At 38.3% G+C, this 72089-nt stretch overlaps 1 long non-coding RNA gene across 1 annotated transcript; it reads left to right on the top strand.

Annotated features, from left to right (window-relative positions):
- The first annotated feature begins 26869 nt into the window (after positions 1–26869).
- LOC123332771 lies at positions 26870–51642 on the top strand. Its single transcript, XR_006549805.1, has 4 exons — positions 26870–27017; positions 35190–35311; positions 46915–46985; positions 50998–51642. It is a non-coding gene; the product is annotated as an uncharacterized LOC123332771 (long non-coding RNA).
- Positions 51643–72089: the final 20447 nt, after the last annotated feature.

The following is a 72089-nucleotide window of genomic DNA, read 5'->3' as shown; positions in this document are numbered from 1 at the left end:
TTGATATCAAATACCAAAAAGCATAAATTAAAAATCTTGAGTAAAGTTTGGAATTGCAGATATACGATGTTATATAAAAGAAGAAGAGAAAGAAACAGAGGAAAAAAAAAAAAAAAAGTCACAGCAATTATGAAAAAAACTATAGGTACAAAATTGATAACATATATCAAAAGGCTAAAATTAAAAATCTAGAGTAGAGTTTGGAATTTCAAAAATGCAATGTTAAAGAAAAGAAGAAAAAGAAAAAAGAAAAAAAAAAAAAAAAAAAACCACGGTCAAAAAATTATAAAATATATATATGAAGTTTGCTGAAGAAGAAAAAAAAAAAAAAATAGGGTCTTTTTTTTTTTTTTTTTGCAAAGTAATAGTTATAAAAGTGAAAATTAAAGGACAATAGAGGACTTAAAAAAAATTTTTTTTTAATTAAAAAAAAAAAGAAAGAAAGAAAGATTGATCGTAAAAATAGTAAAAATATATCTAGGTCTTTCTCTGGTTTTGTTGTGAGTATTGTGGGTTCAGTTCATTTTTGGCAGTTCCTTAGTCCGACTTATATTTCTCAAGATCTATAGGCCCCTTCCTATGTAATCCGTAGTAACCACAGGGTTTTAATCTATGGCATGTAGCTTCCAAGGCGTTTCCCTCTGTTAGAGCTTCTTCTGTTTGCTGGTCTCTTCAGTGTCTGGTTCCCGCCCTGACACAAAGGGGACGGTGGAGGACCCTATTTTTTTTTTTTTTTTTTTTTTTTTAATTTAGGCTCACTTGTTCAGCCGCGCTGTGGGGAGGGAGGGAGGGATGCTGCAAACAGATAACACTGGCGTGCGCTCGAAGTGCCTCGGCCACACTGGGTCTGCCCCCGCTCACGGCGCGTGTAACCTCCCTGCCCACACTGCTTGGGCTCTAGGTTGTTCCGCCGGGAACAATCAGAGGCCGGCCCTGGACTGAGCTCCCAGGTCCAAGCCGCTCAGGTTCAGGCACTCGGGTAGTCCTCAGAGGCGCAGACTCGGTTGGGCCTGCGTTTTGTGTTCTTCCCAGGTCGAGCAGCTCAGGCGATGAGGTGCTTGGCGGGCGCCAATGCTGCGACTTATCGCCTCCCCGCCACTCGGTTATCTGGGTGTAAAACCGGCGCACCTTCTCAGGCAGATGTTGACCGTCCAGACCCCCAAGAAGTTTTAGTTAGCAAAGAAGCCTGCTTACAGTTTTATAGATAGTGTCTCTCTGGGGCTGCGATTGCCCCCTTCCGGCTCTGGTTGCCTGTCACCGGAGGGGGAGGTCTGCAGCCGGCTATCTCTGTTCAGTCCTTTGTTCTGTGCGCGGGCCTGGCGGTGTCTTAGGTTAGGGCTGGCTTTTCGCGTGGTAGATATCCCACAGTCTGGTTTGCTAGCCCAAATTATTTCGCTCAGATAGCGCTCAGGACATTCGGCCCGATTCTTACTCTAAGGGACACAGCCCGCGCCGCACTTCCCTGCCCAGCCCCCGCTTGCTAATGCCGTGTGCAGGCGTCTGCGCTGCTTCTCCACTGGGGGAGTTCCCGTAGGGCTCACAATCCGCGATTTTTAATTGTTTATTTTTTTTTTTTTTCCCCTCCCTTTTATGTTGCCCTCTGTGCTTCCAAAGCTCGGCACAGATTCGGCAGTGAGAGGGTTTCCTGGTGTTTGGAAACTTCTCTCTTTTTAAGACTCCCTTCCCGGGACGGAACTCCGTCCCTCCCTCTTTTGTCTCTTTTTTTGTCTTTTATATTTTTTCCTACCTCCTTTCGAAGAGTTGGGCTGCTTTTCTGGGTGCCTGATGTCCTCTGCCGGCATTCGGAAGTTGTTTTGTGGAATTTACTCGATGTTTAAATGCTCTTTTGATGAATTTGTGGGGGAGAAAGTGTTCTCCCCGTCCTACTCCTCCGCCATCTTGGCTCCTCCTCTCGTCTCTGATTTTTAATATGCTGTCTAGGTTGGTGATAATTTTCCTTCCAAGGAAAATTCCAATGGATGTTGGCAATTTGACCTCTGGTTTCTCTGCCTTTTCTAAATCCAGCTTAAACATTTGGAAGTTCATGGTTCATGTATTGCTGAAGCCCGGCTTGAAGAATTTTGAGCATTATTTTACTAGTGTGTGAGATGAGTGCAACTGTGTGGTAGTTTGAGCATTCTTTGGCATTGCCTTTCTTTGGGATTGGAATGAAAACTGACCTTTTCCAGTCCTGTGGCCACTGCTGAGTTTTCCAGATTTGCTAGCATATTGCGTGCAGCACTTTCACAGCATCATCTTTTAGGATTTGAAATAGCTCAACTGGAATTCCATCACCTCCACTAGCTTTGTTTGTAGTGATGCTTCCTAAGGCCCACTTGAGTTCACATTCCAGGATATCTGGCTCTAAGTGAGTGTGAGTGATCACACCATTGTGATTATCTGGGTTGTGAAGATCTCTTTTGTATAGTTCTTCTGTGCATCCTTGCCATCTCTTCTTAATATCTTCTGCTTCTGTTAGTTCCACACCATTTCTGTCCTTTATTGAGCCCACCTTTGCATGAAATGTTCCCTTGGTATCTCTAATTTTCTTGAAGAGATCTCTAGTCTTTCCCATTCTATTGTTTTCCTCTATTTCTTTGTACTGATCACTGAGGAAGGCTTTCTTATCTCTCCTTGTTATTCTTTGGAACTCTGCATTCATATGGGTATATATTTCCTTTTCTCCTTTGCTTTTCACTTCTCTTCTTTTCACAGGTATTTGTAAGGCCTCCTCAGACAGCCATTTTACTTTTTTGCATTTCTTTTTCTTGGGGATGTTCTTGGTTCCTGTCATTTACTGAAGTCTTAACTAAATAGTAAGACTTGACTTCATCTCTGACTTAAAGTCTAATCTTTTTTTTTTTTCTTTCAGGAAACCACAATCCTACCTTTTATGGAATTAAGAAGGGAAAAAGTAGACAAGATGTGGAGGTAGTAGGTACACAATAATATGTTGTAGGCACTTAGGAGCATTTCAACAGCCAATAGCAGATTTGGGGAGTATAACAAGAAAGTGATAAAGGAGACAGTTAAGTCAGTTGGAACTGAACTGTGACAAAGCAGGGCTGCTGGTGGCTGCGCAGCCAGGGTATGATCATTCTAGCAAGCTGCAGACGTGGAATCAAAATAGAGTGTGGCCTTCCTCCTTTATTTTAAAGTCCTTATAAGAAACAAAAATGTCCACCAACCAATATTATGCTTATTTGTGTCTTCCCTGATAGCTCAGTTGGTAAAGAATCTGCCTGCAATGCAGGAGACCCCCATTTCGATTCATGGGTCAGGAAGGCCTGCTGGAGAAGGGATAGGCTGGCTACCCACTCCAGTATTCTTGGGCTTCCCTTGTGGCTAAGCTGGTAAGACCTGGGTTTGATCCCTGGGTTGGGAACATCCCCTGGAGCAGAGAAAAGCTACCCACTCCAGTATTTTGGCCTGGAGAATTCCATGGACTGTGTAGGCCATTGGGTTGCAAAGAGTCAGACACAACTGAGCAGCTTTTGCTTTGTATCTTTTAAGCTATTTTGTTTTTTAGTAACTTTTTATCCTTTAAGAATAGTTATTCTTTTGAAACAAAAGAATACTTTCTCTCTTCTTTTCTATGTTAATTAGAAGTCATATTTGTTATGTGGGAATAGACGTGGTCATGGCTACTTGGGTCCAGAGTGGAATCTAGCTATGTTAAGGTCAGAAGTGGTCTTAGCTGAGCTAGAATCTGATACCACTATTTACATAACAACTGTGGTCTGCCTCCAAAAGAGTGAGGTGTTTTACACTCACCAGCTTTATGAGTTGCAGCTATAAGATAATCAATCTTTTAAAGCAAACATACCACAATGTCTACATCCAAAAGCAACTTGTCCTTCAGAGCAGTGACCTTGGGGAGCTTTTCACATATATTGGCATAAAATATTTAAACTCTTTATTGGAAACATCCTTTGGGCCCACTTTCTCTCTTTCTACCTCTCTCTCTATCTTACACACACACAATATTTTAAGGTATACTTCATTTTTAACCAAAATGTTTTATCCTGCTTGATAATCAATTTTATTTCCCAGAGGACTGGCTGTGAATGCTTCTGGCTATTATAAAAATCAAATCCATCATTAAAAGACTATTACCACCAAAGAGGGAAAAAGGTAATGTGGTGGTGACTACAGAGACCATATCCAAAGAAAAGCTGCAAAGATATTTGTAATATTGGTAGTATCCTTAGCATAAGAGAATAGCTTTCTAAGATGCTGGCTTAAAACTCAACATTCAAAAAACTAAGATCATGGCATCTAGTCCCATCACTTCATGGCAAATAGATGGGGAAACAATGGAAACAGTGACAGACTTTGTTTTTCTGGGCTCCAAAATCACTGCAGATGGTGACTGTAGCCATGAAATTAAAAGATGCTTGCTCCTTGGAAGAAAAGCTATGACCAACCTAGACAGCATATTAAAAAGCAGAGACATTACTTTACCAACAAAGGTCTGTCTAATGAAAGCAATGATTTTTCCAGTAGTCATGTATGGATGTGAGAGTTGGACCATAAAGAAGGCTGAGCACCGAAGAATTGATGCTTTTGAACTGTGATATTGGAGAAGACTTTTGAGAGTCCTTTGGACTGCAAGGAGATCCAACCGGTCCATCCTAAAGGAAATCAGTCCTGAGTATTCATTGGAAGGACTGATGCTGAAGCTGAAGCTCCAATACTTTAGCCACCTGATGCAAAGAGCTGACTCATTAGAAAAGACCCTGAAGCTGAGAAAGATTGAAGGCAGGAAAAGGGGATGACAGAGGATGAACAGTTGGATGGCATCACCGATGCAATGGACATGAGTTTGAGCAAGTCCTGGGAGATGGTGAAGGACAGGGAAGCCTGGCATGCTGCAGTCCATGGGGTCATGAAAAGTCGGACATGACTGAATGACTGAACAACAACAAAGATGCTATTTTGAAGGATATATTTAAAGGTATAATTATTCAAATATTTATAAAATGAAAACTAATCAAATTCACTTCATAGTCCAACTTGTTTAGGGCACTTTTCATGGTATCATTTCATTCCTAATCTATGATCACTCCCTCTTGTCGCTTTTCTCACTGAAAACACGATCAATAGTTCCACACCCAGAGGTAAGGAAGATCTATGGTAAATCTGTGTTGATGAAGATAAGAAAAAGCAGTTACATTTATACACTCACTGTAGGAACTGTGTATTGGAAAAACTTTGGAAGGATAAGTTGAGAATGTCAAAATTCAAAATGCACTTACTATTCTATTCAACAATTGTGATTTGAGCCTTATGTTTCTATGCTGCTGTCTGCTGCTAAGTCGCTTCAGTCGTGTCTGACTCTGTGCGACCCCAGAGACGGCAGGCCGCCAGGCTCCCCCGTCCCTGGGATCCTCCAGGCAAGAACACTGGAGTGGGTTGCTATTTCCTTCTCCAGTGCATGAAAGTGAAAAGTGAAAGTGAAGTCACTCAGTCGTGTCCGACTCTTCCCGACCCCATGGACTGCAGCCTACCAGGCTCCTCCATCCATGGGATTTTCCAGGCAAGAGTACTGGAGTGGGGTGCCATTGCCTTCTCTGATGTTTCTATAGATATGTTAAAAAATATATACAGACATATATGCAAATTAAGTTCATTGCAGTATTGTTTGTATTCAGGAAATATTAAGAACAAACCAAATGTCTATCAATAGGGAAATTGATCACTAAATTATGGTATATCTGAAGAATAGAATAATACACAACAATGGAAATAGTTAAATAACTTGTATATGCAGATCTATAAGACATATTGTTAAAAAGCCAAGTAAAAAACTATTTATATTTCTCAATTGAGGAAAAACCACATACATGTATGTCTATATTCATGATAAATATCTGGAAGTGTACATAAGAAAATGTGATGGGAATTACTTTGGGGGAATAAAATAAGAGGTCTATTATAGGTGAGAAAATAACTTTTTATAGTATACTCTCTTGTATGTTTAATTTTATTTAATCATGTGCATTATTCTTTTCAAAATAATAGAAACAATTTTAAAAGATGAAATATACAGTGGAGGAATGTTGAGAAGGTTGAGAACAAGATTTAATCTTCTTTCAGAAGTGGAGATGGTTGGAATGTTGAGAAGGTTGAGAACAAGATTTAATCTTCTTTTAGAAGTGGAGAACTAAATTTTGATTCTTGTTTTTGTGTGTACTTTGGTAGAGGGGAAGATGTGAGTTCTGGGAAGTAGTGAAAACAGTGATCAAATCAGAATGTGAAAGAAGTGCCATAGCTTTTTCTTTGAAGGTGAAGTACTGAGCCTAGAATAATGACATTTTGTGTCAAATCTTTCACACTGTCTGATCTCTTCTACTTTAAACACTAAACAAGAAATTCTTATTTTTGGACACTTGACCAATTATTAGCTTTTTGGTACTAAACATTTTCTTTAAAAGTAAAGTAAGTGTGCTCGGGACATTGTCACATAGTAAATCTTATGGATGAATTTGTTTCATTAAATTACCTCCCTCTCTTACAGTCGGTTTAGTGGTGAGATGCTGAGTTTATGAGAGCTTAATGAGGAAAGAAAGGAGGTCATTTTAGAGGAAAGGATGAATTGGGGGCCAATTCTATGTTTTGGGGGTAAGCTTGGAGGGCATTTAGTATTCTGCATAGAGCCACTGAGGATCTTGGGTAGAGAAGAGGGGAAAAGAAATACCGTGGGGAAGGGAGGCAGGAGGAACAGTTTTGACCCCATCATGGTTTTAACAAGGGTGGGTTATCAAGGCGAAGGACTGTGGATTCACTGAATGAGATGCTGAACAATGAAAACTCTCTGTGGGGCACTTGAAACTAAAGTGAGATGGCTTTCAACAGCAGAAGGCTTTTATCTACTTTTCTAATCTCTATTATGGAAACAAAGGCACTCTCTCAATCTAGGGGGACTAGAATGGTGAAATATTAGGTTGGTCGAAAAGGTAGTTCAGCTCTTTCTGTTACAGCTTATGAAAAACCCAAATGAATTTACTGTCAATTCAATAAGAGCATGAACTCAGAGAGAACTGGGTTCAAAAAAGAGTTAGGACATTACAACTGGTTAGCCTTGGGTGAATTATTTAATCTTTTCATGCCTCAATGTCCTCTTTTGGAAAATGGTAATCATATTACCTCACGGGATATTTCTAAACTAAGATACAATACAGAAAAATTTTCTGACTCCTATAAATTTTATTGGCTCAATACATGTTTTGTTATATGGGAAGAACTTCTTGTTTACAAATTTGGTATTGTTTTATAATATGTCATTGTTTACTTCCAGTGTAGTATAATTATTATTATTTTTGTTATTACTATCATTCCTTACGGAGTATCTAGTGTGTTTTAAACCTTGTTTTAAGTGTTTTATCTGAAGCATTTCTAAACCTAATAGCAATTTGGAGGGCATGGTCTAGCCTATTTTATAGATGAGAAAACAGAAGGTCAGAGAGGTTAATTAAGGGAATAAGCAGGTCAAGTTTTGACTTTCTTCCAGATAACTGGAGGCATAAAGCAATGAATCAGATTCCAGAGTGACAGGGAGCAGCATTTGTTTGGCTCATAGGCTGCAAAGTGTGAAACCCAGGGAGACCCACAGACTCTGGAGGAAAACTATGTTTGAGAGCTGGGAAGACTGAATGATCTGCTTGTCATTAGACACAGCTAGAGAGAGGCAGATATATAGCTACCAGACTGAACTGAGAGATACCATGGAAGGGAGGAAGAGGATCCTGAGAGATTTCTGGAAGTGCTGAGAGTTACAGCCAACATGGAGACAGGATAGGATAAGATAGGGCAGACCTCTTCAGGATGTGGAGTATGGCTGGTACATTGTCCTTGTTCCTTACTCTTCATTATTCTTTGAATATTATTTTACCTGGGTTAGATGCTAAAGACTTCTTGTTGCTTAGTAAGGCTAATTACAAACACTAAAATTTCATTTTTTTTACATGTAATTTCTAGAGGATTGTAAGATTTCTGGTGTTCCATGGTTTTCCATATTTCCCTGCCCTCATTGATTTATAATATGACTTGAAATTATTGCCCCTTTTAGAGTTTTAAGAGAGAAACTGTATACAAGGTACTTGGAAAAGAGCCATCTCTAGGTAAGAAAGAGCTACCTTTTCTAGTTTCAAGTTCAGAGAAGGAAAACTATCCAATTTTCATAGGTATCATATTGGAGCTGAGCTGACTTTAAAAGTAAATGATTTTTCTCTTTCATCTATAATAAATAATGGTGCTTTGAGCAATGCATGTTTACTAGTAACAAATTCCACCAATGGGTGTGGTGAACAGTTGAGCATATGTGGACTGTGCAGCTTCTGCTATTGTCTGCAGCATTTCCTCTCTTGTCTCAGAGGGCTCATGCTTTCTCAGGCCTGGGCAGTGGCAGGTCCAGATAAATGTCTGGGTTTTCTTATCCAAGGCTGAGGTGGTGGGGGTGGTCGGGTGGTGGGGGTGGTTGTGGAGCTGTCTTTCTGGCATGGATTCCATTGTGGGGGAAGTCTATCTTTAAAAGAAATAGTAAACTGGGGCAACCACAGTTAAATGATTTCCTTGCTGATATGAGGTAAGGAAAAGATGAATAGCTTTTGGGGATAGAAACTGAGGATATAAGGGAAGAAGAAAAATGAGAAGATAACATTGAGAAAATGAGATAGATGAAGTGCAAAGGTAGATAGTTCCCTTTTTCAATTTGGAATGCAGACAGTGACATAAGCTTTTCTTTCCAAATCAATAAAGCCCTAGTGTCTGTTCTGCTCTGGGAGCACCAATGATTTTATTGAGCCCCCTAAATGAAGATAGCCAACTTACATAAGTGTTCTAAATCTCATCTTGTGGTGAGATGCCTGAAAAATTATAATATCCAGAGTCAATATTTGTAGTGTGTGCCTAAGAGGTGGTGCTCTTGAAGGGCATTAAGGCCTGTCTTGGTCACCTTATGTTATGGGCATGTTTCTCTGTGAATATTGCGTCCTGGCACCAGCTTACCTGATTTTTCTTAACAAAACTACAGGCCATCTTTGAGAAATATTCAACCTAAATAATGGAAAAAATACACTCATTTGCAACATTTAATTTATGTATAGCAAAGTTAGCATCCACCACAAAATGCTTTGAATACTAACAATACCTTGTCCTTTGATGTAACTCCACTAGGATGATGAGAAATGTGGTCGGGGAATGGCTGGTCTGAGTTGTTCTGGGTGTGGGTTTGCTTCTTCCGGTCATTTGGAATTTGATTCACCTGCTGAATTGTATCAGTGTCAAGAGTGCTGGGTCACATCCTGCACTGTCCAGGTTTTAGGGGTCACTTTCTTGAGTCAATGCTGATTTTTCCATGTAGAATTCCATGTAGAATTCTGTCTCCTTTGACAATTGTTCCATATGGATCTTCTCAAATACAGACTCTTCAGCTGTACTCAACTGTATTGTGCAGGTTATTTCTTAGCTTTGAATTGTCTAGATAAGTGATATGCTGGAGGTGAGATTCCTGTTATTCAAAGGTGATTTGCAAATTGTCTGGATCAATGTGCCTGCACAGGTTGACTGTGACTGGGTCTGCTTTGGAGATATCTGTGGCTTTTGATGGAAGGAAGTTTCCTACTGAGAATCACCTAATCTTAAATCTCTTTAGTCTGTTCTGAGTCCCATGTTGCCTCCCAGACTGCTCAGCCTTACTGAATACTGTCCTTCTACTACTTTGTAAAGATTTTGCCATTTTTAAAGACATATAAATGTGTAATCTCTCTCTTACACACACAAACACACAATGATGAATGATGAATGACCAGTGGAAATTCATGAATAGATTCTTAAGCACTTCCTAAATGCCAAGAGCATTTTACCTGCATCCTCTCATTTACCAACTTTTAAATATAGATATATATATTTTAAAAAATCAATTAATTAATTTTAATTAGAGGTTAATTACTTTACAATATTGTGGTGGTTTTGCCATACATAGACATGAATCTGCCATGGGTGTACTTGTGTTCCCCCATCCCAAACCCCCCTCCCGCCTCCCTCCCATCCCATCCCTCAGGGTTGTCCCAGTGCACTGGCTTTCAGTGTCCTGTTTCGTGCATCAAACTTGGACTGGTCATCTATTTCACATATGCTAATATACATGTTTCAGTGCTGTTCTCTCAAATCATCCCACCATCGTCTTCTCCCACAGAATCCAAGAGTCTGTTCTTTATAGCTGTGTCTCTTTTGCTGTCTTGCGTATAGGATCATCTTTACCATCTTTCTAAATTTCATGCTGCTGCTGCTGCTGCTGCTGCTAAGTCGCTTCAGTCGTGTCCAACTCTGTGTGACCCCATACATGTCAGCCCACCAGCTCTGCCATCACTGGGACTCTCCAGACAAGAACACTGGAGTGGGTTGCCATTTCCTTCTCCAATGCATGAAAGTGAAAAGTCAAAGTGAAGTCACTCAGTCATGTCTGACTCTTAGCGACCCCATGGGCTGCATCCTACCAGGCTCCTCCATATATGGGACTTTCCAGGCAAGAGTACTGGAGTGGGGTGCCGTTGCCTTCTCCGCTAAATTCCATATATATGCGTTAGTATACTGCATCGGTGTTTTCCTTTCTGACTTATTTCACTCTGTATAATAGGCTCCAGTTTCATCCACCTCATTAGAACTGACTCAAATGTGTTCTTTTTAATAGCTGAGTAATATTCCATTGGTGTATATGTACCACAGCTTTCTTATCCATTCAACTGCCAATGGACATCTAGGTTGCTTCCATGTCCTAGCTATTGTAAACAGTGTTGTGATGAATATTGGGGTACACATGTCTCTTTCACTTCTGGTTTCCTCGGTGTGTATGCCCAGTAGTGGGATTGCTGGGTCGTATGGCAGTTCTTTTTTTTTTTAATCTCAGTTTTATTTATTTATTTATTTTACTTTACAATATTGCATTGGTTTTTGCCATACATTGACATGAATCTGCCATGTGTGTACATGTGTTCCCCATCCTGAACCCCCTTCCCACCTCCCTCCCCATCCCATCCCTCTGGGTCATCCCAGTGCACCAGCCCTGAGTACCCTGTATCATGCATTGAACCTGGACTGGTGATTCGTTTCACATATGATAATTTATATGTTTCAATGCCATTCTCCCATATTATCCCACCCTCACCCTCTCCCACAGAGTTCAAAAGACTGTTCTATATATCTGTGTCTCCTTTGCTGTCTCACATACAGGGTTATCATTACCATCTTTCTAAATTCCATATATATGCTTTAGTATACTATATTGGTGTTTTTCTTTCTGACTTACTTCACTCTGTATAATAGGTTCCAGTTTCATCCACCTCATTAGAACTGATTCAAATGTATTCTTTTTAATGGCTGAGTAATACTCCATTGTGTATATGTACCACAGTTTTCTTATCCATTCAACTGCCAATGGGCATCTAGGTTGCTTCCATGTCCTAGCTATCGTAAACAGTGCTGTGATGAACATTGGGGTACACATGTCTTTTTCACATCTGGTTTCCTTGGTGTGTATGCCCAGCAGTGGGATTGCTGGGTTGTATGGCAGTTCTATTCCCAGTTTCTTAAGGAGTCTTCACACTGTTCTCCATAGTGGCTGTACTAGTTTGCATTCCCACCAACAATGTAAGAGGGTTCCCTTTTCTCCACACCCTCTCTAGCGTTTACTGTTTGTAGACTTTTTGATAGCAGCCATTCTGACCGGCGGGAGATGGTACCTCATTGTGGTTTTGATTTGCATTTCTCTGATAATGAGTGATGTTGAGCATCTTTTCATGTGTTTGTTAGCCATCTGTATGTCTTCCTTGGAAAAATGTTTGTTTTGTTCTTTGGCTCAATTTTTGACTGGGTCTTTTATTTTTCTGGTATTGAGCTGCATAAGCTGCTTGTATATTTTTGAGATTAATTCTTTGTCAGTTGCTTCACTTGCTATTATTTTCTCCCATTCTAAAGGCTGTCTTTTCACCTCGCTTATAGTTTCCTTCATTGTGCAAAAGCTTTTAAGTTTAATTAGTTCCCATTTATTTATTTTTGCTTCTATTTCCATTACTCTTGGAGGTGGATCTTGCTGTGATTTATGTTGGACAGTGTTTTGCCTATGTTGTCCTCTAGGAGATTTTTAGTTTCTGGTCTTACATTTAGATCCTTAATCCATTTTGAGTTTATTTTTGTGTATGGTGTTAGAAAGTGTTCTAGCTTCATTCTTTTACAAGTGGTTGACCAGTTTTCCCAGCACCACTTCTTAAAGAGATTGTCTTTTCTCCATTGTATATTCTTGCCTCCTTTGTCAAAGATAAGGTGTCCATAGGTGCGTGGATTTATCTCTGGGCTTTCTATTTTGTTCCATTGAGCTATATTTCTGTCTTTGTGCCAGTACCATACTGTCTTGATAACTGTTGCTTTGTAGTAGAGCCTGAAGTCAGGCAGGTTGATTCCTCCAGTTTCATTCTTTCTCAAGATTGCTTTGGGTATTCAAGTTTTTTTGTATTTCCATACAAATTGTGAAATTATTTGTTCTAGTTCTCTGAAAAATACTGTTGGTAGCTTGATAGGGATTGCATTGAATCCATAGATTGCTTTGGGTAGTATACTCATTTTCACTATATTGATTCTTCCCATCCATGAACATGGTATATTTTTCCATCTATTTGTGTCCTCTTTGATTTCTTTCATCAGTGTTTTATAGTTTTCTATATATAAGTCTTTTGCTTCTTTAGGTAGATTTATTCCTAAGTATTTTATTCTTTTCATTGCAATGGTGATCCTTAATTTCTCTTTCTGTTTCTCATTGTTAGTATATAGGAATGCAAGGGATTTCTGTGTGTTAATTTTATATCCTGCAACTTTGCTATATTCATTGATTAGCTCTAGTAATTTTCTGGTGGTGCCTTTAGGGTTTTCTATGTAGAGGATCATTTCATCTGCAAACACTGAGAGTTTTACTTCTTCTTTTCCAGTCTGGATTCCTTTTATTTCTTTTTCTTCTCTGATTGTTGTGGCTAAATCTCCCAAAACTATGTTGAATAGTAGTGGTGAGAGTTGGCACCCTTGCCTTGTTCCTGACTTTATGGGAAATGCTTTCAATTTTTCACCATTGAGGATAATGTTTGCTGTGCGTTTATCATATATGGCTTTTATTATGTTGAGGTATGTTCCTTCTATACCTGCTTTCTGGAGAGTTTTTTTTTTATCATAAATGGGTGTTGAATTTTGTCAAAGGCTTTTCTGCACCTAGATATAATCATATGGCTTTTATCTTTCAATTTGTTAATGTGGTGTATCACATTGATTGATTTGCAAATATTGAAGAATCGTTGCATTCCTGGGATAAAGCCCACTTGGTCATGATATATGATCTTTTTAATATGTTGTTGAATTCTGTTTGCTAGAATTTTGTTGAGGAGTTTTGCATCTATGTTCATCAGTAATATTGGACTGTAGTTTTCTTTTCTTGTGGCATCTTTGTCTGGTTTTGGTATTAGGGTGATAGTGGCCTCACAGTCCTGAATACTCATCAGAAGGACTGATGTTGAAGCTGAAACCAATACTGTGGCCACCTGGTGTGAAGAACTGACTCATTTGAAAAGACCCTGATGCTGGGAATGATTGAAGGTGGAAGAAGGGGATGACAGAGGATGAGATAGTTGGATGGCATCACTGACTCAATAGACATGAGTCTGAGTAAACTCTGGGGGTTGGTGATGGACAGGGAGGCCTGATGTGCTGCAGTCCATGGGATCGCAAAGAGTCAGACATGACTGAACGAGTGAACTGAACTGAATTGGCCTCATAGAATGAGTTTGGGAGTTTACCCTCCTCTGCAATTTTCTGGAAGAGTTTGTGTAGGATAAGTGTTAGCTTTTCTCCAAATTTTTGGTAGAATTCACCTGTGAAGCCATCTGGTCCTGGGCTTTTGTTTGTTGGAAGATTTTTGATTACAGTTTTGATTTCCATGCTTGTGATGGGTTAAATATAGTTATATCTTATCTTAGATACAAGGCAACTTAGGTTCTGAAATGTGAAGTAACTTGTCAAGACTATACAAAGGTGCAGAACCAGGTCAGGGCCTGCTATGTCTGACACCTGAGAGCCCATACTCTTAATTAGTCTCTGTGCTCAACTTTAGTTAATGTGCAGCTGTTCAGTGATTGCATTAACTTCGTGATGCTATTTTCATCATAGTAAAAGCAATAATAATCACACAACATATACAGCATGACAATTTGCAGTGGCTTCTGGCCAAAGTCACTGATTCAGAGTCAGAACCTCACATTTGTATTGTGCTTTTTACTTCGTCAAACCCAAATAAGTGAAGTTTTAATATCTGAGGAAAACCAAAGTGATCTTTATTTAATATATAACATAGAAAATTCTTAATTTCATATATTTCAGTCAGTCTCTGTGCCCATTATACTTTATGCCTTAGAAAGTGGAGAATTAAAAAATCCTTTTGAGAATTTCTCCAAGGATAAGGGGTGATTAAGTATTCCTTTCCAAGGCAACAGCTTCTTAGTGAGATAGTGGAGATGAGAATTCAGGTCCCTAACAGGGAGCTCATTGTCCTTTCTAAAACACAAAGAATCTGGTGAAGAATCTGTCTAAAGATATGGGTTCCTCATCTATTAATAGCCCTTCTATTAATAATGTTTGGTTCTTGCTGGTATTTTGGACAACTGAAAATATTTTCAAAGTTATATCCAGAAAGTCTTCAGTGATTCTCAAATATGTTATGTGGTAAGCAACTGAAACCATGGCAGGCAGGAAGGAAATAAACATGAAGAATCTACTATTTGCCAGACATTTCAGAATGTGCTTTACATATAATGACTTTGTGACGCTGATATTAACTCCACTTTACAAGGGATAAAAAGTCTGAGAAATTAGTCATTTCCTGTAAATTATATGGACAGAAGGATTTGAATCTAGTCTGTCTACCACCAAAGTCTTCAGACTTTTCTTTACCTGACCTCCATCTTGGTTGAAAATTAAATATACAGCTTTTCATGTCTGGATCACCTCAACAAAACAATTGGGTATTCTCTCACTGAAGTAGCTCGCACTAAAAAATAAATACCCTTCTTCCTCCCATGAGCTTCCCAAGGTTTAAGAGAGGAACTCAGGATCTCTGCTAAACCTGAGTGCTTCCTAGAGTAGTCTGAACTCAGAGCCTCTTGTTCAGGTCACTTTTTCCCCTTTTCTGAGACTGTCCCACTGATCTCTTATAAAATTTTGAAGTTTTATATGATGGAGATTTTCAAGCATGCACTAAAGTAGAGGAAACAGCATTGTGAAAAACCTGGGTACGTTGACCTGTCTCCAATATTATCTGCCCTGATTTTATGCTCTATATAATAATGCCATAAATTATGGTGTGTCTGTCTCTGGTGGTTAGCCTTGGGTTCTTACCCCAGTACAGGATGAATATTTTTCCTTCCAATACCAAGTCTTAATGGTGACTAGCACCAATGTTTTAAAAAGCACAATATGTGAGATAACAATAACTCAGCTATCAGACTAAGATACAGTAGGGATGTAAATATTTCACCTTGAAAAGAAAGCAAAGTCAGGAGAAGTGTGTAAAGACTGAAAATTAGGAATGTGAAAACAAAAGATCATTTGGAGCCATTCTGTTCCCATGAGTGTATGTATATGGGTTTCATTGAAGGTTGGGAAGGACAGTAAAAGGGCACAATGATCAGGATAAGACCACTGGATTACCTGAGAGACATAATTATCTTTGGTTACATGGAGTGTCTGTCTGCATTGGGTACGATAGCTGCTCTGCCATGAGAGAAAGAGAGACTCAGGAAAGAAAATTGTTACATTATTTTCCGATTATCCACCAAAATGCTTGGGAACATTGGACTATGAAAGATAGAAGATAATAAAAAGCGTTTGTATTCGACTTTGGAATGTACTGTTGTACTTAAATTGTCTAGGGGGTGTGTCTATCTGGCAAGTCCCTTCACAGAACAGGAGGCCATTCTGCTACAGCTAGGGCCTGTTGGAGCTATTTTCTTGTTTCCTTTAGCTACATGTCTCTCTTTGACTCTCTCTGTCCTATTTCTGTCTGTCTGTCACTCTTGTGTTACCTTAATGACAGGGTTTTAAAAGGTCCTAGTCCTATAAACATAACTTTCAAATATTAATATTAATAAAGTTTCAACTAAATAGATGAGATTTGGAGAGTTAAGCTTGGATTTTCCAAGTCAAGTCTGTCTTCACACAATTACTAGGGGATGACAACCCACTCCAGTATTCTTGCCTGGAGAATTCCATGGACAAAGGAGCCTGGTGGGCTACAGCCCATGGGGTCACAAACAGTCAGATGTGACTGAGCGACTAACACACTTTAGACACCATGACCATCCTGGACCATTTTTTATTTCCACAGGGGTTCCAGTTCTATCAACAGTATCCCTCCAGAATTGGTTCTCACATGATAATAAGTCTATTTCCCCCCTGTTTCATCTGCTGACCTCTTCCACCCTGGTACTGGGAAGGTTTTTCTCCTGATACTGCCCTCACAACAAATTCTGGTAAATGAAGATAAGATTTTCTGTAAGAAAACTGTCCTGTGTTTGCTAATGATCTCAATCCTGAATCCCATAAATGGCTAGTGCACAACTGTAAATTAAATAAAGTGAACCAAAAGGTTAAAGTCTTTAACTTGGATAGGAAAGACTTCCTGCAAGGACCAGTCAGAGAAGAGTTAATGCAGCAGCTGGGACTGCTGTCAAAAGAAAGAAAACACTCTGCGCACATTGTCATGAATTTGCCAGCAAAGGCTATTGAGTTTCTCAGCACTTTCAAAGCGCTCTTAGATGGACAGCGATGAGACAGTGGACTCCTTCCCACTGTGCACTGTCACAGCTTTTCCAAAGATGCTAATCTAGCTAAGGATGTCCAGCAATGAGCTGGAACTGTGTGAGGCATCTCCGTGGAGGCATGCAGTTCAGTTCACCTAGTAAGAAAAGTGGCCCCTAACAAGGAAATGTTATGCATCTCTTTTTGGATTCCTGCTGCTATACTTTACAAGAACCAGACTGTAAATTGAAACAGTCACGAAGATCCACCTCTTAAATGCCAGAGGACAGATAAAGAATTTTAAGAAGAAAAAACACAAATTGCTTCAGTCACTTAATTGGAAATATTGTCTCCATTTCCTCACTAGACTTTGTGAAAGTAAACTATCATTTGTATGATTTCTAATAGTTTAGCATTCAGTTACTTGGAACCCTTTTATTTTACCCTAGCTGGCTTCCCTGGTGGCTCAGATGGTAAAGAATCTGCCTGCAATGCAGGAGACCTAGGTTCGATCCCTGCATCATGAAGATCCTTTGGTGAAGGGAATGGCAACCCACTCTAGTATTCTTGCCTGGAGAATCCCATGGGCAGAGGTGCCTGGCAGGCTACAGTCCATGGGGTTGCAAAGAGTCAGACATGACTGAGTGACTAACACACTAAGAACAATAGCCTGGGCCTTTCCAGATGGCTCGGTGGTAAAGAATCTGCCTGCCAATGCAGGAGACGCAGGTTCAATCCCTGCCTCAGGAATATACCCTAAGGAAGGAAATGGCAATCCACTCCAGTATTCTTACCTGGGAAACCCCATGGACAGAGGAGTCTAGCAGGCTATAGTCCATGGGCTAGCAAAGAGTTGAACACAACTTAGTGACTAAATAGCAGCAGCAAGAACAATAGCCTAGTACATTGCATAGGTGTCTATATTTATGCACTCCAAGCTGGAAGGAAAACAACTTGTTTTAACTTGCTTGTAAATTCAAAAATCTTATCCCAAACAAATCACTCCTGTATTTCACTTGTCCCTGGCATGCTTTTATCTGAGGACTCAATCTATTAAAAAAGCAAAGCACAAGACTTACACATACAGTGATTTCCCCACCCTGAATCAACTGGTACTGTTCTCATTTCAATGCTTCTATTCCTTTGCCAATAAGTGTATGTGATCTGTGGAAGCATTTGTTCATATTTCAGTTCAAGCAATGCAGTCACCATACTTACAGGATGATACAAAATAATATGAAGTACTTTGCCTTTGCACTGAAGAGAATTGCCTTTGTGTTGGTGAAATAATAAAAAAGACAATAATAATAACCAGTATTGATTTGTTCTTCACCAGCACTGTACTGAATGCTTGCTTTACTTTCATTACCTTATTTTGTCTTCACAGTATCCCCATTAGGTACTAATAAATTGTTATAATCTTTACTTTATAGGTAGGGGCACTGAGGCTTAATGGGATCAGTTAATTTGATTCTCAGCAGTTAGGGCAGAGCTGGAATTTGAGCATAGGCAGAATAGCTCTAGAGCTCAAATCTTACACATACCCACGGAACAATTTCTGGAAGTAGGGTGCTCAATCACTCAGTCATGTCTGACTTTTTGTCACCCCATGGACTATAGCCCACCAGGCTCCTCTGTCCAAGGAAATTTTCAGACAAGAATACTGGAGTGGGTTGCCGTTTCTTCCTCCAGGGGATCTTCCTGACCCAGAAATTGAACCTGAGTCTTCTGCAACTCCTGCATTGGCAGATGGATTCTTTACCACTGAGCAACCTGCGAAGCCTCTGAATGTAGATTCAAGGCAAAACATCTTTGAGTAGAGGAGCAGCATGTGAGAGTGAAGCTGTAGTGCTTATGTGACATAGACATAAATAAGGTTGATTGGGGTTAATCAGAATGGGCTCAGTGTACAAGATCAGCAAAGGAGGTAAAGGTCATGGGAAATTAGTGGTAGAGAGGAGAGGAAGGGTAGTCAGGGGTAAGTTAGATAAAGGTAGAGGGACTTCAAGGTCTAAGAAAGAAGTTGGGGACAAGAGATGACAATGGAAACATCTCTAGGCCACTAGTCAGTTTAAGAGAAACAGTGGTCTAATGCTTTCCTTTTAATAGCAACATTCTTACCATATAGACTAGTGAGAATCTATATGATGCATATAATCTATATAATATACTGTTCATGTTCCATCTCTGTGATAGGTTAGAACTGGGTTCTAACTTTCTTTTTTTTTTTTTTTAAGATTGATTTATTTACTTTTGGGCTGTGCTAGGTCCTCATTGCTGTGCACAGGCTTTCTCTAGTTGCAATGAGTGGGGGCTACTCTTCAGTGTGGTGTATGGGCTTCTCACTGTGGTGGCTTCTTTTGTCACCTAGTGGGGCACGGACTCTAGACTGCCTGGGCTTCAGTAGTTGCGTCATGTGGGCTCAATGGTGGCTTGCAGGCTCTAGAGAACTGGCTCAGTAGTTGAGGTGCACGGTCTTAGCTGCTCTCAGAGGGGATCTTCTCAGACCAGGGGTCAAACCCATGCTTCTGCACTGGACCACCAGGGGAGTTCTGGATCTAAATTTCTTTCCTGAGGTTCTGATCTGAGACGTTTTCTTCCTATTATACTTTTCTTCTAAACACCTGAAACTTACTGAAGAAAGTGAAACATTCCTATGCTTTTGACTTTGACGACTAATATTAATTGCCATTCTAAAAAGTGACAACTTTTCCTTTTTTTAAAGTCTTGTTTGAAAGCACATTAGGCATGTGTAGAAAGATAATAACCATGAAAGTATGAAGGTGTCCTCTATAGTTAGTCCTATGATATTTTACCATTTAACATGTACTTGACCTTCAATAAAGGGGTTTATCTGCTATGGTTTTATTAGAGTGGATAACTTATCTTTTGTTTCAGGTACATTTTTCCTTGGTGCCAGGGTAATTGATACTAAGGCAAAATGTTAATACTTAAAAAGAAAGTCTAAGTAGGAAAGAATAATCTTTGCAAGTAGGAAATGTGGTATATAATTACATTTAGAGTTGAATCATATTTTAAAATATATTCTATAATATAAACCTAGCACATTAAAAAATCACTTTACCAAACTCTTTAATAATAGCTGCTTGCCCTTAAAATTTTGGACTATGCCACAGAGAACAGATTATTATGCTTTTAATTGTAGAGCCTTCTGATCATATGAATTCTTTTCATGTTTCATTGTAGTCCTATAAAACATTATACTTCAAAGGAAAAATGCTATGAATTTATAGTGCTTTTAGAATTCTAAAATCTGTTTCCTATTTTGTTGATTAAGACAGAAGAGCATTGATTGTGAATAAAGAACATGCTATGTTGAAAAGAAAATTAAGGATTCTGATGTTTCTCTGCCAGATAGCACAAAAACTAAGAACACCACAGGAATTTTTCAACATTATTAACCTCCTGACAATGTGTGGGTCGTATAAAGGACAAATGAATGTTTTGGAGGGACTGAGAATGCCAATTTTAACAGACTGTCCAATGACTGTAGATAAATATTTGTGTTCCTGGGGATTATTTGATTTTTATCAAAGCAAATTGAATTGGAAACATGGCATGTATTAAGTCATTGGTACTTATTGTCTAATTCTTTTTCCCATAGAAGTTTCTATGCACTGAAAGAGCACTAAGTCATCAGTTAGACATACCATGTATGATCCTTATCATATCCAGACAAAATAAAAGCCTTTTAAGAAGCTACTTCACAAGACAACTGCATAGCTTTCCTCACAGGAACTTGTTAAACAAATAACGATTATTAAAGCTATTGGGTCAATCGCTTACACCAGTTTAACAAGAACAATTCCAAGATGTCTAGCCTATTCCACATTCCATGTGACTAACTATGGTATCCAGAGCTTGGAAAATATCCAGGCAACTCACAGTAGCTTTTCTTAAATGCTTTGTAGACACCGGATTTTAAGGAAAGTAGTAAAATTAGGTTTATGGAGGACAGTCTTCAAGGCATACCCCCTGTCAATGCTATAAATGGTCTCAACTGTATCAAAAAGTTGTTTAAAAGCACCCAAAGCTGAAAACGTTGCAGATTTAGCTCCTATCTATATCAGAGTTGGCAAGTGCATAAATCCTAATTGCTGATGTGGAGGTTTATTGTATCCAGTGAGATGAGTACATGGGAGTTTTGCACAAGCCTCTAATAGAGAGGGTACTGTGAGTTGGAATGACTAGCTTTTTAAAATGTGCCACATTAACCCCTTGCTTATTTTTACAGTCATGCCATTATCAGGGTAGAAATAGAAGAAGGAAGATTTAGAGTGGAAAGACAACAGATGAGAAAGACAGGAAATCAGTCCTTGTCTAAGGAGGATTTGGGCAGCTTTGGGGTCATTCTGTATTTGTACTCTAAAACAGTAGGAACAGCAGTTATTATAATAACATGTAAGAGGTCAAGTTCAGAAATAGTAAGCAAGAGGACCAACTGATACTCTAGGTCCCTTTTCTTGAAAACAGAGTCTGGAACACAAAACTATGAAGCTAAGTTAAATGCCCAAGATAAGAGACTTTAGAATGCTGTGTCAGTGTTCTAAATCCAGGCAAAAAAATCTGGGTCACAGAACCACAGGCCTAGGACACCAGCACTAATAGGCAACACAGACAAGTGTTTCTACATTTCCCTCTTAGAGTCCAAACTGATGAAGATTTTGAAAGATCTGAGCCCAAAGTTTTCTTTTTCATTTAATTCATATTTATTAGACACTTAATACATATTAGGCACTGTATGAGCAGCAGAGACTATTACTGAACTAGGCAGACATGCTATCTCTTTTTAAAGGAGACACACAATAAATCAAGAAATGTAGAAATGGACAAATGACTCTAGAAGAAAATAAAGGGCATGATAAGTTTGAGAATGGAAGGAAGTTGTTTTAGATAGGATGGCCAGAGAAAACATCTCCAAAAAGTAGTATTGGAGAGTGAGAGTGAAGTTTGAGAATAAGCCGACTTTTGAGGAACTGGAAGAAGAACCTAGTGGAATGTCCTGGAGGCTAAAAAATAAGAGGTCTTGGCATACTGAAGGAACAAAAAGAGGTGGGTTTTGAGAATAGTGAGCACAGGAGAGATGGTGTGAGATGGGGGGACAGAAAAGTTGACAAGAGCTAGCCCATACAGTTAGAAGGGAAAAGCTTTTTGCTAGAATAAGGCATGTGCCAAGTTGTCTAAGAACTGACTTGAGATAATATGCTATTTTTATAAATTAAAAGATAGATCATGAGGGACTGAATATTCCGCCTAAGCAGCCCATACATTATGAAGAGTTTAATAAGGAACTTTCTAAAAGCAGAGATGCACATATGAGGCAGACCACTAGTACTGGATCCTGGTGTTCAAGTGAGTTTCTGAAAAGCCTGGGGTTAAAAATCAACTTCAGGGCAAAACACTGCCATTTAAAAAAGAGTGGTGGTGGAAGCCAGAGGTTTTTTCCTTTGGATCATGAAACTGTTCTACAAAAGACAGTAGGGCAGGATGGTGAGTCACCAGCGTGGGCTGGTGTGAGGCAGAGCATTATGTGACTAAACCTGAAAGGCACATGAATAGGGGGACAAAGGAAGGACAGAAAATCTGCTCTTCATGCTTCTGCCCTTTACTGGGAAAACACGCTCCAAAAGTAGCTGCTGGTGTCAGAACGCAGAGACGTGTGAAGCCAACCTGCCCCTAATCTGACTGTAAGCAAGCCTTGCAGATCCCCAGAGAACCTGCAGACTTGTGAGCAAGTAAAATGCTTTCTAATGTAGGTCGCTGAGATTTGTAGTGGGTGTCACCCAGCATTATCACAGTGGGAACCTCATTAATAACAGGCTGATGGTCCAGCCAGAGTAGAACACACATTGTCTGTAATCCAGTAATCCATAGCAATCTAGTGTTCCTACTAAATTAGCCTGCTATTCATCTGTGCATTCATCACAAATTCATCATGTATTTAATACGGAAGACAGAACAACAACAGCAGCAAAGCTCAGACAGACTATGGCATCTGCCTTTGCGAAGAAACTATTTCTAGTGAAGGAAGTGGACAAAAACAAGTAAATTTAAACCTAATCTAGTGAGAAACTCTTATAATAGCACACATGTCCTTCCGAGAGAGAATAATAGATGGGGTGAAGGACAGGAGATGACGACCTTGGTGGTGGCCAGGGTGGGGCTCTTGGAGGTGACGGTGGAGCTGTACAAGCACATCTTTCTCTCGCTTGAATGGTCGCAGATAATGGTTTCATTTATTTCATTTTTCTAAATGTATGCAGTGTCAGCCCAACCGTGTACCTTTGCTCTAGTCTAACTAGTTGTCCATGGTTTGCATTCTGTGTGTTCAGAGCTACTGAGCTGTTTTGCAAGTTTGTAGAGAAAGGCTGAAAAAGGCCTTATTTTCTCTTTTCCAAAGGGAGCAATTACTTACTCTCACTAGAACAACAAACTTAGGTCCTAGGCTGTGAATGAAATTTGATTTCTCTCAGGTGAGAAGTATTCTGTATATGGCAAGTCCAGAGAAAAATGTGATTTTAGCAATACTGCAGGGACTGTGGTCAGCATGGAGCTCATAAAGGCCTTTGTTTTCCATGTTTTCCTTGGCCCCGTGATAAGCCTGGAGCAGCTCACACACCCATCTGTATCCATATTAGTAGGACTGAAAAGTGCTGACACAGGATTGCAGATCAGGGCCTGTGGCCTGCCAGGGTAAACTTGTGTAATATACTGTACATCCCTCCAAACAACAGTGGTTCTTTTGTCACTTAAACAGAGGCTATTAGAACATGAGTCATTAAAAGAACTTTAGAAAAATAGGCAACATTTTCCAATATTGTAGCTTTAGGCGATCCCTATAAAGTGTCAGAAGCTCCAAAAGAGGTGAAGCATTTTCATGAGTAACTAATAGTGGATTCAGAATCCTAATTTGAATTGATTAGAAGCAGGAAATATTTTTAAATATAATTTCTGAATGTCAAGGAAGCCCATTATTATGGAGAACTGGATGAAGATTAACCAGAATATTTTCTGAATGTACATAAATAACACGAATAAGAATACTTTCAAATCCTAAACTTGTCTGGGAAATTTTAGCTTACTGATAAAATAAAAACTCAGATAAATGGCTTTAGGATTTTTCTTATTTTTAATACATGCAAAATTGGAGTGGTAGGAATGAGGAAGGGGAAAAGTCCTTATTCTGCCTTTCAAGAAAAATTCTGGTTAATATTTTAATGCTGTTTCTGCTAACTTTTTTTTTTATCACAAATGCTTTTTTACATAGCTGAATTCATAAGTACAGTTCAGTACAGTTCAGTTCATTTCAGTTCAATCACTCAGTCGTGTCCAATTCTTTGCGACCCCATGGACTGCATGCAGCATGCCAGGCTTCCCTGTCCATCACCAACTCCCAGAGCCTACTCAAACTCATGTCCATCGTGTTGGTGATGCCATCCAACCATCTCATGCTCTGTTGTCCCCTTCTCCTCCTGCCTTCAATCTTTCCCAGCATCAGGGTCTTTTCAATGAGTTGGTTCTTTGCATCAGGTGGCCAAAGTATTGGAGTTTCAGCTTTAGCATCAGTCTTTCCAATGAATATTCAGGACTGATTTCCTTTAGGATTGACTGGTTGGATCTCCTTGCAGTCCAAGGGACTCTCAAGAGTCTTCTCCAACACCACAGTTCAAAAGCATTCAGTTCTTCAGCACTCAGCTTTCTTTATAGTCCAACTCTCACATCCATACATGACTACTGGAAAAACCATAGCTTTGACTAGACAGATCTTTGTTGGTAATGTCTTTGCTTTTTAATATGCTGTCTAGGTTGGTCATAGCTTTCCTTCCAAGGAGCAAGAGTCTTAATTTTATGGCTGCAATCACTATCTCCAGTGATTTTGGAGACCCCCAAAATAAAGTCTGTCACTGTTTCCATTGTTTTCCCATCTATTACCCATGAAGTGATGGGACCAGATGCCATGATGGTAGTTTTCCGAATGTTGAGTCTTAAGCCAACTTTTTCACTCTCCTCTTTCACTTTCATCAAGAGGCTCTTTAGTTCTTCTTCACTTTCTGCCATAAGGGTGGTGTCATCTGTGTAACTGAGGTTATTGATATTCTTCCCAGCAATCTTGATTCCAGCTGTGCTTCATCCAGCCTGGCATTTCTCATGATGTGCTCTACATATAAGTTAAATAAGCAGGGTGAGAATATACAGCCTTGATGTACTCCTTTTCCTATTTGGAACCAGTCATTGTTCCACGTCCAGTTCTAACTTTTGCTTCTTGACTTGCATACAGATTTCTTAGGAGGCAGGTCAGGTGGTCTGGTATTCCCATCTCTTTCAGAATTTTCCACAGTTCGTTGTGATCCACACAGTCAAAGGCTTTGGCATAGTCAATAAAGCAAAAGTAGATGTTTTTCTGGAACTCTCTTGCTTTTTCTATGATCCAACAGATGTAGGCAATTTGATTTCTAGTTCCTCTACCTTTTCTAAATCCAGCTTGAGCTTCTAGAAGTTCATGGTTCATGTATTGTTGAAGCCTGGCTTGGAGAATTTTGAGCATTACTTTGCTACCATGTGAGATGAGTGCAATTGTGCGGAATTCATAAGGTCCATGTAATTTTGGTTCATGCATTTTCTTTCACTATGTTATTCCTTAGGAGAGACCACAGGTTGGCAAATTATGGGCCAAATCTGGTGCACTGTCTGTTTTGATGGAATACAGCCACTCTCATTAACTTCCAGAATTGTCTATGGCTGCTGTCATGCTTCAGGGAGAGTTGAGTATTTGCAACAGAGCCTATGGGGCCCACAAAGCCTAAAATATTTGCACACCAGCTCTTTCCAAAAACAGCTTGCCAACCCTGAGGATAACTATTAGAGTCACATGTGAACAACATTTTAAGGCTCTTATAAACTAAAAGTTTATGTATCCACAGGCACTTTTACTAGCATTTGTCTGATGAGACTACTGTTTGTCTGTAACCAGCTATACATATACATTATATATAAATATATACAATTTTAGAATTTAGTAGGCAATAGTATTGTATCTTTTTTATGCTTTAATTTTTATTTCTTTGAGTAGCAGTGAAAATAATTTCCCACTGCTTTTTAAGCACTTTTATTTCCTCTTTTCTCAATTGCTTTCTTTTGGCTTTGGCCCATTTTGAAACAGAGATCTCCTTTAAAAAGTAAATTTGTAAGGGCTCTATATCAATTTAGAATATCAATTCATTTATTGTTTTTGCTTTGAATATGTTTTCTAGGTTTTGTTTTTTTTCCCTTTGAGAACCTATTTTGAAACTTTTGAGTTATTTAATCTACATAAAATTTGCTCTGTGAATTATTTCAAAGCTTCTGAGTTTTAAGTTTCTCCAGTATATCATGTTTAGGAAGTATCTTGTTATTTTTTTAATAAAAATTATTTTTTTATCCAGGCAATCATCAACAAGCAAGCAAAAAAATTTTATTATGGACTATAGGCCTATATATATATATACACACACATACACACACACACACACACATACATACATACATATATATGTATGTATGTATTGAATCATCATAATGTACACTTTAAATATCTTACAATTTAATATGTCAATTATACCTCAAAAAAGATGAAATTAAAAAAACTCAAAACATTAGGAAATAAATAAAAAGGAATATGGAGTTATTTTCCTCCTTCTTGAGGATGGAGTACTTACATAAATTATTTGGAATTCCTCTGCATGGAATATTTTTTTCTACTTCGGCATTTATTTATTTATTCAATCATTTCTTTATATCACTATGTACTCATGAATATTTATTACACTTTGGGTTATAACCTAACACTTCTATTTATTTTGTAGCTCAAATTGTTCCAGATTTGGCTACTGGGAGCTCTTTCAGTTGGCTCCTGTATTTCCTTGACATACCTCTGTCAATATAGGGCTTTTTGCTTGTTTGTTTTGTTTTTTAGAGAACTTTCTTAATTTCTGGCACAACAAGAAGCTCCAAGTTTATCTTGCATATTTGCTGCCTTTGCAATAGAATCAGCCGTTTCTCCAAGGAGCTCCAATTTCCTTATAATTAGTTTCCTTTTATTAGAAAGCAAGATTGATCACTGCTGCTGCTGCTGCTGCTGCTGCTACTGGGTGCAGTTGCTTCCAGGACTCCTCAGCTGACAGGGCAAGGTAATGCATATGTATCTACTAAGGTGTATAACACACATATATAAATATTTCTATATGTAACCCACTGGTATCAAAAGCAACCTAAACGTAAGTTCACATGTACATTTCCAATTCTAATCCATTACCCTTTGTATGTTTTAGTTTCCTTTTGTTAATCTGTATGCTCCTACTCCAACAATGGGAAATCTTGCTCCCATCATCTGCCAATTACACCATACATGTATCAGAACTGTTAACCCAAGATCCTTGTGGAAAACAACTTTATCAAGTAGCATAGAGTGTTTATGTGCAATATCCTTCATTTCAAGTCTTAAAGACTCCACTCATTCCAAAGTTATTTGGTCTGTCCACTAACTTTTAATTCTTATTCTATTGCATTTTCTATTAAGATTTACTTACTGTTCCTGCTTGTTAGTCTTGAAATTGACATGATGATAAAGAGAACAGGTGGTATCTGTGAGAGATTTTCAAATTTCTTGAGGTCATAAAGTATGTATGTGGACATATTTATAATAAAGCCTTACTCAAGCAGAGAGTTGACATTAGATTGCAGATAACAAGTGGTATGAAAAATGTTTATGTAGAGTGAATCCTACCAATATGAGGAAGAAATAAGGATGTTTGGAAGTTGTAGACTTCCTAATAAAGTATTTCTCTTCCTTTAAATTTATTGTTATCAGCAAAATGAGTGCAATCTCTCTACCATTAACTTTATGCCAAGGCTATTGCTTATATTACATGTTATAATGTAAAGATACATGTGGGGTTTAGTCTCAGAAATCAGGTAATGCATATATCAAAACAAATATCACAGACATCTCATGCTAAGTCATATTATGAAATGCTCCACAGAATTCCAATCAACAAACAGTTTGATTATCAGTGAAGTATCTAGCTTTCTTGAAGTAGTCCTCACATTAAAAATGTTAATAAGAGCAATACAACATTATAAATCAATTATATTTCAATAAAATTTTTAAAATGTTAATAAGAAAATGTGAATATATGTGATTCTGAGATAGCACATTTCAAAATCATTCCCTCAAATTTTCTATCATCTCATATTGAAATACAAAAATGACACAAAGATAATAATTTAGAAAATGAAAGTGCAAAATCATATCAATTCTTCCTCTACCCACCTCCTTGGATATACCACAGTGAACACATGAGTTTATTTTTTTCCATCTATATACCATGACTGGCCTCATGAACCATTCCCTCGCCTAAATTTGAAACCACATTGATTCCATCAACAAACTATTACTATTAAATGACCTGTAACAGCTAAAAGCTGATAATTTGTTATAATATCTTTGATCAAATTATCAGTGTGAAGTTTTTCTCAACTTTGATTCATTATCTCAAATCACTCATTGATTCTTGCCTTCTCCCATCCCCACTGACACTGCAAAATTAGCTATAGGTTAAGACTCCAAAATTGTCTCCTGTCCTTCATCATCCCATTCTCTTCCTACTTCATGCTCCTCCGTACCTCCAGTGTAATCTTCCTGCAATACAAACTTAATTATGTCTCTTCTACTTAAATGTCTTTGATATTTGCTATGTTTTACCAAATTCAGTCCAAATTCCCTGAGAAGCTTTTAAGGAAGAGCCTTTGGAACCCTAATTCACATCTTCTCAGCCTCACTGCTGATTCCAGCCTGGATGAAATTGGCATTCTGGCTTTGACTCATCTCAAATGGACACAATGTGATTTTCACTTTTTGCTCTAGGACTTCTCCAGTGCTATAGCTGGGAATGGGATTCTACTTGTTTGAGCTCATTCATGGAGTCCCCAAATTTATGAAAGTTAACTCTGAGGGAAATCCTCAGTCCCTGAGGGATGAAATCAGCTCTGAGACATTTTGAGCTGGTGTTTCTTAGAGGCCAGCATTACGCCAGAGGGTCTCAAAGCTGTGACATCAAAAGTACACCTTTCTTGAGACTTTTCCTCCTTCCCCCATTCTCTCTGGTCCCCCATTTGTGCTGTGGGATTATCTCCTGGACAGAGGCTTTGATTTTTGGTAGAATCAAAGCTAAGACATATATTATTAGATTCTCACTGGGGGTAAATTAGGATGAGAAGATGTCAGAAACTGAAGCTTTGGGCAATTTGATATAGCTAAAGCATCAGCAAGGTATAGGTCAATCATTAGCTTTTTCTGGTGTTCACATGCCCAGTGATAATGGTGAATGGAAATTTTAGCAACCATGGCCTGAAATTAGCCAAGGGCTGAAGATAGCCAAGGGCTCAACCTGCTCAGGGATGAAGGTAGGCATCGTTCCACGGGGATAGAAACCTAGACAAATAGGTCTTATAACCTCAAGATCAGTTTCAGCAGTGAAGAATACAGCTTATTACATTAATCTTTATCTATAACGTCACTTGTGGAGATTACGGCTGGCCACCACCTTGAAGACTTAGAGGCAGATGGGACTTTTTACAGGGCACAGCTGTATCTGAGTGGTACAAAGGATACAGATTGCTTCTGAATTCCTGACTCACTTGGTCTTAGTCTCATCTCTGATGTCAGCACACATGTAGTGATAGTTTCGCTTACCTCATGCTGACATCTTCTTTCAAGTACTGGATGCTTAAGCCCTCTGGTCGATCAGGCATGCTGAGTCTGAAGTATATAGGAATTTATTTAACCCAAAGTAGATCTCAATTAATGAGGAATATGAGCTACAGACAAAAGACATCAATCCTCAGGTACACAGTTCCAAAAGATATTCTACATCCTCTTTAGACAACTCCATGCCGGTTTGAGTGCCAGTTGCTTGCAACAGTGATTTGAATAATGCATCTGTGTTTGCTTTTTGCACTGTTCCTTACTCCTGTTCCCTATCTACATGTTTTTACCTGAGGCACTACCGTTGGGAAAACTCAAGCTAAAAAAGAGTCCTTAAATCCCAACATGGCTCTATCCTCTATTTTCTACCCTTCTTGAGGAATTAAACATCTTGACAGGATAGCATAACCTGTGTGTTTCCTTTTTTAATCTAAGAAATAGTGAAAATGGACATCAATTTTTTTTTTCTTTAAAGAAGTAGCTGTATGTTTGGTTTGGGGAAATACAATGCATTATTTTTAATACTTACTATTTCTTGGAATCTAAATCATGGAATATACTATAAATAACATTTACAGGTGAAGAAACTGAGGATCAGATCTGAAGAGTAATTGTTCAAGGATACTGTGGTACTGCAACCAGTTTTTCCTTTCGTGGTTTTGCTCTCTTAATAATATTAGATTGTTTCATCAATTATTAAGTGAATCCTCAAGTCAGATTTACCCCAGAGTCACCTGACCCTTATTAACTATCTTTTTTGTCAGTTGTACAAACTTGCGATTTCATTCTGGTAACCAAAGCTCTTATAATTCACAAAAGATTTGGAAAGCAGCTGCCATTGAGTTCACCCTTTCACCTACATTCCTTCTACAAAGGCCCAACTAAACATTGGATCAGTTCAGTTCAGTTCAGTTCAGTTGCTCAACCGTGTCTGACTCTTTGTGACCCCATGGACTACAGCATGCCAGGCCTGCCTGTCCATTACCAACTCCTGGAGTTTACACAAACTCATGTCCACTGAGTCAGTGATGCCATCCAAGCATCTCATCCTCTGTCGTCCCTTTCTCCTCCCACCTTCAATCTTTCCCAGCATCAGGGTCTATTCAAATGAGTCAGTTCTTCACATCAGGTAGCCAAAGTACTGGAGTTTCAGCTTCAGCATCAGTCCTTTCAATGAATATTCAGGACCAATTGGCTTTAGGATGGACTGGTTGGATCTCCTTGCAGTCCAAGGGACTCTCAAGAGTCTTCTCCAACACCGCAGTTCAAAAGCATCGATTCTTCAGCACTCAGCTTTCTTTATACTGGAAAAACCATAGCTTTGACTAGATGGACCTTTGTTGGCAAAGCAATGTCTGTTTTTTAATATGCTGTCTAGGTTGGTCATAACTTTTCTTCCAAGGAGCAAATGTCTTTTAATTTCATAGCTGCAGTCACCATCTGCAGTGATTTTGAGCCCCTCAAAATAAAGTCTGTCACTGTTTCCACTGTTTCCTCATCTATGAGCCATGAAGTGATGGGAGCAGATGCCATGATTGTAGTTTTCTGAATGTTGAGTTTCAAGTAAACTTTTTCACTCTCCTCTAAAAGCAACAGTTAGAACCAGACATGGAACAACAGACTGGTTCCAAATAGGAAAAGGAGTACATCAAAGGCTGTATGTTGTATATTGTCTGTATATTGTCACCTTGTTTATTTAACTTATATGCAGAATACATCATGAGAAATACTGGGCTGGATGAAGCACAAGCTGGAATCAAGATTTCTGGGAGAAAGATCAATAACCTCAGATATGCAGATCACACCACACTTATGTCAGAAAGTGAAGAAGAACTAAAGAGCCTCTTGATGAAATCACAGAAACACTAGATAGTACCAAGTACTCTCTCCCAGGTGCTCTGGCCTAGATAGTGGAAGATGGGTAGCTGGTAGAAGCTGTGGCAATTTACCCACAGCTCCTGCTCCTCCAGATCACCTGCTGGGTGACTCCCCCATTCTGGCTTCTTCAGGGTCAACTGTCCCCTGAGGTCTAGCTCTCTCAATTGACCCCATAAATTTATATAGGTATTGGGTTGACCTAAAAGTTTGTTTGGGTTTTCCCATAAGATGTTGGATTTCCAACCCAATATATATACAATATAGGTAGATGCAGGAATCATCTACACAAGATCTTTTTCATTCCAATTAATAAGTTGTGTGTCTTGTAATGATTTGCTTGTGGGTAAGGATTGAATGTTAAAAGTTTTGAATCTGTAGAACCTAGTAGAGTGCTTCAGGACTTAGTAATCAATCATTTAATTCTATTAGACAAAGGAAATTCCTCAAATCATGAACTTTACACCAACATCATCAAAGTTATAACGATAAGCTTGCTCATTCTAGGCATGTTCTGGGTAATGACACTAAAGGAGTAATTTTAAAACTTGGAATAAATGTAATACAATTATACATTATGGTTATAATGATGTGTGTATATGTAATTAGGAGCAAGAACAAAAAGTTAAAATAGGCTGTTTTAGTACAGTAAGGTTAATGAATAATTTTTTAATTTCTTTTGCTTTTTAAAAACATTATTTTCAAAGGATATGTGAAATGAATACAAGGTTGGAGGAAGCAAACTTGGAAAAAAATGATAGATGAGTATGACAATAACTAAAGAGCTGTAATAAAGAGAGTTAGAAATCAAGTGGTTTCTGGCTTACAGAATCTGAAAAGAGCCTTGTTGGTTGGTCTATGAAGGATGATGACCATCTCCATTAGGGACCAGATTAGAGGCATAGGCTTAGGTTACAGCATGAGGGATTTAGATAAGAGAAAAGGAAAAATCTTCAGACAGTGAGATTTGATAGACACTGGAATGTGTAACTGGGGAAGCTTGTGGAATTTCCTTCTCTAGAGGTTTTTTAAAAATAGAACAGCATCTCATCTGCCTGAAGGATGGACTCTATTTGACCTTTCAGAGTATCCACTGAACCCAGAAGGTACACACACCTTAGAGAACAACGTGAGCTTGAATTATCCTGGGTAGCTTGGAAAATAAAAATAGGGTGAATAAATTTCATGTTTTATTTGATTTACATATATCATATATGTAAATTACGATAGCTATAGTTCTTTCTTTTCCTGTCAGTTGAATATTTTAGTTTCTAAGGCCTGGAGTTTAGTGCTTAAGAAATAATATTGTAGGGAGGGAAGGAAGAACTCATCTTACTTTAGAGCCTATTTTTATAGGGAATAGGTAAGGAGAAAAAAACATTTTGGATATTTTGATTTTGAGTTCACTCCCTATTTTAAATAATTTTTCGAAAAAACATCAACCTTTCTGTTGGCTTAAATATTTTTAGTGTAAAATTTAAAAATATAACTTAGTCTACATGTTTCTCTTAGTGATTTTGGCAGAACTAGTATTCCAAACTGGAAGAGGTTCTCTGTATTTAATTTCCTCTCCGGAAGTTTACCTTCAGAAGTCCAAGTGTGAGGTCAAGCCTTGGGTTGCCGGAAATGTAATGTCCTTTACTGTCTGAGCACCCAGACAGCACTTAATGAAACATCCTACTTTGCGGACATTGGTAAGGATTAAAGTGCTTTAACTATTTCCTCTTATTTGGTCATTTCTATATTCAATCTTCTAAGATTCAAATATAGTTATATGTAAATAAGAGCTATATTCTTACTTATGTTCTCTATATTCAGCTATAACTGCAGATTTCCAGTTACAGGTGACATTCCTCTTTTCCTCCCTAAAAACCAAATGTTCTGCAGGTCAAAAGGAATGTAAGTTGTAGAACTCATTATCTACGTCAAGCAAAAACAATTCCAGGGTATTCTAAACTTGATTTCTTTCCGACTCAGTTTTGTTGACCTGTGGACACTTACAGTTTAAAGCAGTGAAACATTTTCTCATATTTGTAGAGCTCTTCATATTTGTCAGACTGCTTACTCAGTTAATATCTAATCTGATCGTAATAAGAACTTCATGAATGTCATGATCTTATAGATAAGAAGATGGAATCTCAATAAGGAGATGTAACTTGCCCAAGATCACAAAACTTGCAAATGTAGAGTCAGAACACTTCTGATTTCAAAGCCTGTGTCTTTTCCATTGTATCACACTATGCTGTCTGTGAAAAATCTTTGCTTTTCTGGGGTTTTATTTTTTCACCATTGATGAGCTCTTTCCCTCTGATTTATTCTGAACCAAATTATACTGAGACTATTACATAATGTTATTATTACTAAATAGAAAATCATGCTATCACTCTCATGGAATAAAACATCAAAGGTTTAAAAAAATTTTTTTGCCAGTCCACATATAAGTCATGTAAATTCTGATGGATTACAGCCTGTTCTAATTCACACTAGCTATTGATTATTAAGCAGCATTTGCTTTTTATTACAGAACTTACTTTATTATGTCAGTCTCTAACAGTGTTGAACACAATTTCTACATCCCCAGCTCTCTGTCCTGGGTGTCTTCAGGGTACACTGGCTTTATTTCCTTCTCTAACATTTCGGAAGTTTGTTTAATACTGACTCAGAGGAAACATTCTAGCTGAGTCTTCACATGGTCTTGTTTACAGCTCCGGAGTGCACATAATAGATAAGCTACTGATTTCCACAAGACCCCCCGCACTTCCTGGGTGCGTGGGTGTGTGTGCTCGCGCCTGTGAATTAAGATTGTGCAATCTCCCGGGTTAGCTGCATCAAGTTGCAAAGTCATTTCACATCTCTTCAACATTTCTCTAGCAAGCCTAATTTCATAAACCAAAAACCATTGTATTTCATAGGAGGTATGCTGGTAACTGATAATTAACACTGCAAACCCCATGAGTTTACAACAAGATCAAACCTGATATTGAGGCAAGGAGTAGAGAAATTTGCCTAAGGAAATATTGTGAAATAAAGTTGCAAATGGCCATAGATGAACAATGTTCCATCTGCGGGATTTCTTTCCTTGATCATAATTATAACCACTACTTACAGGAAGCCTAGTTATATGGCAAGGACTTTGTTAGGTCAGTATCATTTTATTTGATTCTAATGCTAACCCTGAAAGATAAATATAGCTAAAGCAATTTTATGGAAGATGACCAGAGAATTAAAAAAATGTGTCCTATATTGCCCTGATCTCTCTTTGGTTCCTTTTTTGATGTTACTCTGGATGAAGTTTAATTGTAGGTTACATAAGGTTTAGTAGAATTGATCAGAAGAACTGCCTCTGTATATTAAGGGGTTTGGGCTAAAGATGTTTGGGAAATGATGGTAGTGGGCTGAGAATAGATCCATTAAACTCTTGAATATTTCAGAGAAGGTGGATCTAAGGCATAAAAGTCACATAGAACTCAGACCATTTTCATGTGGAGATAGACAATGTATATGTGGCTGTGCATATAACCTGTCTTGGGCACAGTTCTAAAGTGATTAAATCCATCATGAACAAGTCCCAAACATTAAAAATCCAGAAGCAGATTTTCTGTAACCAATAACTGAGCAACCTTTATTATCTCAAGTTTGTGCTCACCAAATTTAGGCATTCTCTGTAACTCTTAGTTTCTAAAAGCCATCATAATTTTTTCCCTTTGTTTTCTCTTCCCAGCTGCTGCTGCTTCTGAATTATGAGGCTTGCCATGCTTCACTTCTTCAGTGGATAGCTTTATTTCTGCAAAGTGCATAGAATGAAGTGGTAGCCTGCAGGCACTGAAGGACCTAAATGAATGTGTAAGAATGACCACAAGGCACCAGGCGTGGGTGTATTTATCCGTTTGTCTCATTACTAAGAGGTTTTAGTTCCAAAAAATATCCGGAAGGATTTAGTTTTGGGGAAGTGGGGAGGGAGAAGGAGTGGAGTAAGAGTTTTAAATTTTTAAACAATTTATTTGAGCTTCCTATTGATACATTCTATTTTCTTTGCATCAGAATCAGAATTTTTTAAGGAACTCTTAAAGATTTTCAAACCAGTGTCCATAGGCATTAGAGAGTTGATTTTGGAAGTTTTTAGTATGTTAACAAAAAGGCATTTTATTTCAAAGATAATAGGAAATTGAAAAGTTTAAATGTAAGTTATTAAAACAACAATTGAGACATTTTGTGGCCCAGAAACACGCTGGTCTTGGTGGCACACGCTCTGCTGCATTTGCAAGCTGATCCATTTACATATGGCAAGCCAAAAAGTTTGCTTTACATTGCATCATACAGAAAAACCCGAACAAACTTTTTGGCTCACTCAGGAGTTCTAGCTGATATTTTCCTTGCCAAGGAGGTCGTGTGTTTTTCATTGATAGAGGAAAAATGAAGCCACTTTCTCTCTTTGCAGAGCCAGCATAGGACAGTGGTAAAAATATTCAGTTCTAAAGTCAGACTGCTGGGGTTAAAATCAAAGCTCTGCCTCTGTCAAATTCCGTGGCCTTGGCAAGTTAGTTAACCTCTCTGTGCTGCTGTTTTATTTGTGTTATTAAAACAGGAATAATAATAAAATGATCTATCTTGCAGGGTTTTATGAAGATTAAAATGAAAGAATCATGATATGCATTTGACACATGAGATCAATATATGTAATTCTTCAAAATTTACATATAGTCATATTCACCTTTTTCTGGTGTACAGTCCTATGAATTTTAATACATGCATATTATAATCACCAACACAACAGGAAGCAGAATAATTTCAATACCCAAAGAATTCACTTACGCTGCCTCTTTCTAGTCAGATGCTAGTGACACTCCCCTCTCTCCTCCAGATCCTAACCCCTGGCTACAGCTGATGTGTCTTATGTCCCTGTGGTTTTGCCCTTTCTCAAAATGTCATATAAATGGGATTATACTGTATGTGACCTTTGAGACTGACATTTTTCATTTAGCATGATGCCTTTGTGGTACAATCTGATTTATACAGAATCTTATCTGAAGGGCTGATTTCATGGAAAAAGGATTAGGTGAGAAGTGTTTTTTTTTTTTTTTTTTTTTTTTTTAAGGGATCATTAAAGGGAAGAAAAGCTCAGATTAATCTTATCCAAAGGAGAGTTTGGCTTAGTATGAGAAAGGAAATTTTCAGAGTTATCAAAATAGGGTACACCTTTAAGAAGAAATTCTTTCCCTGCTATTAGGGTCTAGAGATCTAAGTCAAAAAGCCACTTGGAAGGCCTGGTGTAGAAATATATGAGTCAAATATGAATTAACTGAGAGGAAAGTGTGTTTGTGTATGGAAGCTTGGAATGGGGTAAGGTGTTGGAAGGTAACAATCCCAAATAATCAGCGAATGTAATCATACTAGCTCTGTATCTTACAGGTAATTAACTATTGTTTGGTACAGAGGGGACTTGGACCTTAATCACTTCCATGGCTGACCTGTATAACTGGGCAGGTTAGGTAGCTGCTATTATGAAACAGAGAAGTAATCTTAACCAGGATTGGAAGAGAGGATGCAGTGGGGTGGGTGGGGGAAACAGCAAGATCGAAGGAAGGGAAAGAGCTCAAAGGAGGCTGAACAGATAAAGTGGCAATTGGTGAGGCTGCAGTTGCAGGTCAATGAACTGATCAACTGGTGCCAGGGGCAGCAATTTTCATCACAATGCTACAAATATCATGTGCCTTCTAATTTACACAGACACACAAACACATATTACGCATATGAATGTGTTTTTCATTTGATCTATCTTTATTCTGTAAATCAGCTAACTTGCCCCTAGAAAATGTAATGTTTACCATATTAACTACAGTTTTCTGGGCATATACCAGGGTCATTTATATAATATTTAATTTAATCCTTGAGTCAAGACTCTGTGGGAGAAATAACTTTTTCCATTTGATAGATGAGGAAATTGAGGTTCTGAGATATGAAGTGACTTACCCAGAGAAACAGAGATAGTGAATGATGGCAGAGTCAAATTTTCTGTTTAGAGCTTTGCCTTTGCTGGGCTTTTTCTTTACTCTGCTTTCACATGATGAGAGTGGTTGGACTTGGAATCTATTTGAAAATCCATGATCTATTTTTAAATATGAGGTGACATAATATCTTATATTTCAGTGTATTCTATAATGACACTTTCTCTTTGAACGTTTGTTGTTATTTTTTAGTGGTGATGATACTTTTCAACCATAGTTACCAATTGAGCTTAGTATGAAGTTTAGGAAAGGAACAATAAACTATGGAAAAGTCTGAGAATCAGAAGACCTAAGCTATAACTCCAGTTCTGTTCTTTATAGCTGCCTGAGCTCTCTTAGCTATGTGTTCTTTGGTGAATTTAAAATGATAATACAGGGATTCCCTGGTGGTTCAGTGGTGAAGAATCCATCTGCCAGTGCAGGAGACATGGGTTCGATCCCTGTTCTGAGAAGATCCCACACACCTCAGAGAAACTAAGGCCGTGTACCACAACTATTGAGTCTGTGCTCTAGAACTTGGGAGCTACAACTACTGAGCCCATGTGCCACAACTAGAGGGAAGCCGGGGCGCCCCAGGGCCAGTGTTCTGCAACAAGAGAAGCCACTACAATGAGAAGTCTGCACACCAAACTGGAGAGTAGCCCCTGCTCACCGCAACTAGAAAAAAGCTGGCACAGCAATGGAGACCCAGCGCAACCAAAAATAAATAGATAAAAAATGTTAAATCATGATAATACTAATTTCCCAGGGTTATTATCTGATTTAAAAGAGGAAATGTATGGGTAAATGCTTAGCTATGCTTATCACATGGTAGGCATTTAATAGGAGTTTGAGAAATTAGATGAAAATATAAAGGACTTTTAATTTCAAGACTTAAAGCATAAGAATAAAGGATTTATTTATTTGAATTATAGTCAGTTTGGGGCTCTGGTCTATGCTTGGTGATTGTAGAGTAGACTATACATGACTATTTTGTTTATATTCAACTAAATCTTATGCATATAAGTATAAATCTACTATAGTTAGATCAACAAGGTATACATTGAATGAATTAAATTTAAGTATGGGATGGTATATAGATTTCCATGATAGTTCACACCTAAAGATATATAAACTTTACACCAATCTTCTCTCCTTTTTAATTGTGCTCATATTGAAACTAATAAATATCTCGGGAGATTTCATTCAGTTCAGTTCAGTTCAGTCGCTCAGTCGTGTCCGACCCTTTGTGACCCCATGAATTGCAGCACACCAGGCCTCCCTGTCCATCACCAACTCCTGGAGTTCACTCAGACCCATGTCCATCGAGTCAGTGATGCCATCCAGCCATCTCATCCTCTGTTGTCCCCTTCTCCTCCTGCCCCCAATCCCTCCTGGCTTCAGAGTCTTTTCCAATGAGTCAACTTTTCACATGAGGTGACCAAAGTACTGGAGTTTCAGCTTTAGCATCATTCCTTCCAAAGAAATCCCAGGGCTGATCTCCTTCAGAATGGACTGGTTGGATCTCCTTGCAGTCCAAGGGACTCTCAAGAGTCTTCTCCAACACCACAGTTCAAAAGCATCAATTCTTTGGCGCTCAGCTTTCTTCACAGTCCAACTCTCACATCCATACATGACCACTGGAAAAACCACAGCCTTGACTAGATGGACCTTTGTAGGCAATGTAATGTCTCTGCTTTTGAATATGCTATCTAGGTTGGTCATAACTTTTCTTCCAAGGAGTAAGTGTCTTTTAATTTCATGGCTGCTATCACCATCTGCAGTGATTTTGGAGCCCCCCAAAAATAAAGTCTGACACTGTTTCCACTGTTTCCCCATCTATTTCCCATGAAGTGATGGGACCAGATGCCATGATCTTCGTTTTCTGAATGTTGAGCTTTAAGCCAACTTTTTCACTCTCCTCTTTCACCTTCATCAAGAGGCTTTTTAGTTCCTCTTTACTTTCTGCCATAAGGGTGGTGTCATCTGCATATCTGAGGTTATTGCTATTTCTCCTGGCAATCTTGGTTCCAGCTTGTGCTTCTTCTAGCCCAGAATTTCTCATGATGTACTCTGCATATAAGTTAAATAAACAGGGTGACAATATACAGCCTTGACATACTCCTTTTCCTATTTGGAACCAGTCTGTTGTTCCATGTCCAGTTCTAACTGTTGCTTCCTGACCTGCATACAGGTTTCTCAAGAGGCAGGTCAGGTGGTCTGGTGTTCCCATCTCTTTCAGAATTTTCCACAGTTTATTGTGATCCACACAGTCAAAGGCTTTGTCATAGTCAATAAAGCAGAAATAAATGTTTTTCTGGAACTCCCTTGCTCTTTTGATGATCCAGCGGATGTTGGCAATTTGATCTCTGGTTCCTCTGCCTTTTCTAAAACCAGCTTGAACAACTGGAAATTCACGATTCACATATTGCTGAAGCCTGGCTTGGAGAATTTTGAGCATTACTTTACTAGTGTGTGAGATGAGTGCAATTATGTGATAGTTTGAGCATTCTTTGGCATTGCCTTTCTTTGGGATTGGAATGAAAACTGACCTTTTCCAGTCCTGAGTTTTCCAAATGTGCTGGCATATTGAGTGCAGCACTTTCACAGCATCATCTTTGAGGATTTGAAATAGCTGAGTTTTCCAAATTTGCTGGCATATTGAGTGCAGCACTTTCACAGCATTGTCTTTCAGGATTTGAAATAGCTCAACTGGAATTCCATCACCTCCACTAGCTTTGTTCATAGTGATGCTTTCTAAGGCCCACTTGACTTCACATTCCAGGATGTCTGGCTCGAGGTCAGTGATCACACCGTTGTGATTATCTGGGTCATGAAGATCTTTTTTGTACAGTTCTGTGTATTCTTGCCACCTCATCTTAATATCTTCTGCTTCTGTTAGGTCCCTACCATTTCTGTCCTTTATCGAGCCCATGTTTGCAGGAAATGTTCCCTTGGTATCTCTAATTTTCTTGAAGAGATCCCTAGTCTTTCCCATTCTGTTGTTTTCCTCTATTTTTTTGCATTGAAAAAAGCCAAGCTGGGCTGAGAATTTAATTGTACTGCTTTAGTACAGTACATATGTTTTTCACTTAAATCTCTTCTCTCCGCTTTGAAAGATATGTAAATATGAATAGTCAAGAAATCTATGTTCTACTAGAATTCAATGCTCATAAAATTTACTGGTGGTAGCTGTATGAGACTGTATTATTCACATTAAGTCTGGCATTTTTCACCTTTCTAGTAGCACTTTTTATGCTATTCGTTTGAAGTTCAGTTCTACTCACCAAGTATATTTTGAAAGCTTGCTCCTACTCATGTTCTACATGCTGGAACTTGTTGACATAAGGGAGGAAGCCAGGCACATCAAGCGAGGACAGGAGTTTGGAAAGTCAGCTAGGAACCAGTGCCTGGCTGGGTGAGAGAAGACAGCCAGCGTGGGTAAAATTGGGGGTTGAAGATTATGAGAGCACGGCTGTCAGCTGTAGGTAGCCACAAAGTTGTTAACGCAGGAGGAAGGAGGGCAAGCACTCCAAAGTACTGCTGGAAACCTGGCAGCTTCCCCAAGTCCCAGATGTGTTACATCCCTCCTTGCTGCACTAAGGCAAGGGCTGTGGTCTCTCCATCTTTTTAAAGGCACAGACCACAGCTTCCGATACCAAAGAGATTTTATGCAGAGCTTGCTTGTTGAAAGTATTTTCAAAGATCATTTTAAGCACAGTATCTGACCTATTTGTTTACAACTGTGGTGGGGATTTTTTCCTCTTCTACTTAGAATGCCTCAATATGCAGGTGAAGCCAAGTCTGTAAGTAGTTGCCAAGAGGCACAAAGTAATGAAGCTAGATTTTTGTCTATCCCATACGTCAGTCAATTGACTGTACCAGATTAAAATTAATTGAAAATGTTTAATTCCATTAATGATGCAGAATTTCCAAAAGCCAAAGAAAGTTTTTTTTGTGTTTTTTTTTAAACCCACTTCAGCATAACTGGCAGATTGAATAATACCCATTTGTATTAAAAGTGGACATCTTTACTGCAGAAATTACTGAAAAAGACATGTCAAGTATCTTCAGCATCTTCCCAATGAAATCATTGTTACTTTATTTTTTTAAGTATCCTGGGCATTGTCAACATTTAATTTAAAAATACACTGTGTTTTATATTTTATAAGGATGTCTCACATGGTATAGATGTTTTTATGTTCATTTTGCAATGGAGGAGACAGAATCGGAGAAGTTAAGTGCTTTATCCAAGAACACACAACCAGCAAATAAACAAAACCAGACTGTGGATCTTTGTATACTCACTCCAGAGTCTTTGCTCTCTTTTCTATAGTACACAGACTTTGTGTAGATGCTAACAAAATGCTGGATGATATAGATGATACACTCTATCTGATAAAAATCTACTGTATACATTATATATATAATGTGTATATATATATATATATATATATTATATATATATATTCTATGTGCCCTCTTCTTGTTTCTCTTGTTTCTTATCTAGTTAGTTTAACAAGTCTATTCACCAGGTACAAAGCCATAATAATATGGTATAGGCACAAAATTCAACAGTAAGAGGAAGCCATGTTATCAAGATAACGAGGAACATATGAGAGTACTCTATGAAGAGACTTATTATGTGTCAGATGGTATATTAAAAGAAAAAAATTTTAATGAAAAAGAAAAAAAATGACTGGCTTATTATTTGGTAAACAATAAAGTAAGCCTATAAGTCATGCACCAAGGTGAAATCTAGATAAATAAAAAATTTTAAAAAGTAAAGTCATTAAAATAAAACTATGAGAAAGTGAATCTACCTCATCTTAGGGAGGACAAAAATTTTTAAGCTTGAACATAATGAAAGAAAGCATAGACCAAAGTCTATAGATTTGATTACATAAAAAATTTATTTCTGAATATTTAAAACATAAATAAAGGAGAAATATTTGGCATCAGATTAAGAAGAGCTGTTATTTAAAAACACCTTACAATCAAAGAACAAAAATCACTAAGGCTTAAATAAAAAATGGACAAAGAATATACCAGACAATTTGGTGAAGAAGAAATACATGACTAATTACAATTAAAAGATTTCAACCCATTTCTTGAAAAAACATTAACTGAAACAATATACCCTTATCTATCAAAATAGAATGAATGTTTTAAAATATATATTCAATTTGGTGATGGTCTGGTGAGATGGACACATACATCTTAGTGCAGTTAATAAACTGGTACAAACTTTCTGGAGAGCACTTAAAATTTTTTTCTGAGAACTTCAAAGAAGCTCATGCCTTTGACCCCATAGTTCTCTTCCTAGGAATATATTCTGTGGTTTCAGTAAAAATTTCAAAGCTACACACACAAAAAGATTTTTATATCAATATTCTAGGATTTTTTTATTACGGAAAATTTTATACCAACATAGAGAAAATATTACAACAAATCTCTAAGTACCCCTTTTCCAGCTTCAACAGTTGGTGAGATTTTCCAGGTCTTGTTTCATCTATTTCTGCTCTATTTCTGTCCCTGGTTTCCTCTCTTTCTCTTTCTCCAGGAGTATTTTAAAGTGAATCCAAGAAATCTTATTTTCTTTGTAAATACCTGAATATGATAAAATCTTTAAAAATTATTCAAAGGTTGTTATTAAGTCTAGAGAATTGAACAGGTTCTATGCTAAAATTTCTTCATTGTCCCAAGAATGTTTTTCTCCTGTTTTCTTCACATTCGAATCCAAAAGAGGTCTGCACAATGCATATGTTGGTTGACATTATGTCTCATAAGTTTCTTCTAATGTATAATGGTTGCCCCCTTCCTCTTTCCTCTTTATTTATTTGGATAAATAAATTAGGTTATCTGTCCTGTAGAATGTTCCTCATTCTAGATTTAGCTGTTGTTTGCTTCATGGTTTCATTCATTTTTTTTCTAGCCCACTTATTTCCTGTAAAGTTGTACTTAGGGTGAGGCTTATTAGAGACAGGCTCATTTTTATTTTTATTTTTTGGCAAGAGTACTATATGTGTGGTGTTTTGTACTTCCTGCTGTATCATGCATAAAATTTCTGGTTGCCCCACTTTTACTGAAGATTTTATAGGTTCTGGTGAGGCCCCCCTTTATTTTTATCAGTTTCCTTATTGACTTTTTACATCATTGTTAGTTATAACTTTCATTAATGATCATTGCCTACATTCATTATTTCATTAGATTTTTTTTTATCAAAGTATAGTTTTTTTACAATATTAGTTTCACGTATTCAACATAATGATTCAGTATTTTAAAGAATATATGCCATTAAAAGTTATTACAAAATTAAAAGGTTAAAAAAAGTTATTACAAGAGAATGACTATAATTCCCTAAATACAATAGATCCTTGTTGTTTATCTATTTTATATATGGTAGTTTGTATCTTAATTCCATACCACTAATTTGCCTCTCCCCTTTAGTAACTATTTTGTTTTCTAAAGATATATGTACCCAAATGTTCTTTAGAATACAAAATGATATTCTTCTAATTCTGCCAATTCTTTTGCATTAATTAACTAGCAATTTTCTACAAAGATAAACCTCTCTTTTTCAACAATTTGGTTACTCTAAAATAATTCATGCAGGACAGGTATGATACATGTCCTTGATTCTTTCTCTTATTTATCAATTTTCAGAGTAATGTGTTAATGCTCTTGCTACTTCTATTCATTGGTTTATAATGGTGCAGTCTAGAAACAACATGAATGTCCAGCAGTAGAAGATATCCTGTGATATATTTGTGCTATAAATACTGTGCAATCTTTAAATGTAAAAGAATGTTTAATAATATAGAAAAATATTTCAGATGAAATATTAAATTAAAAAGGACATAGAAATATACATGTAGCATGATCCAAATATCTATAATACATACATTGCAAAGTCCTATTTCAGTCTCAGATATTGACCTGATTATCATAGGATAGTGAGTTTTAGAATCTTAAAATTTCTATATTTATTTTCCATAGAACTTCCTATGAAATACAGTACTTTTATCATGGTAGGGGATTTTGAAGGAGAGTGGATACATGTTTATGAATGGCTAAGTCCCTTTGCTGTTCACCTGAAACTATCACAACACTGCTAATAGGCTAGACTCCAATACAAAATAAAAAGTTTATATATATTTATATAGTCAGACTTAAAAAAGAAAATGTGAATTTATTTAAAGGAAAGGTCTCTGGGAAAGTCATACTTGAAGAAAATTATGGGTGGTGATCTTAGTTCTGGCTTTGACTTCTATTGTAACTTTGGATCTTCCTTCCTATATCTAAATGAGTCTTTATGGAGCTAACCAAACAATTGTAGGGATTCTAAATGTGTTAAGTTCTGTAGACTCCTTTTTCCTTAAACATAACACTCTCTGTTGACTCACATAATCAGTAGAAAGAGGTCTATTAAAGTTGAGTCATGCTCAACTCAATTTGATTAGTTCAGAAGACGGCCAAACTGAATTTCCTGTTTTTGTTTCTTGCACATGGTGTGTGTGTGTGTGTGTGTGTGTGTGTATGTGTGGAGTATATGTGTGTCTGTTTTATCAACTGGTCCAGTGGTCCGTATCAGATGAACAAATGGACCACAGTCTCAAGATTGCGTTTCTCGTCAAGGCCTGTTTAACATACAAAATTTGTTTGTTGCTTAGTTTCCAGATGAGTGAAAGGGAGCAGACACACTAGCTTTGATTTTGACAAGTTCCCAGTGATCCCCTAGAAAGTACTTGTTTCTACGGGGACCTCCCTGAGGCCTAGTTTCTACTTCTGTAAAATGGGGATTAGATGGTTTGACTCATAGGATTGTTTCCAGCACAATGTACGTAAAACTCTTGGCACAGTCCTCAGCAATAAGCAGGTGTGCAACAATGCTAGTTTGCTCTTCTCTCTTCTCAAAGAGAAAGTGAAGCAGTCTTTCCCCTTTTACTATATTCTAATATTAGAAAGCAGATCCTGGGGTCAGGCTCTCTAGATTCAAGTTCAGCTCCACTCTTGGCTTTGGGCAACTGATATAAATGCAAGTTTTGTCCCTCAGTTTTCTTATATGAAAATATGGATAATAATACTTCCTATTTATAGCCTGCTATGCATGGACTCTGATGCTGGGAGGGATTGGGGGCAGGAGGAGAAGGGGATGACAGAGGATGAGATGGCTGGATGGCATCACTGACTTGATGGACGTGAGTCTGAGTGAACTCCGGGAGTTGGTGTTGGACAGGGAGGCCTGGTGTGCTGCGATTCATGGGGTTGCAAAGAGTCGGACATGACTGAGCAACTGAACTGACTGACTGACTGATGCATATCAAATGAGTTAGTTAGAGTGCTTAGAATGTTTTCTGCCCCAGACTAAGAACTATGTGGTGTAAATTTTTATCTTTATTTTCTGCCTAAAGGAATGAAATTTCCAAGCCCAAAGTTTAAGGCATTTCCCCTTTGGATGATGCGTGAGATACACTGACCACTTCTTACTTTTTACTTCTCTTTTACTAGGTCTTATAGACCTTATAGACCTTCTTCCTTCTGTTGATTTAATACAGGCACACAATCCAGATTTTACATAATCAGGTCAAGGTTTCCTCCTGTGATTATAATTGATTAGAATTATGTGAGGTTTACCCCCCTTGTCTTGCTCTTTTCCTCACCGCTGCTGTGATGGTAAGTGGCGGCGGTGGGCACCGTCGTGTGTGTGTGTTGGGACCCTGACGTGTAGTGGGATAAACACCCTTTTGGACTTCCACGCAGCCCAAATTTCTACACACTCATTTTATGACTAATCTTTTGTTGGGAGATTTCTACAGATTTCTGCTTCTGTTATGGGACATTTTATTACTGTCTCAAAAGGTAAACAGTGTACAACGCTTAGTGAGGGGTGGGAATGGAATAACCCAAGTTCTTTCCAACATGTTGACAACAGAGGATTATTAGGTTTAGGACTTGGATGCTGAATAACTCAGACACAGGGACAAATCACATGACCAGATTACTCAGGAATAGGACAGCTTAAGTAGTGCACAGGAACCTCAGATACCAAATGGGAACATTATTCTCAGACTGTGTCAGGAAACGTTTTCCACTCACACTGAAGAAAATAACAATAGAGCCAAAGTAGATGTACCCTCTACAGCAGTAACCAAAGAGATAATTTTTATTTTTACTTATTTATTTAGAGATAATTTTTAAATGTGTTGCTAATGGGACCAAGGGGCATCCCGAGTGGCTCAGTGGTAAATAATCTGCCTGCCTATGTAGGAGTTGTGGGTTCAATCCCTGGGTTGGGAACATCCCCTGGAGAAGGAAATGGTAACCCACTCCAGTATTCTTGCCTGGGAAATCCCATGGACAGAGGGCTCTGGTGGGCTGCAGTGCATGGGGTCGCAAAAGAATCAGAAACCACTGAGCAACAACAAATGAGACCAACGTGTCTTCTGTATTCATTTATAGGCACCAGAGTGTTTTTCAAATTGCATCAAAGTGACCAGGTGCATCAAAGTATACCCTAGGAAAACAGGACAGTAAGTATTGCGTCACATCTAGGGAAACGTTGTACTGCGAAAACAGCTCGAGTTCTAGAAAAGGAGTTTGAAGAAATGAGCGCCAATGGTTAAAACCTTCTCACTAGGCAGCCAGCAGTCCTCAGAGTAGAAAGTAATCTGATATGGAGGGTAGACCCCAGTTGTCTGGGCAGAAATATCTAGTACGGGCTAGAACAATCTGCTCAGACACTTTTCTGAAACGATTAAAAGCATCTATTCCCAGATGTTTTCGTTCTGTGTTCACAAGGGCACAGACTAGGGCATTCTTTTTTCCACTGACTGTTCACGCCCAAGAGAAGGAAGTGATTTGGTAAATGCTTGATGCTGGTTATCTTGTGAGATGAACCTTCTGTCTGGGAGCAGAAAACACAGATGTTGGGGGTTGGAAAGCCATTTGTAGGTTTTAAATAAGGAAGTGAGAGAAAATGTGGTGCTGTTTATAGATTTATAAAATATGAAATCAGAAAAAAAGTCATCTACTTTAGCTATTTAAATTTAAGAGCCACTTGGCTTCCATTTATGAAAACTTTGGAAACACTCTAAGATAGTGTATTAGTCAGGGTTCTCCAGAGAAGCAGACCAATACATATTTCACATTAAGATTATATATGTTTAAATTTTATACATTTAAATTTATATATTCAATTAAATATTTACATATGTGTGTATGTATGTGGAGAAGGCAATGGCACCCCACTCCAGTACTCTTGCCTGGAAAATCCCATGAGCTGAGGAGCCTGGTAGGCTGCAGTCCATGGGGTCGCTAAGAGTCCCACACGACTGAGCGACTTCACTTTGACTTTTCCCTTTCATGCATTGGAGAAGGAAATGGCAACCCACTCCAGTGTTCTTGCCTGGAGAATCCCAGGGACAGGGGAGCCTGGTGGGCTGCCGTCTATGGGATCGCACAGAGTTGGACACGACTGAAGTGACTTAGCAGCAGCAGCAGTAGTGTATGTATGTGTGTGTATATATATATATATATATATATATATATATATAACTGGATTGGCTCTTGTGATTGTGAGGAGCAAGCCAGCAGTCTGGAAATTGAGATAAGAGTTGATGTTATAACTTTGAGTCTGAATTTTACTGAGCAGCAGTATGGAGATTCAGGAGGGTTTCTACGTGGCTGTCTTGAAGAGAAATCCTTCCATTCAGTCCTTGCTCTTAAGGCTCTAAGCTGACTGGATAAAACTCACTCACATTATGAGGGTAACTTGTCTTACTCAAGGCCTACTGAATAAATGTTAAGCTTCCCTCATAGCTCAGTTGGTAAAGAATCCGCCTGCAATGCAGGAGACCCCGGTTTGATTCCTGGGTCGGGAAGAGCTGCTGGAGAAGGGATAGGCTACCCACTCCAGTATTTTTGGGCTTCCCTGGTGGCTCAGCTGATAAAGAATCCACCTGCAATATGGGAGACCTGGGTTCAATCCCTGGATTGGGAAGGTCCCCTGGAGAAAGGAAAGGCTACCCACTCCAGTATTCTGGTCTGAGAATTCCATGGACTATGTAGATCATGGGGTCGCAAAGAGTCGAAACGACATTCACTTTCACAACTAAAATGGCTTCACAGCAAAATCTAGACTGATGTTTGGCCAAAAAGCTGTGCCAGTTGTAGCTCAGTCGGTAAAGAATCTGCCTGCAATGTGGGAGACCCTGTTTCGATTCCTCGGTCGGGAAGATACCCTGGAGAAAGGATAGGCTACCCACTCCATATGCTTGGGCTTACCTGGTGGCTCAATTGGTAAAGAATCCGCCTGCTATGCTGGAGACCTGGGTTCAATTCCTGGGTTGGGAAGATCCCCTGGAGAAGGAAAAGGTTACCCACTTCAGTATCCCAGCCTGGAGAATTCCATGGACTGTATAGTCCATGGGTTCACAAAGAGTTGGACATGACTGAGCTACTTTCACTTCACTTTGGCCAAAAAACTGGGCCAGGTTGACACATAATATTAACCATTGCAGATAGTAAAGGTTTATGGTGTTACCCTTAGTTTAGAAGTGGTTTTATTAGCCCAGGTAAGTCAATTGACCATTTTGCTTTAGGCTTGCAATCAGTTAAGAGAGAGGACCACTCTTGTTATCTGCTTCACACTTGGAAGGGGAGGCATAAGGTAACAGGAGTATTTTACAGCCCTCTAGAAATCCAAGTGATAATTACCGCTATTTGAACACTTCCCTTTTTGTCCTATATCACACAATCCCTTTATTGACAACTTTGTGATAAGGGCTAATGACTTTTAGCTTCATCACTGACATTGTGGAAACCTACTAGTTGATGTTTTGTTAATTAATTGGATCAAACCTGGGTCTCCTGCATTGCAGACAGACGCTTTACCATCTGAACCACCAGGGAAGCCTTAATTAATTGGAATTTTCCATGTTAAAATGAATGTCTCTACTTCTAGTGAACAACTGTTTTCTTCTAAAGAGGAAATATTTACAAAACATCAATGATTGTGTTTACAGAAGATGAAAAATGATACTGGGATGGGTTGTGGAAGATTGTTAACAATCTTGCTTGGTGACATAAACGGGAGAGTTTCCTTCCTATTTTCTAGTTTTTAAAGTCTTGCCCTGTACATCTTGGAGCCATGGTGGAAATACACCAACAACAGAGAAACAAAGATACAGTCCCGAGCTCATTATATATCATCTACAGTTGACCAAAAAATTCTAGTTCCTTTGAAAAATTGACTCATTACTTAGTTACATAAAATTTGAAGGTCACTTGCAATTAATTATTTGAAATAAAAATAGTCATAACAGTTCTAAGAATCTTCCATAACTTTTCTTTTAAACTCTGACCCTAAAACTTAATTTATTTCAGGTTTTAACAAAACAAATACTACCAAGTATGTTATCAATTGCTAGTGTTCAATGTTAATAAACATGAGTTTGGGTTTTAAGGGTCATCTTTTAGACTACATCTCAAGGTTTTAGACTATATCTCTAAGCCTTTGAAATATATCCTTACTCACTAAGGGAACCTGGTAAGAGATATAGCTAAATCGATATACACACAAGCTCCTGTGAGAAAACCATTCAGAATTGTAGGTTGTTGGAGTGTGGTATTGGATAAATTACATCACTGCCTGGTCAGGGATGGATGTGAAGGGCCAGAATCTTTCTTTATGTATCTTATTTATTTTTTAAATGAGATTTTGAGGTTTTTTAAAAACCAACTAAGTCACTTCGGTCATGTCTGACTCTGTGCAACCCCATAGAGGGCAGCCCACCAGGCTCCCCCGTCCCTGGGATTCTCCAGGCAAGAATTCTGGAGTGAGTTGCCATTTCCTTCTCCAATGCATGAAAGTGAAAAGTGAAAGGGAAGTCGCTCAGTCGTGTCCGACTCTTAGCAACCCCATGGACTGCAGCCTACCAGGCTCCTCCGTCCATGGGATTTTCCAGGCAATAGTACTGGAGTGGGGTGCCATTGTCTTCTCCTTAAAGAAAAAACAAAAAAAACCAACTAGCCAGGAATAAATCTATTGCTACACATGTCAAAGCACACAATAAAGTTTATCACTCTTGTTTGCTACATTACTTACAGATTCTAAAGACTGAAAACTAAACTTTTAACTAATTTGATGCATCATCTAATTATGAATTTAATCATCTATATTCAGGATTCATACAAATTAATATTCTTCCTTTGTTTATGGGACATAACCCATAATGGTTCTACTGAAACTTTATTGCATGGTGAAATGGAAACTTTTTGTGAGTCTAAGACTTGCAGGAAAACTCCCTATGTGACAAGTACTGAGGACAAATATTCAAAGCAGCCCCCTGCCTGCAAGGAGTTCATAATGTCATGGGGGCCAAAGATAAAGGAACACTTGTAAAGTATTTTGATCAATGGGATAAAAGAGATTTGCCCAGAATTGGGTTTTCTCCTGTACTATTTGTCACATCACCCAGAAATACTTTGTCTTGGACCCTGTGGGTTTTGCTGACTCAGACTTCCTTACTCCTTCTCTTACAGGACCCCAACTTTCCCTGGTAAATCCTGCCTCCCAATACAACCTGTCATTTGAAACTATCATTCAAGATAATTGGACTCTTTAACCAAGGGGGCAAGTATGTGATACAATGTAGGCTAACTCACACTCTCTCTTAGGACTTTGAATCTTTGAGAGTGTCTTAGGGAAAGAAATAGTTGGAGGCTTCATTCCTATGGTCATGTCCTGAAGAGACTATCCAACCAGCCAAATGACAGGTTTTGCCTTCCCTACCTTCTCTGTCCTGCAAGAAGCTAGTTATTCAAGTTTCCTTTGATTCTGTGAGCTATTTCATCCCATATCTTGCCAATAAACTCATTAAAAAATGTGGTTTATGCTGTTTAAAAACCAAAGAATTCCTGATTTGGTATCATTTAATATGAACAGTTCTTTCTGGCCCTCCTTAGTTTTCTCCTACCTTTATCCTCTCCTCATATAAATTTTACTCTCCTTTTTGTCATTCTTTACATCTTCCTCTAGGGCATAGCGATTGCCATCTGAGGAAGATCCTGGGCTCAGCTGAGGCAGGCCTGCATTTTCCCTTATTACAGTAATCACAGTGTGGGCATTTGAAGAGCTATCATTTATTAAGCATCTGTTGTTCAGTTGCTAAGTCACATCTGACTCTTTGCCACCCCGTTGACTGCAGCATATGTTACCTTATTTCATTATTACAGCAAGCCTATGTAATAGTATTATAGTTACTTAGAGAAGCTTCCCAAAGAAAGGCAATGCCAAAGAATGCTCAAACTACCACACAATTGCACTCATCTCACACGCTGGTAAAGTAAGGCTCAAAATTCTCCAAGCCAGGCTTCAGCAATACATGAACCGTGAACTTCCTGATGTTCAAGCTGGTTTTAGAAAAGGCAGAGGAACCAGAGATCAAATTGCCAACATCCGCTGGATCGTGGAAAAAGCAAGAGAGTTCCAGAAAAACATCTATTTCTGCTTAATTGACTATACCAAAGCCTTTGACTTTGTGGATCACAATAAACTGCGGAAAATTCTGAAAGAGATAGGAATACCAGACCACCAGATCTGCCTCTTGAGAAATTTGTATGCAGGTCAGGAAGCAACAGTTAGAACTGGACATGGAACAACAGACTGGTTCCTAATAGGAAAAGGAGTATGTCAAGGCTGTATATTGTCAGCCTGCTTATTTAACTTATATGTGGAGTACATTATGAGAAATGCTGGGCTGGAAGAAGCACAAGCTGGAATCAAGATTGCCGGGAGAAATATCAATAACCTCAGATATGCAGATGACACCACCCTTATGGCAGAAAGTGAAGAGGAACTACAAAGCCTCTTGATGAAAGTGAAAGTGGAGAGTGAAAAAGTTGGCTTAAAGCTCAACATTCAGAAAACGAAGATCATAGCATCTGGTCCCATCACTTCATGGGAAATAGATGGGGAAACAGTGGAAACAGTGTCAGACTTTATTTTTTTGGGCTCCAAAATCACTGCAAATGGTGACTGCAGCCATGAAATTAAAAGATGCTTACTCCTTGGAAGGAATGTTATGACCAACCTAGATCAGATCAGATCAGATGAGATCAGTCGCTCAGTCCTGTCCGACTCTTTGCGACCCCATGAATCGCAGCACGCCACGCCTCCCCGTCCATCACCAACTCCCGGATTCACTCAGACTCACGTCCATCAAGTCAGTGATGCCATCCAGCCATCTCATCCTCTGTCGTCCCCTTCTCCTCCTGCCCCCAATCTCTCCCAGCATCAGAGTCTTTTCCAATGAGTCAACTCTTCGCATGAGGTGGCCAAAGTACTGGAGTTTCAGCTTTAGCATCATTCCTTCCAAAGAAATCCCAGGGCTGATCTCCTTCAGAATGGACTGGTTGGATCTCCTTGGAGTCCAAGGGACTCTCAAGAGTCTTCTCCAACACCACAGTTCAAATGCATCAATTCTTCGGTGCTGAGCCTTCTTCACAGTCCAACTCTCACATCCATACATGACCACAGGAAAAACCATAGTGTTGACTAGACAAACCTTTGTTGGCAAAATAATGTCTCTGCTTTTGAATATGCTATCGGTCATAAGATACCCCTCGTCCAAGGTAAGAAGCAATGGCTGCGCTTTGCTGGAGCAGCTGTGAAGAGATACCCCACGCCCAAGGTAAGAGAAACCCAAGTAAGACGGTAGGTGTTGCAAGAGGGCATCAGAGGGCAAACACACTGAAATCATACTCACAGGAAACTAGTCAATCTAATCACACTAGGACCACAGCCTTATCTAACTCAATGAAACTAAGCCATGCCCGTGGGGCAACCCAAGATGGGCGGGTCATGGTGGAGAGATCTGACAGAATGTGGTCCGCTGGAGAAGAGAATGGCAAACCACTTCAGTATTCTTGCCTTGAGAACCCCATTAACAGTATGAAAAGGCAAAATGATAGGATACTGAAAGAGAAACTCCCCAGGTCAGTAGGTGCCCAATATGCTACTGGAGATCAGTGGAGAAATAACTCCAGAAAGAATGAAGGAATGGAGCCAAAGCAAAAACAATACCCAGCTGTGGATGTGACTGGTGATAGAAGCAAGGTCCGATGCTGTAAAGAGCAATATTGCATAGGAACCTGGAATGTCAGGTCCATGAATCAAGGCAAATTGGAAGTGGTCAAACAGGAGATGGCAAGAGTGAATGTCGACATTCCCTAGAATGTCGAACTGAATTGGACTGGAATGGGTGAATTTAACTCAGATGACCATTATAACTACTACTGTGGGCAGGAATCCCTCAGAAGAAATGGAGTAGCCATCATGGTCAACAAGAGAGTCCAAAATGCAGTACTTGGATGCAATCTCAAAGACGACAGAATGATCTCTGTTCATTTCCAAGGCAAACCATTCAATATCACAGTAATCCAAGTCTATGCCCCAACCAGTAACACTGAAGAAGCTGAAGTTGAATGGTTCTATGAAGACCTATAAGACCTTTTAGAACTAACACCCAACCTAGATAGCATATTCAAAAGCAGAGACATTACTTTGCCAACAAAGGTTCGTCTAGTCAAGGCTATGTTTTTTCCTGTGGTCACGTATGGATGTAAGAGTTAGACTGTAAAGAAGGCTCAGCACCGAAGAATTGATGCTTTTGAACTGTGGTGTTGGAGAAGACTCTTGAGCGTCCCTTGGACTCCAAGGAGATCCAACCAGTCCATTCTGAAGGAGATCAGCCCTGGGATTTCTTTGGAAGGAATGATGCTAAAGCTGAAACTCCAGTACTTTGGCCACCTCATGCGAAGAGTTGAGTCATTGGAAAAGACTCTGATGCTGGGAGGGATTGGGGGCAGGAGGAGAAGGGGACGACAGAGGATGAGATGGCTGGATGGCATCACTGACTCGATGGATGTGAGTTTGAGTCTGGGTGAACTCCGGGAGTTGGTGATGGACAGGGAAGCCCGGTGTACTGCGATTCATGGGGTCGCAAATAGTCGGACACGACTGAGCGACTGAACTGAACTGAACTGAGAGAAGCAGAGTTCAAGCAAGTTAAGGAACTGGTCCAAGTTTACACAGCAGAAATATATCAGAGCTCTAATTTGAACCCATATCTACCTGACTTCAAAACTCATTATTTCATTGAGGCTTTTCTCCTACTTTCCTCCAAGTCATCACAAGTTTGATAACTTGCACATATTACTGTAACTTTGTGAATCTTGGTTTCTTTATCTATAAAACTGGTATATGAATACTATGTCATATAGATGTAATTACTAAATGGGATAATGCACAGAAAGCCTTTAGATTTTACAAGTGGTCAAAAAATCTGAGTGCTTTCTAGTTCAATTCCAAATTCAACATGTAAATCTGAATCTCAGGGAGTATGGGAATTCAAAATCTTAGTTGAATCTGTCATTGCAACTATCCCTAATAAACTTCCACCAGAGTGTAGCTGTGGAAAAATGCTGAATTCTATTTTCTCCTTTTTTTTTAAAAAATTTCTATCCTCACACTGTTCCAAATCCTGGAAGAAATGCTAACAAACAATGAAATGCCTATAGTAGGACATCAATGGCAGACTGTTCATGAATTCAAAGTCTAAGTAAGTGGGCAGTAGTCTTCTGCACATTTGCCTCTAAGATTACATATTTGCCTATTTGTGTTTCACACGTCATTTGTCAGTTTGATAAATATATTTTGACAATACTTTAGAATACATCTAAATTTCAATGTCTAAGGTTTTATAATTTTACAGGTAATTTTTAGTTTTGCAGCTGAAAATAGCATTCCCTCTGTCTCATACTGTTGCTATGAGGGTTAAATAAAATAATATATGGCAACTTAATATAATAATATATGGCAATTTAACCAATATATGGTTAAATAAAAAAATATATGTTTCATGGAAAAGTGAATAGCTGAAACAAAAGGATTTTAAGTTATACAATGTTTGAATGCAAACTGGGGAAAAAGAAATAAAACTCTAATTAAACATAAAAAATCTGGTCAATTTTTCTAGTCTGATATTTGGTTATGGCAATGTTAAAAATTATTGACTCAAATGAAACTTTTGGTTTTAGCTTCAGGTTTAAGTTTTACTCATTTTCCTGATTACCAAGAAGCAATATCTGCACTTAGTGGGTGAGAGGAAAGTCATACCTTTGAAATGCACCAAATTCTAAAGGTGCTTCATTGTCCCCACAACTGTAAACAAAGCCCACATCCTTTCCTTCTGGCCAAGGCGATGGTAAAAACACCCTAGAAAATACATATCATCAGAATTTATTTTATAAATTTTTGTCCAAGTGATATGGCTGTGAGAATCACTGGTTTAGAGCTGGTAGATGAGCCTTCATAAGTCTGTAGCCTTGGGAGCATCAGATACCCTTGTTCCTCTCTACTGGGTTGTGGTCAGAGTGGCTGGGGGAGGGGCCTGAAAGCAGAGAGGCTAGAAAAACTAGGAGTGGTTACAATTTATTAGAACAAGGCAAAGGCAGAGGGGAAAAACTGAAAGCATGATAAAACAAAGTGTGTTGAGAGAAGTCAAGGGAACAAACAGGGAGGGAACTTACAAATGTCAAGACCTATGGAGGTACAGGCAAGGCTGGGTCATAGAGTCAAGAGTTCAGAGCTGAGTAAGGATCATAAGGATGTGGAAGAATCAAACAAGCTTGATGGTCTCAAATTCCATTGTATTTGCAGATCATGCACGGCAAATCTGCCACTAAAACAGACTAACTAGTTTAAGATAGACTCCAGGACAGGGCTCTCTACTAACAAAGACAAGGGCTTGCCATACATACGCAGAAATTTTGTACCACTTTGGAAGTGATGAGAGATTTTCTTGAGCAAGAGTTTTCATCTTTTATAATATTATATTTCTATCTGTCTTACATCCCAAATCTGAGGTATAAGACCAAAATGGAAATAACACCAGAGAAATATCATTTCATTCTGTCTTAATGGTCTCTCAAACTTTGTCCCCAACTCTGGCAATGAGAAATGTTACAGGATATAGCGTGGTAGGAGCAGTTTTTAGATGATACTTTTTTGCATACTGACATTGACCACAGTTGTGTGAATAAATCTTTACTTCTACTTGTAACTGATGGGACTTTAAATGACTTATTTAAAAACATATAGCTTTAAAAAATCTATAACAAGTTAATAAATACACAGTATACTTATATAAAATATACTTTTCATAAATGTTATATATTTAAAATACTAGATATGTACATACATTTATATTTGTTGTTGTTCAGTTGCTAAGTTGTGTCTGACTCTTTGTGACCCCATGGTCACAGCAGCATGCCAGGACTGCAGCACGCCAGCCTTCCCTGTCCTTCACTATCTCCCAGAGTTTGCTGAAATCCATTACTATTGAGTTGGTGATGCTATCTAACCATCTCATCCTCTGCCATCCCCTTCTCCTTTTACCTTCAATCTTCCCCAGCATCAGGGTCTTTTCCAATCAGTCACTCTTCACATCAGGTGGCCCAAGTATTGGAGTGTTAGCTTCATCATCAGTCCTTCCAGTGAATACTTAGATTTGATTGACTGGTTGAATCTCCTTGCAGTCCAAGGGACTCTCAAGAGTCTTGTCCAGCACCATGATTTTAGAACTCAGCTTTCTTTATGGTCCAGCTCTCACATCTGCACATGACTATTGGAAAACCCATAGCTTTGACTGTATGGACCTTTGTCAGCAAAGTGATGTCTCTATTTTTGAATACACTGTCTAGCTTTGTCATAGTTTTTTTCCCAAGGAGTAAGTGTCTTTTAAACTCATAGCTGCAGTTACCATCTGCAGTGATTTTGGAGCCCAAGAAAATAAAATCTGTCACTGCTTCCACTTTCCCCTTCTATTTGTCATAAAGTGATGGGACCAGATGTCATGATCTTCGTTTTCTGAATGTTGACTTTTAAACTAGCTTTTTCCCTCTCCTCTTTCACCCTCATAAAGAGGCTCTTTAGTTCCTTTTTACTTTCTGCCAGTAGAGTGATATCATCTGCATATCTGAGGTTGTTGATATTTCTCTTGGAAATCTTAATTCCAGTTTGTGATTCATCTAGCTTGGCATTTCACATGACGTACTCTGCATAGGCACTAAATAAAGTGATAATATACAGCCTTGAAGTACTCCTTTCCCAATTTTGTACCAGTCAGTTGTTCCATGTCCAATTCTAACTGTTGCTTCTTTACCTGCATACAGGTTTCTCAGGAAGCAGGTAAGGTGGTCTGGTATTCCTATCTGTTTAAGAATTTTTCGTAGCTTGTTGTGATCCACACAGTCAAAGGGTTTAGCGTAGTCAATGAAGCAGAAGTAGATTGTTTTCTGAAATTCCCTTGCTATCTCTATGCTGCTGCTGCTGCTAAGTCACTTCAGTCCTGTCCGACTCTGTGCGACCCCATAGACAGCAGCCCTCCAGGCTCCCTCGTCCATGGGATTTTCCAGGCAAGAGTACTGGAGTGGGTTGCCATTGCCTTCTCCGTTATCTCTATGAGCCAACACTATACGTAAAAATATAAAAATATGATAAGCAGCATTAAGATATACTGAGATTTAAAAAATGATTTCCACTGTGGTTCTTGACCCACTTCTAGTACTCATGCAGTGACATGAACTGTTATTAAAAAGGAGAATAATGTGTGAGAGGTCCAAATAAAGGGAGAGAACTCAAAAGCCAGAGATGTTTTACATTTTAACAAGATCTACTTGTTAAAATAGAGTACTGAGAAAAAAATTCTACTGCTTAGAAGGTGTCATTCTGTATGATTTCTCTAGGACAGTGTTTTTCTCTCTGTAAGATATGTTTATTGGTAGCTGCTTAAACGATTCCACTATTTAAAAAAACTTTTTATTATGAAAAATCTAAAGCATACAGAAAAGAAGAGAATAAGTATAATAAATTCTCATGAATCTATTATCCAGCTTCAAGAATTATCAATAGTTTTCTCATCTTGTTTCATTTAAACCTTTACTTTTTTTGAGGGAGGGGCTAGTATTTAAGCAAATTCCAGACATTGTTTCATTTCAGTCATACACACTCCATTATGCATTGCTAGTTGAAAGAGTATGTTTTATGTACCAACCATGTCATTATCCCAATTTACAAAATTAACAATTTTAACATTCAACCCATATTCAGATTTGCTTATTTCACATATTTTTAAACAACATATTTCACTTATTATAATTAGGCAAAAATGTGAGAAGTTATTGGAAATTATAATGACTTATTTGAAGAAACATATTTGGTAATAATATTTTGATAATGATAATGTTGGTGGTGATAATGACAGACATGATCTATTATAGGAAAAATAATTATTATCTTTGAGATTAAGTTGCAAAATGTTTACTTTTAATTGCATATTATTTTAGAAAGTCAATTTATAGGTTTTGCTTTTTAATTTTTGTAAAATTTATTTAATTTGATTTCCTATAATAGAATTACAGTGTTTGAGAGTGTGAATGCTTGTAAGATTTTTATTTTTATTTATTTTTTTTAATGATTTTTCTCTTTATTCATTCTTTAAAATCTATTCTCCAATTATCCCCCAGAAATTGTTTTCCAATTCAATTTCTAGAAACTGAGTACTTATTTTAATTCAACTTCATTAGTATAAAATATAACATGTAAGTTTTAATAAAATGATGTATGAAATATCGCATCTTTCCATTAGCTTTTTGTGAGAATGAATTATCTTTCAATGTTTTTTTTTTTAATTCTTTTTCAAATGTTTCTACTATAATTGTAATTCTTTGCCTGGCATGATTCTGGACCAACTTTCTATTTCAGGGCTCATCTTACGGATTTGTAAAAACTTTGTTTATAGTAAAGACATAAACTTCTTGTGTACCTTATGTTGTTAAATATTTTCTTCTAATTTCATTTGTTTTTCCAATGAAGTTTTAAATTTTTACAGTCAAACCTATCAGTATTTTTTATTGTTATTTCTTTAGAAATTTTACTCAGAAAGTCCTCCCTATCCTAAGATAATATATATTTAAATTTGCTTCATGTTGATTTATGATTTTTTAAAAATGCTTAGTTTGTTATTTCTTCTGAATTAGTTTTAGGAGTATGGTGTAATGGAAGGCATTGACAAGACTTCTTCCAATCATTTCATCTCCATATCATATAAAAAGTAACATTTCCTTTCCTTACTGATTTTTTTCAGCTAAGCTTTTATGTCCACTGTAGCTCATAATGGTGTATTGATTTACAAGTGAATGGGTTGTCTACATATTTTTTTCCCTAGCAGACTGTTAAAGGACCCTTTTGTTGTCTTCCTTTGTATTTTTTACATTGCTTTGAGCGTGGTAGTCAATAAAATTTGTTGTATGAAATAAACAATTAATGAGTCATTAATATATCTGGGAAAGTATTAACTCAAGATAAATGAATGTCTGTTTTGACTGGTTTAAATATTTAACTTTTGGAAAAAAGAGCACTGGACCTGAAGGGTTCTTTAACAAACCCTCCAGTTGATGATTCTTTCCTATAACTTAAGTAATTCAGTCACTTTTCTAGTCAGAACATCAGTTTCTCATGGTCCCTAGGATCAGGATTAAAATGGATTCAAAGCATTTGAATTCATCATTCTTTTGAAACAACTGTGATGCAGCTGAGCTGTTATCTTTCAAACCCTAGTAACCTACAGATATTTTTTACAAAACACCTTTGAAGATTGCATTGTGTCTTGTCAATCCAGCAGGATTTCCATATATGCCAGCCAGTTCTGGGACATCTCAACAACATTCTCCTAAGAATTTGCTTCCAGGGACACACACATAGTAACTCCACTATAAACTCCATCCTCACAGGGACTAGATCTTCCATTGGTTTTGCAACCTCCTGGAGAAGGCATTGGCAACCCACTCCAAGTGCTCTTGCCTGGAAAGCCCCATGGACGGAGGAGCCTGGTGACCTGCAGTCCATGGTGGGGTCGCTAAGAGTCCCACACGACTGAGTGACTTCACTTTCACTTTTCACTTTCATGCATTGGAGAAGGAAATGGCAACCGACTCAAATATTCTTGCCTGGAGAATCCCAGGGACAGAGGAGCCTAGTGGGTTGCCATCTGTGGGGTCGCACAGAGTCGGACAGGACTGAAGCGACTTAGCAGCAGCAGCAGCAGTATTGCATTCGAGTGACGAATACCCAGGCTTGCTCCATGACTGAACCCGCACCTTGCTGCGCTCCTCCCCTCCGAGCCACTGAGCGGATCGGGCCAGTGGCTCGGGCCTTGCTGTCACCTCCCAGTCTCCTGGAGGCCGCGGAGCCCCGCAGCGTCGCCAGTCTCTGACACTCGGTGGCTGCCTGACTTCGCTAAGCTCTGCAGGCTCGCCGGCCTCGGTCCGGGGCTGAACGCCCCGCCGAGGGCTGGGCACCCGCTTGCAAGGCTCGGAGATAGACCCTTTCCCCGACTTAGTCCCTATTCTCGCCCTTTCCCTGCTGTCCTTTGCAGCATTGTAAGAATGGATTGAGAAAGTCTTTTTGTTTCGTTACTTCATTAAGTAAACGTCTTTGCTTCTTACCGAGCAGCCCTGATGTCTGGCCTTCAGTTTCCTTTCAGTGAAACGAGGGGACTGAAGTAGGTGGGCGTTTTCAAAATGTGGTTGAGTTCCCAGGAATGAAAAGGTGCTTCTGGGGCTGCTGTTTAAAAACAATCTAAACCAAAACATAACAATAGAACACTCCTCCTCTTCCTCCACGAACTAGCCTCAAAAAACCCAACAGCAAAAAACCCCTTGTAAAATCGCTGAGGCAGATAACCCTCCACTGTTGTTTTTTTTTTCACAGCTAACATGTTATACTTTAAATTTTCTTCATTTTATTTACAACACATTGGTTTTTCATCTGTAATGATTTCATAAATTGAGAATTTTACTTCAATAATTTCTTCATATAAATTTAATAAGTATGTCTTATATCCACTAGCTGATTAAAACAGCTTATGTCAAAAATCATCACCACATAACTTCTGCTTCAGAGAAAATTCTAGAATCTAAACCAAAGGGTTTTAGACCTAGGTGTGCCACTGTTTTGTCTTGAGCAATTCATTTGAGCAATCTTACTTTTGATCTCTGAAGAATGAGCTAGGACCTGAATGACATCCAAGTCTCTTTCCTGTTTTGAATTCTCAGGACATCCATGCTTGCTGAACTGTTGGCAAGCTGATTATAGTCAACTTGATTATAGTCAGATCCTCAAATGAATATAGGTTTAACAGCCTAGGATAGTGCCTTGGCTCCCACTTTCAGATTTTCTCCCCCCTGTTGGGGCTTTGGCCACTCCATTCTTCATTGACCTTACCAATAGGAAGCAGGATGAGTCATTTGTTGATGGGTTAGAGGTTGGGGCTGGGGGTTGGGGGATGGGGGTGTTGGTGTTTCACAAGGCTGGCTGCTGATAGCATCTGAACCTAGGTCCCAGGAAGGAACCCATGGCCATACCTCATTACAAGGTTTTCATTACAAGAAAATCAGGCTAAGATCTTATACTTTTTATAAGAAGCCACTCTTCAAAATGTATTGGTATACTAAGGCTTCTAACTATTTTTGACACAGAAAACTTTGACAAAGGAAAGTTTGGTGCCAAAAAGTTAAGTCAAGTGAGGTAGGATGCAAAACAGGAGGTTGCCTGGGGTGAACAAAAGGTGTACGGCTAGAATCTTCTTATAGGGTCAACTTTCTTGGATTAAAAGAAATGTTCACTTAGTATTGTCAAGGAGGTCAGGAAAAGCGTTAGTGACAAACTTTTGATTTAACCCACAAATCTGAGACCTTCCTGAATAACTTCTACCTAATCGAGGAAAAGTCTATCAAAAAAAAAAGATAGATATGTCTTTCACACTAAGATTACTCAATTTACAAGTTAATGTCCTAAACAGTTTCTTTGGTGACAAAGGTGTAGACAGTATACTGTGTCTGTAAGCATATTGACATTTCTGTTACTCCCAAACCCAGTAACTATACTCCAATAAAATTTTTTTTTAAAAAGAGTTCAAAATGTGTCTACTGTCTTCCACCCTTTGCTTTATACTTTGCCTAAGACTGTGATCATGTCAAGTGTCAAATACTAATATGCCAAATACTGTGATCATAACTAAAAGTTCTTTTCTTGCCATTTCATCCTTATAATGTTATGGTTTTTTTTTGAATAATAGAGTTCACTTGTTTTAGTTTTTTTCTCCTTATCCTTTTAAAAATATGTATGTTCATTCTTTGAGTATGTAGAATATTAATGTAATTTCAAGTCAAAACTAAAAAAAACCACAGAAATTCACTGGGAAATGTCACTGCCTTGCATATCCCTTCCACTGTTTCCCTCACCCCTTGTAGGTAACCAATTTCATTATTTTTAGGTTTCTCCTTTTTGTTTCTGTTTGTGAAGTATGCAGGCATATGTACAATTTCTTGCATCCTTGTCTTTTGTTACACCAAAGTAGCATACTGTATATCCTCTAATACTTTATACTGTCAGTCACTTTACAATATCTTTGGGCGATTGCTTCACGTGAGTTCACAGAGATCTTTCTTATGGCTTCATGGAATTTAGAGAGTAGCAATGAGCCAGAGATTTAGAGGGAAATAGAGAGGGAGAGAGAGAGAAAAGGAGAGAGACAGGGCTACTGCTGTATGGTATACAGATATGGGAGAGAGAGAGATGTATAGAAAACATTTTTTGGAAGTTTTTCTCTGGGTTGTGAGGTGTGGTTGTGGTGGTGATGGTTTAGTCCCTAAGTCATACCTGACTCTGTGACCCCATGGACTATAGCCTGCCAGGCTCCTCTGTTCATGGGATACTCCAGGCAAGAATACTGGAATAGGTTGCCATTTCCTTCTCCAGGTGATCTTCCCAACTCAGGCATCGAACCCGGGTCTCCTACATTGCAGGAGGATTCTTTGCCAACTGACCTGTAAGGGGAGCTGGAGCTGTGAGGTGTAATTCACTGCATTTCTCTATCCTCCAAGAAAATTTTCAGAAAAGGTCACTTTACTGTTTTACTGGATATGTCATTTTGCTAAAATACCTTTGAAAGTGTAACAAGAGGTTAATTCTATTTGAGTTTCAGGAGAGGATCAATGATATTATACAGGGGGTCATTTAAAAGTCCTCTTTCAACTGTGGCTAATGGCATAGATCCTTCAAGACCTGGTTGGATTATAGGAAAAGAGGTGGAGGAGCCCAAAGCCCTGTGCTCTGGGAATTTGAAGGCTCATCCCAGACAGTATTAGCTAAGTGAGCAGAGCTGCAGAGTCAGAACGGCAAAGCATATGTATTTTGGTAAGGGCCTGGGATCCAGAGGGTTAGATGCTGATGTCAGGGCTGGGTTATTATGCCAGAATCTGAGAACTGGAGATGAAAGGAGGCCCAAACTTTTCAAGAGTAAAGAGTGTGGGGTTGGGGGGGCTGGAGGGGGTGGGCACAACTCAGGATGATCTTCCAGTTAGAACAAGTGCTGCTGTTCATAGCTTCTTTTGAAGTTCTGGTTGGGGTGTTTACTGAACCTGGGACACAAACATGAAGAACTCCAATGACTACGATAGAATCCATAGAAAAGGTCCAGAGAGGGAGCTGAAGTGGGTAAAATATCAGAGTGAAGATAAAATATTTGAACTTTATATTTTATGAAGAATCTAAGATGGAATGAGATAAAGCAACCTTGTCAAATTATAAGACACCTTTATATTATATATAAACTCAGAGTCTTATGTTGAAACTTCTGAAAACTAAATAATATTTTAAATGTCAGGTAGTAAATGCTAATGATTTACTTCCTCAAGAGGTTGAAAATTTGCTTTATTTCTGGTATAAATTCTTAGACGAGTGATTTGAAAACAACTAAAAGAAAGTAGAGACATTCAAATATTCTTTTTTTCTTTTTTAGTAAGAGAGGAGGTAAGTGCATATAGCTTGATAAATTGCAAAATAAATCTTTCACTTCTTCTTTCTTCACTCCTTTCCTCTTTCACTATTAAAACTGTGACAAACATTTACATTAAAACTTGAAAGCCCAAACAAAAATATACTTAGTAAAATTTGTCCAAGGACTATATTTAAGGGGCAATTTTAGAGTTAAAAAATACAAAGGGAATTCATTTTAATTTAAATTTGCAGATGGTCATAAGATTTTTTTTTCTGAGTTTGTTTTTGTGGTGTTATTCTAACCTTGCTTATGCCACTGACACCTTTGGCTGTCACAGGAAGCCTAGGGACTTCTCTAAATAGTGATTTTTTTAAAAGCAGGTAGGATAACATACAATAGACTATAAAAGAACCCAATTCTATTAATATTTAATTCTCAAAAATATAAAAATTATGATATAGTAATATTACTCATTGTGATAGACCTATATATTTCCCTGTTACTTAATGTATTAATTTTAAAAAATATACATTTTAAAATATACATTTTAAAATATATACATTTTAAAATATACATTTTAAAATATATACATTTTAAAATATACATTTTAAAATATATACATTTTAAAATTAATACATTAAGTAACAGGGAAATATATAGGTCTATCACAATGAGTAATATGATTCTGTGAGATGAAAACAAATAATATTTTGTGATATATGAAATAGTGATTGTGTGATATAAAAGTATCTGAGATTTATATTGATAAAAAAAGTCAAAGTTATTACTATCGATACTATGGCTTGTTGTTTACACTCTGAAAGCCATGCTAAATCATAGTTAATGAAAATAAATATGTAAATTCTTTCTAATTCAAGTTTGCAGACTCCCTGAATTCTCTGAGTTATGACCCCAGTTAAGAACCCTTGCTCCAAGTCCATTATACAGAGTGAAGCAAGTCAGAAAGAGAAAAACAAATATTGTATATTAATGCATATAATGGAATCTAGAAAGACGGTACTGATGAACATTTTGCAGGGTGGCAATGGAGACGCAGACACAGAGAACAGACTTGCGGACACAGTAGGGGAAGAAGAGGGTGGGACGAATGGAGAGAGCAGCACTGAAACATACATGTTACCATATGTAAAACAGAGAGCCAGTGGGAATCTGCTGTATGACACAGGGAGCTCAGACTTGGTGCTCTGTGACAACCTAGAGGGGTGGGAAGGGGTGGCAGGTGAGAGGGAGGCTCCGGGGGGGGGGGTCATATATATTAAAATACCTATGCTGATGCATGGCAGAAACCAACACACTATTATAAAGCAATTATCCTCCAATTAAAAATAAATAGGTTGAAAAAGAACCCTTGCTCTAAAAAATCATTATATTTCATTTCTCAATGAAAAATGTATGGATCACACTTCCACATTCACTGCAGTATTATTCAAAATAGTCAAGATACAGAAATAAACAATATGTCTATCAACAGATGAATGGATATACATACATAAATATACATTTTATATACATAAATATACATGTTTTATATGCTTAAATATTAGTCATGAAAAAGAGGGAGAAATCCTGCCATCTATGATAACATTGATGAATCTGGAGGAATTATGCTGACTGAAATTAGCTTGTCACAGAAAGACAAATACTATTGGATTCCACTTACATGAGGAATCTAAAAGTCAAATGCATAGAAGCAGAAAATACAATAGTGGTTTCCAGGGACAGGGGCTGTGATGGGGGAAATGGGCAGCTACTGTTCAATGTGTAGCAAGTTTCAGTTAAGAAAGTTGTGCAAGTTCTAAAAATCTGCCGTGCAACATAGTGTGTGTGCGCTCAGTCATGTCCGACTCGTTACAACTCCTTGGACTGTGGCCCATCAGGTTCCTCTGTCCATGGGATTTTCCAGGCAAGAATATGGGAGTGGGTTTCCACTCCCTTCTCCAGGGGATCTTCCTGACCCAGGGATGGAACCAGTGTCTCTTGTGTCTCCTGCAGTGGCAGGTGGATTCTTTACCACAGCCCTACCTGGGAAGCCCCATAACATAGTAACTGTAGCTAACAAGACAGTATTATGCTCTTCAAAATTAGTTAAGAGGGTAGAGCTCGTGTTAAGAGTTCTTACCACAAAAAAAGAAAAAAGAAGAGTAAAAAAGCACACAAGAAAATTTTAGGAGGTGTTGGCTATATCTATTCCCTTGATTGTGGTGATGAAGTCATGGGTGTTGCCCATCTCCAAACTCTTCAAGTGGTACAACATTAAACATGTGCAGTTCTTTGTATATAGATTATATCTTAATAAAGCTGTTGAAGAATAATTCTAAAAAAATGTAGATCAATGATACAAGCTTAAAGCTAAACATGTCCCCATGTGCTGCCTGTTCATGTCCCCCAGTGCATTTCTAATTTTTAAATGATTATATTTTTCATTTCTAGGAATTTTATTTTTCAAAAATCTGCCTGGTAATTAAAGTCTCATTTCCTTTTATATATTTTTGTACTTATTTATTTCCTTAAAGTGTTTATCACACATATTTTGACTACTTGTTAAATTAAAATTTATTATTTCTACTGACTTTTATTTGTAGTGCCTGGTTTTACTGTGTGCAAACACCATATGCCTTGCTATCTTATTTGTGGGAATGTTTTGAGGCCTGAATTTAAAGTACTTTCCCCTAGAAAGAATTTATATTTACTTTTGTCAGGTGTGGATGGATGGGGAGGATTGAGAGGTATCACCAATCCAGAAATCTCATAAATTAAATATTCAGTTTTATTTTTATTTTTAAGCTTCAAACAATATTGTGAACCTTTGTGAGTGCAAGATTATGGCTAGTAACCTTCTGGGTAGATACATATTTCATCACTCAGATTTAATGGTAAGACAGGAAATATCTTAATGCCCCTCTAAAGGTGATTTTGAGAATCCTGGATTTAGGTTTTTGCTCCCACCTTGCTGGTTCTTTGATCGTGGATCAGAGAAGAAGATGCCCACAACACAAATCCTGTCTCAAGCACCTGCGTCCCTCTTTGCATATATGTTTTCTCATCGTTTCTGGCCTCTGAGGATTTCCCTGGCTTTTTTGCATATTCAGAAATGCACTGTGTGTGTTTGTTCAGTCATGTCCCACTCTTTGCAACCTGAAGGACTGTAGCCTGCCAGGCTCCTCTGTCCGTGGGATTTCCCAGGCAAGAATACTGCAGTGGGTTGCCATTTCCTTCTCCAGGCGATCTTCCCGACCCAGAGATTGAACCCACGTCTCTTGAGTCTGCTGCATTGGCAGTCATGTTCTTTACCCCTAGCACCATTTAATGCAGAAATGCATTAGTTAAAAAAAAAATTACAAGCCTGTGTGCAGGTGCACATATGTGACTGTGTCTGTGTCTGTGAGATACTCTACACAGAGAGGATTTCTTTGGACACTGACACCTAGAACACTGTATCGTCAGGTCTAGTACTGCCAAAAATCCAGGTTTTAATCTTGTTTAATCTTTACGATAATACAGTGAGATAGCTCTTATGTGCCCCTTTGTTATAAATGTAGAAAAGAGAAGCAACATGAGAAGGCTAACCTACATTAATACAGCAAGTCAGTGGCAGAACTGAGATTAAAAACTGTATCTGCCAGGCCACCGAAATTCATGTTCTTTCCTTTTTGCTGCCCTGGATTTTATCCTGTGTCTTGACATAGCATTATATTAGAATGTTAGGTCCATTATGGAAGGAGCTATAGGTTCGATCCTTGGGTCGGGAAGATCTGGAGAAGGGCTACAGTACAAAGGGTCTCAAAGAATTAGACATAACTGAGCGACTAAGCACATAAAATTCATAATGATGATTTCTGAGGCTGTGTAACTTTCTAATGAGGGGATTGATTTGGGACAGTGCATTTTAAACTTTATACTAAGATATTGTACTATCTGTCTTCAAAGTGCAAAAATGCTTAGAAACTGGCCAATTATTTTCTTTTCTTTACCACCTCTGTCCTATATTGCTCTAATCCTTTTAAGTGTTTTTTCCTTTGCTTTATTTTCTTTTCTTTTCCCAGCAAGTCACATCACAACATCTCTGCATTGTGACTCTCCACCTTGGGCTGGTGGGCTCCCTGTTCCTGGTTTTGAGGGCTCTGGAGGTGGTTTCCTTTTCATCTCCTGCACTATTCTTTGTAGAGATTAGTCACAATAGCAACGTGATCCCAGGCATTCCTTCTGCTGTGCAGCCGACTGTGAAGCAAAGTAAAAGGGCAAACTATGTATAAGTCAAAATGGTTACAGGTGCAGAGGACAGATAGGAGTTTAGCTTTGTCCAGGCTGGACACAGAATTGAGCTTCATAGGCTCCTTTTAAATTTAAGATGTTAATACAGACAAAAAACGATACCTATGTGTTTATATTGAAGGAACAGATTGCTAATTAGTCACAGGTTTGGGGTTTTTTTTTTTTTTTTTTTTTTTGCTTCCGTTTTCACTTCCTTTCTTGGTTCTCTTGCAAGCCCATATTAATTCTTTTTTATTTCTGTAACAAAAGCCCCCAAATATGTATCTATGCTCCCAGCACTTTGCAAGCACAGAGTGTATACAAAGGAATAAGACAGGGAATCCACAATGGAAAATGGGAGGACATACTGTTTGAAATATCCAGAAACAAGAGCTGGTTCTATGCTGTTTTTGTCCAATACATATTTCATGACAGGTTTGACTCTTTATTTGATATTTAAGAACCATGTATTACTTGGGGAGAATTTTGTTACTGATTCAGATTTTCTGCTTTGGAACCTTAAGCTGTTATGGCAGATGTTGAATTTTTTTTATAAACCTTGAATAATATACAGTATCTGCATTGAGGTTGATGAAGGCCTCAATTGAGAAAATTGGTTTTTCTGTAAGGAAACAACCGGCTATCATCCTGACCCCAGGCAATGAGTTTACAGATGCATTTAGGAAATATAATAATCCTTGCTTCCTATTATCTCTGAGTATGACAAAATAGAGTTGAATAAATATTTATTGAAAGCCCACAGAGAAGAGTCTCCCAGTGTCTGCATTAGGTCTCATATAAAAACTGGCTGTAATGGAGGAAAAGAACCATCAGAAGAGACAGGAGTAAGCTCATAGTGACAAGAGATTTTAGGAGTCTGTGATGGATACAGTCATAGAAATATCTCAGGGTATAGTGGGGAAGCAAGTTGGTGGACTATTTTTGAAAGGGCCTGGGATACTTGGCCTGGACGTGGCAAGTTACACATGACCAACACTATCAGGCATTGGCTTTTCATCCAACAATGAGTCAGTGTCAGGTGAGGCTTTGACGCAGTAAGAATGCCGTGCCAGCAAACATGTGCAACCCTGAAGGGTGGTCTCCGTCTGATCTTTGTTTGTGACATGATCAGAGTAAGTAGTCTGAACAGTGGTGATCCCTAAAGTTTTTAAGCAGAGTTCTGTTCAGCAAGTTTTCTCCTTGAAGGTGTAAGGAGCTGTAAGAGTCCACACCTGTCCAAACCCACAACCTATTCCCAAATCACAAAACATTCCCATTTATTTCTTATGGTGCTTCAAGAGACAAATGGAGTACAAAAGCCATCTGGGTATTTTTTTCTCTCGTTTTTGGAAATGATGTCTATTGAGGGTAGGGAGTATGGTTTCTTAGGTCCTTTGACCACTTGGTTTCAAACTGGGGTTGAAATCACTCACAGAACTTTTAAGATAATGCAAATGTCTATTATTTGAAAAACAAATGATGAGCTGGGAAGAAGTTATTTATTCTTTTTAAGCTTCTTATTAAGGAGCTAGTGATTATAGTCATTTAACTCTTGGAGGCCATCAATGGCGGGGCCTAGATCTGTGATTTTCAAATTAGGTACTATTTGGGTGGGAGCAGGGATATAGTGGTGTCAGTTAGGGACTGGACACAATAAATCCTAAAATCTTTAATTTGTATCTTATTTATTATTTAAACAAATACGTCGTTAGCAGTTATTCTGTGTGTGTGTATGGGGGGGGTTTAGTGCTAATTTGCATCAAGAGAATTTATAGTATTTATAGCACGGTGGTCTCTGTTTACTGTCCCCATTTTACAGATGGCAACTCAGAGTCTGAGCAACTTACTATAGCTAGTCAAGTGGCAGAGCCTGGACTGAAAAGGGGAGTCTGATGCTCCTCCCATTGCACTAAGCTTCTTCCACGAATGTCAAGTGCAGCTGGATGATGGCATTCTTTTCAAACTCTAATCAAGGTGACTCTTTAGTAATTGGGGTTGTTGTGTGTAATATTTGTGTTTGCTTTGTATCCTTCCTCTACAGGAAAAGGGAAAGATTGGCACATCAACACGGCTGCAGAGCACAAGTACCTTGGCCTGCAAAGACATCTGCAGATATTCTGATCACTTTATAAACTGTCTTAAGTAAGTGTGTGTGTGTGTGTGTGTGTGTGTGTGTGTGTGTTTCAAGTTTGGGTTGCTTTTCTGGATCAAGTTTTTAAAAACTGGCACTGTTAAAAAAAAGTCTGTCGTTGTTGACGTTTATTTTACTTAAAAAAATTTTTTTTGGAAGAACCAGAACTTTCCAATTTGGGGGTGGTAGTATTTGTTGATTAATTATTATGTGCCAGGCACTGCTACATGTATTCTTTTTAAGCTGTCACAACAATCCAGTGATAAAAAGAACTATTATTATCTTAATATTATAGAGAAGAATATTGAAGCACAGAAAAGTGATCTGCTCAAGGTGATGCAGCTAGCAGATAGGAAAACTGAGGCTTGAACTTGGGCTGACTGGCTCCAGAGACTGTGTTTAACCACAGCTTTATAAAATGCTCTGTCCTGGCCCTTGACTGATGAGTGTGTGACCCTTCTTAAGTCAGTTAAAGGTTGTGGACTTCAGATTCCTTATTAGTACTAGATAACTTATTCACTTAGCAGTACTCTTTGTTTACATACACGTCTAACAATAACATTATCATCCTCACTTTACATATAGGGAAATTAGAATTTCAATTAGGGTTCAAGTAACTGATACAGGTGCCATATCCGAGATTCAAACCCATTTTAAGGGCTGGTGAAGACTTAAAATTCTATACATTGAATCCTTTGTTTTAAATTTCAAAGTTAAACTGATAACATGTTTGTTCTATAAAGCAGTTAGTGACAGTTCTTCCAAGATATGGCCTTTATCTACAAATGGTTGCAAATGTTTGGGAACCACTGACATAGATAACAGCAGTCTTAACAATGAAACACTGTGCTATTAATATTATATTATTATTTTTTGAGAAGTCACATGTAGCAAACAGGATGTTGCCGGACATGTTAGGCAAGCTGTTGCTAACCCAGAAGACTAAAAGGGATTAAATTCTCATTATTACTCATAGTTAGTCCCCAAATATCTGTGTATGTTCAGTTTCTTCAGTTTGGCAGGAAGTTTTAAAGAACTAAACAGCATGCCCTTCCGCCCCTGGCATATTCATAAGCTATTTTGGGGTGAGTCATCGGAATTCTGTGGTTTGTATATCCTGAAGGGAGAGAAGAGACACTGTATGGTTAGCATTTATTTCAAACAGCTAGTTGGAAAAAAAATAATTCTTTGATAAAAGTTCAGTGTTAGGTGAGAAATACTTGTGGAAGGACTGTGTTTTGTTATGAAGATTCAGCTCATAGCCATGTCTCTGGAAATATAAATCATATTCTTTAGCCTGTGCGTATTCACAGCTTAACCTAGTGCAT

The sequence above is a fragment of the Bubalus bubalis genome, chromosome 3, assembly GCF_019923935.1.
Source record: "Bubalus bubalis isolate 160015118507 breed Murrah chromosome 3, NDDB_SH_1, whole genome shotgun sequence".
NCBI classification, from domain to species: domain Eukaryota; kingdom Metazoa; phylum Chordata; class Mammalia; order Artiodactyla; family Bovidae; genus Bubalus; species Bubalus bubalis.
The sequence above is the reverse complement of the archived record's forward strand: the minus strand, read 5'-3'. Positions and strand labels throughout refer to the sequence as shown.